Source organism: Benincasa hispida, chromosome 12 (genome assembly GCF_027475165.1).
Source record: "Benincasa hispida cultivar pf3 chromosome 12, pf3_genome.v1.1, whole genome shotgun sequence".
Lineage (NCBI taxonomy): Eukaryota > Viridiplantae > Streptophyta > Magnoliopsida > Cucurbitales > Cucurbitaceae > Benincasa > Benincasa hispida.
Genome location: NC_143489.1, coordinates 87,668,690 through 87,740,778, shown reverse-complemented (window position 1 = coordinate 87,740,778; position 72,089 = coordinate 87,668,690). Strand labels below are relative to the sequence as shown.

Genomic DNA, 72,089 nt, shown 5'->3' with positions numbered 1-72,089 from the left:
AAGATTCATTTTAAATATAACATAACATCCACAAATTTTTAACTCCAAAATAACATTACATAATATCCACAAAGTACCTATAAAATGCAATTTCTACAACCTAACTTAGCTTGTTGGGAGATGCATCTTCAACATAAATCTCAATATACCTACAAAATATAAATTTAAGTAAGTTTAATGCTAAATATACCATATACCGATCTCAAAATGAATATAGAACTTAAAACTTAACTAAGAATATTAACGAATTGAAACAAATCAACTCAATTTACATATTTCAATCTCAAACTCAATATAGAACTTAAAACTCAACTTAACATAAATGTAATTATACATATACCCCTATACCAACTTTAAACCCAACATAAGAACATTAACAAATATAAATGAACTTTATGCAATTTCTCTTCCCTACCCTCACTTTAGCCTCAAATTTGTATTTACACATTTTAAACTCAAACTCAATATACAAATAACAATCTCAACATCAATATATAACTTAAAACTCAACTTAAGCATAAACATAATTAGACAATCTATTGGATTTTTTGTCCTAAAACTCGTAGTTTGTAAATTGATAAATATATTCGGTTTTGTTTTTCGATTAAATTGTTATTGAAATTGTAATCTTGAATCCAATAAACTAAGGCCCTGAGGCTATTTAATGTAGATTTGAACTTTATGTGATGACATAAAACATGGATCAAACTCGAGTATATAGCCTAAAATGGTCTATAGTATAGGGATAAGGTTGCGCGCCTTGTTTTGGGGACATTATGGATGCGGCCTACTTTGTTGTTAGTACAAATGATGTGATCTTGAATCATTCATATAGAGATATATGAGTAGAGGTATCCTATGCAATGAGTTTGTATAAGACTGGACCAATGACTATTAGTCATTTTTGCTTTATAACACCGTTTACTGTATAAAACTGACTAATTCAAATTTGATGACCTAGGTAACTCGATCTCAATCCTGAGCTAACTATGAACTCCTGTTCATTCGAGATTATCCTTAGATCTGCATGGGTGAGAGCAGCTCAACAGCGTTGGCCTAATAAGCCTCCCATTTCAGGGGTAAGACCGGGTAAATAGCTGGGGACATAGGGTGCAAGACGGACTTCACTCCTACCTGTCTCTAGTGGTAGTAGATAGGTTGTTCCCTTAAGTGCTGACTTCGTAATTAGAACAAGGGGCCCCACCCTCTCTCTAGGTTGAGAGGGGCTCGATTTGTTGGTTGCATCACAAATCAATTGTTCTTTAGAGGCTCAGTGGAACTGAAGGAACAAGAAGTATTCTCGGGGGTAAAACGGTATTTTGACCTAGCCAAGACCACGAGCAACCTGTGAAAGATTGACTTACTAGTTATGGTTATATCAGATGGACAGAAATATATCTACAGTGAGGGGAGTGCAACTACGGGACTTTAGTGAAATGACCCGTTAGTTAACAAATGTTGATTAATTAGGTTAAAGAGTTTTACCAGTTAATTTCAGATTGTTGGAGCCTATGATCTGTAGGTCCATTAGGTCCCCCTGCTAGCTCATATGGATTAAACTTAGAATAGTATGTTGGATTAATTCGAATTGTTCAAATTAGGAAAAGGGATTAAAACCGACAAGTATATACGATATCGCTATTGGTTTTTTGTATGGCGCTCTATATTCAAATGTCATTTGAATTTTGAAAATATGAATGCGGATTCATGTTCAGCAAGTAAAAAGTAGTCAAGAGGGTCAAAACTGTAAAAAGTCAAAGGGTTGACTTTTTTGCTAGGGAAAGTCAAAGTTTAACTTTGACCAAATGTAAAAATACCATTTTGCCCTTGACTAGAGTTAGTGGAATTATCCAATATTTTTGTTGGATAATCCCACTAACTTAAATGGACTATGTGTAAACATTATAGAATGACGCATAGCCCACTTTGGTTTAGCGCTTTGTGAGATGTTTTATTGGTCAGTTTTTACATGCATTAGATGCATGTAATAGTTTTATAAAAGGAAGTTTGCTTTTGAAATAAACTTCTTCTTTCCTTTTTAGCAAGCTGAATTTTCTATAATTTTGGTTTCCAAATTCTCACCAAAATTTCCTTTTTCTCACATTCACCTTGAACCTCCCTTTCTTCTCTTTTCATTCCTTATTCATCGGGTCCCACAACCCGGTTCTGAGTCCAAAGAATAGCAAGGAAACTCTAGTGGTGGTCCGGTAGAGTTCGGGTCGAGATTCAGCAAGGAAAAGAATTTTTCGGGAGCTACAAAGATTGTACACTATCCCTTTTAGTTTATTGTTTTTTTTACATTTGCATGCTAATTTTCTTTTAATTAGAAGCAATTAGAGTGTAATTAGATCCTTATTCCACTGCGTATCTCTCGTGTTCCATCACAATCACCCCTACACTAACGGGAACCCAACATAAGAACATTAACAAATTCAAATAAACTTTATTCAAAATGAATATAAAACTTAAAACTCAACTTGAGAACATTAACAAATTGAAATAAACCAACTCATATTTACATATTTCAATCTCAAGTTCAATATAGAACTGAAAACCCAACTTAAAACTTAAACATAATTATACATTTATCCCTATACCAATTTTAAACCCCACATAAGAATATCAACAAATTCAAATGAATTTTGTTCAATTCTCCACCCCCTCCTCCCCCTAACTTATTTTAATCACAAACTCAATATAGCATATACCTATCTCAAAATTATTCTCAATCTCAATATAAAACTTAAAACTTAACTGAGAACATTAACGAATTGAAATAAACCAACTCATATTTACATATTTCAATCTCAAACTCAATATAGAACTTATGTGGAAACTTAACTTAAAAATAATTATACATTTACCCGTATAACAATTTTAAACCCAACATAAGAACATTAACAAATATAAATGAACTTTATGCCATATCTCCTTCTCCCCACTCCTACCACCACCACCCACATCTCAAAATTAATATTAAACTCAAATTAAACTTAAACATAACTATACATTTACCCATATACCAACTTTAAACCCAGCATAAGAACATTAAGAAATATAAATGAACTTTATTCAATCCCCTCCCCACCCCCCAGCCTTAAACTTAATATAGCATATTCTCATATGAAAATATCAAACTCAATATAAAACTTAAAACTCGACTTCAGAATATTAACTATACTTTACATAACTATACGTTTATACTGTTACCATAACTGCAAGATATCAACATATACAGTCTTCTAATTAGTTTACTACGAAAGTTGAAGAGCTTATACCTAGTTCGATTTATCTCCTTGTAATTGAGTTATAAGATCATAACTTTCATATCATCCATCTCAGTTTGTCTTCTTTCTTCCAATTCGTCCAATCTAGCCAATCTAATCTTTAAGGATTGTATCTCTTGTTGTTGCTCCTCTATAACTTTCGAGGAGGATGAACTCGACAATAACTTATTTTTCTTGATTTTTTAGACTTGGGTGCCCTACCAGGGTTCACTCCTGTGCCTAACACCTGCTCACATGTATCTTCCAGCACCTGCTCGCATATTTCTTCTTCTGATATTGGTTCAAACCCTTCCTAGGTGGAGGCTTCTCTCAGCTAGACCATTTGACTCTACATCAATAATTTAAACAAATAATTGTATGACATTGTATATAAATAAAGTTACACTAAGGAATAAAAACTTATATATGCATCATTAATGACCTAATTAACAAATGAGTTGTCGCTCTTAGAATGCGTACGCTTAAATAAGCCTACTAGGTCCATTGTTTGTTTGTCGAGTCCTCTCTGTAGAACAATTCACATAGAAGATATTAATAATACTTTCTTAAAAATCAAATATAGAAATACTTTTATTTCTATCATGGATTCTCGTATGCATATGTAGAACAAGCTATATGAGTGAACTTTAGAGCTGACCAATTCTTTTGATTATTCTCTGCCACTTTCTAATAAAATGAGAAATTAAGAGAAAATTAGTAATTGAAATGCAAGTAAACCGAAATAAACACAAAAGTTCTTACTTTCCATTCAGTGGATTCAAACTTAGTGCATATAAAGTATCAATCTTCGATGGCATCTTTAAGTCAATTAGGTGGGTGTTTTCATGCCTCTTTAGGATTTGCATATTCTTTTATAGTGTTTGTGTAGTTCTGACCTATACTCTTTAACCGATTTTTTCATCTATTTATCGATGAAATCATTGACTAGTTAGTTGGACACGTCAAACAGAAAATGATTCTGAATTAAAAAATAATAATAATTAATTAGTATCCATAAACACGAATATATATAATTTGTAAAATATCAAATAACCATCATACCATTAGTCGACTTTTAACAAGCTCTCTAGTTTCTATTGGTACCTCTCTCCATGTTCAATAACGAACAAAAGGATTCCGGAACGTTGGCACCAATGACATGCTAAACTTTTTTGCATTATGACAAATTGGTTTCTCCCATACAGGGTCAATCTCGAAAGGAATTCTCCCAAATGCTTGGACATTTTTATCCAAATCAATATTCCGAGAGTATCCACGTGTCATCCTAGTATTATAAAATTGGCCTCTGAACAAATTATACATTGATTTAAATACAAATTGAATACAAACTATACAAATTATACGCTAATTTAAATACACATTATACATCTTTTTATAAAAAGAAAATATGTATATAAAATTACTTGAATTATCTCCCACAGAGGATGATGCAGCGATATGCTCGAAGTCTAGATACTCCATTAATGCCTCCTTATTGGCGTGACCTACCATTGTTCCTGTGCAAACAAAAATATATATTATACAACAATATGTAAGTTGTGAAATGAAAAAGAAGATAAATATTTACATGATTATTTCGTATCATTAAGATGTTCATTGAGACTCAAACTCCTATCAGAAGATGGTTGTACATTCTCTTCCTCGTCATTTATGAAGTCAACATCAACTTGTTTAATTATCCGTTCTTCTACGACTATAGGATCAACATCAACTCTACATAAACTGGTATCATTCATTGATTCATCAATTATACAAGGAATATTATTCACAACTTCTAATAACTCAAGTTGGTCATTCTCATGTTCTTCTACTTCTGGCATTCCTACAATGCTTATTTTGGACTACTTGCAGCACTTTCCAATTATTACCATATTCGGGATCGTTGAGGTAAAATACATGTTTAGCTTGATTGGAAAATACAAAAGGCTCGTTAACAAACCAATGACGAGCTGTATTAATTGATATATACCCCAAATCCATGTGTACTCTATTAGTCTTTTTAGGGTCTGTGTCGAGCCATGTACACTTAAACATAATTATGAAGGAAATCGTTTACAAAGACATCCATGAGCGGAAGGGGATCATCCAAATTCCATTTCGATTGAAAACATAAATTTATAGTGAACATAGATTATGCATTTTAACAAAAATTATAGCATGCTTTTTAAACAACAAAAAGGGTTCAAGTGATTATACCTTTAAAGAACACTTATTCGCGTAAATCCCTCAAACTATCACGAACTCTACAAACAGCAACAAGAACTTGAAGACCCTCTTCAAGTAAATCATGAACCAAAAGGTTGAAGACACTACCACTTGGTATCCTCGGCATTCTCAAGGTGAGAACCCAGGAGTGGTGAGCTCTGACTATTTTGGTTGGAGGGAGTTTGAGAGTTTGAAGGAGAAAGACGATTGAAGAAGAAGCACTATTGTGTAGTTTCTACTTCAATCGTTTAGTGTAAAGACTCCTATCGTATAGGCTCTACTATATCGTGTAAATCACTTAGGAAGAAGAAGAAAACGGTTTTTCTTTTATTCTTTTTCCCATAAAAAATCACTTAACCACCCACTAAGGTGGTTAGAGAGAAAAAAGAGATTATTATTCTAAATAATAAATAATAAAAATAAATATGATAACCAACTTATCATATTATATTTATAATCTATAGTTTAAATATTGCATTACATACAATATAAACTATAGTTCTTTTTCTCTATTTTATGGCATTTAATATAAATCATATTAAATATAATATGATTAATATAAACTATAGTTGTTATATTAAATTTAACAACTATAAATCTTATTCATAAAAAATATATTTGGAAGCAGATCATCCAAACCCCCATTGTGAATGAACGCGTACATTTATAGTCATACAGAACAGATTATGCATAAAACTTAAACAACATCATGCTTCTGAAATAAAAACAAAGGATAAGAGATTATACCTTTGAAGAACCGTTCTTCAAGATAATCCCTCCAACGAGCTCGTTCACAAATGCAGCGAACAAGTATCGAACTCCCTTGAATAAGCAGCAAGCAGCAACTCGATCCTCGAACCAGACTGGACACTACCACTTGGTGACATTGGTATTCTCGGTGTGAAAATCCATGAGTGGTGGGCTCTGGCTAATTTTGGTTAGAGGGAAAGTTTAATGTTTGGAGGAAGAAGACGATCGAGTAGACGAACAAGCGAAATCATGTAGATGATGAAGTCTACCGCATAGACAATGTAACTCGATTGTTTAGATATTGAAACTATTGGATAGTCTCTTTAGCAATCGTGTAGCAACTCGATTGTCAATTCTTATCTTACAGAATAATTAGAAAATTATTTTCATTTATCCCACATTTTCCATAAAAACAAATAACTACCCATTAAGGGTGGTTATGGAGAAAAAGAAGTTAATTATCAAATAATTAATAAATATAAATAAATATGATAACTAATTTATCATATTATATTTATAACCTATAGTTTTAATATTGCATCATATACAATATATAAACCATAGTTCTTTTTATCTATTTTATGGCATTTAATATAAATCATATTTATATTAAATTTAATAACTATGAATCTTATTCATAGAAAATATATTTGAATCATATTCAAATATTTGTTCCTCTAATTAAAAAATAATGTATCGAATACATTATATCAATTATTTCATATATAATTGGATTAATTTAATTATATCTTATATAATCAAATTTCCTCTTATTAATTTGAACATTTCAAATTAACCCAAAAACTGGTTATCAACTTGAATCCATTGAACTACCAAGGGACCTTATGGACTTGTAGCTTGAAGCTCTAACAGTACGTGAATAGCTGACTACACTCTTTAATCACATTATCCACCATCCATTAATTGCCGAGTACTCCACTAAAGACCGATAGTTGCACTCTTCACACTATAGATATACTTATGTGTCCATTGGATATAATCAATGAATAGTACGATGACCCTTCACAAATTGCTCGTAAGTACAGCTAGGCCAAATTACCGTTCTGTCCCTGTAATTACATCTAACTTCTTAAGTACCACTGGTCCCTCTAATGAACAATAGATCATAGTCCCACTATGAATGAAGCCCTCTCGTGCCAAGAGAGGGTGTGGCGCCACATTGTGCAAGACCCGAAATCAGCCCTTAAGGGAGCAATTTATGTACTTACCCCTACTTCGGGGAAGGAGTGAATTCCATCTTGTGTAGTTGAGTTCCCAGCTCCCTAATCAGACAAATCCCCAAAATGGTAGGCTTATTGAATCAGCGATCTGGCCACTCTCACCCATGCAAATCAAATGATCATCCTCATAGGCAACAGTTCATAACTCACTCAGGATTAAGGTCATGTTACCTATAGTCATCTTAGTGAAATGAAAGTCTCAATTATGAACGGTGTTAGATAACGAGACTAAACATTTCGTGGTCCAGTCTTATACAAACTCATTTGTATAGAATATCCTCGCTCGCATGTCTAATACATGAATGATTAGGATCAAATCATTTATAGCACTTTACAACATTCATAACACCTACAAAGTAGGCCATACTCGTAGTGTTACCATGATAAGCTATCCAGCTTTATCCATATACTACAGATTATTTAAGTTATCACTTAAACACGATCCACTTGTATGTCTTCACATACATGTTTAAGTCACAACGATAACCATGGATCTTAGTATATTGGTTTGTGGTTAATGCAACTAAAATATCATATATTTCATACACTGAAGTGAACAAAATATCATATATTATTAATCAAAGAATTTTGTTCATACAAGAGTTTACAAGCTACAGGACCCTACGAGATTTAGGGCATCAACTCCAATAGAACAAACATGGTTAGTGGCCTCAAAGTCAATAATCCAGGCAAAATCATCATTCTCCACTAAACAAGTCTCTAAAACAAGCAAATCATATTTACCTTGTTTGGCCTTCTTATTCTCTGCCAAATATATGGGGTAGCTCCTCTTCCAATGCTCGTCCTGGTTGCAATGGAAACATTTTCCCTTGTCAATCCTCACTGGTTGTTTACCCCTTGGAGCAGTAGCTTGTGGGTTAGCAGGTGCCTTCCCATTACCACCCTTCTTCTTCTTCCACTTTCTGGTGTCAGAGGAAGAAGGTGCAGACTTATTTCTAGAGGTTAAACCTTTGTGGAACTTTTTAAATGATAAAGCAATATTTGCTTCACCTTTCTTCTCCTTGCTTTTCAACAAGGATTGAAAAGTCTACAACTCATCGAGTAGAGTTGTAAGGTTGTAGTCAATTCTGTTCAGGACAACATTGCTACGGAAATAAAGGAAGCTATCTGGTAATGATTCTAGAATTATGCTATCTTGACTGACCTTATCGATGCTAGACCCGTTCATCTCAGCCACATTGAAGTGGATCATCATATTGAGAACATGTTCCCAAACAGATGACCCCTCTTGCATCTATGAGTTGAAGATGTATTTGAGAGTGTCGTGCCTACTGAGCAGACGATTGTCCGAACATTCCCCTCAGGGACTCTATGATCTTGCGTGCAATGACCATGGGCTCATGCTTCTTGGCCAAAACTTCGTTAAGGTTGGCAAAGATGTATGCTTAAGCCTTCTCATTCGCCCTTGTCCATCGCTTGTATGCCTCCCGAACATTTTGAGGAGCAATAGGAGCTGGAACAGGAGGACATTCCTCTGTGAGGACGAATCTGAGATCATCGATGATTAAAGTCGTGTTTATTGTATTTTCTCAACTAGTATAGTTCTCGCCAGTTAGTTTATCGGCAACAAGCAAACTTAAGGACGCGGTAGCCATAATTAAATTGCTGAAAAATAACTTAATAAGTCTAATTGTATTAAACCAATTTTATAAAACCAATCAAGTTTTAGCAAAATAGTCTAGTGTACCCTAAGTAACATCTATTTTGCAAACCTATTCTTTGGTGTGATAACTTGGTGTTGTGGCTACAAATCCCGTTTTTCACACTCAAACGAAGCACATAGTGATATTCACTTTGTCCATGATATGGTTTTAAAACGGTATCTTGATGTTCGATATGTTCCTTCGGAGGAGCAGTTGACGATTTCCTTACAAAGCTCTTGCCTCATCATCAATTTAACTATCTTCGTTCCAAACTTGGGCTCGTTGCATCTCCCCCATGTTTGAGGGGGGATATTGGTGACCTGTGACTCAGTAGTGTATAGCTGGCAGCCTCTGTAAATATCTTAAGAATGTTCGAGACCTTGATTAGCTAAAAGTCTGTTATCATTCCTCCAATCCCTTGTAAACACGTAGCCCTAAGTTTTTGCTCTTTGTATTTTTCCATTCGTTGGTAATTGTACATAAACTCTGTATAGAGACCTCTTCAATGTAATAGAGAGGAAACATATACTGCATACTAGAGACAAGAGTATTCAATACTCCTACTTGTCCGGATTTCCTTTTCTCTATTTTCTTTAAACTTCTCTGAAAAAATTATGATTTGTGGTGAAGAAAACTGTGGGAAGAAACTCCAGTACTGTGTGTGTGTATATATATATATGGCATTCTTCTTTGTAATCTTCTTCTCTTCCACATATATGTTAGGTTTTATTTATGGATTAGTTATGGAATATTTGATATATTTTAGGGATTAGAAAACATCTACCATGTTCTCATTTTATAAAGTTTCCTCTATTTTTAATTTTCTTCTACTTCCATCTGTTCCTTCCACCGATCTCTATTGGGAACATTTTTCTATAAATTTTTACTGCTACTAAGAAAGGAAAAAAAAAAAAGCATTTGCAATAGCTGTTCCTATATTTTTTATATATAGATTTCTTTACTTTGTTTTATAACTATTTATGTACATTAAACAAATGCCATTATCTACTGCTAATAAATGTTTTGAAACCAAAAAAGAAAAAAAAAAAAAAAAAAAAAAAAAGGTTAAGTTTCACTGTTGATAGTCAATTTGAAACAAAAAGTACAGATATAGATATCCTATGTTACTAGTACGTATATGTTGAATATACTGTTTTTTATTGTCGTGCAATCTTATTGGTGTAAATGTGTAATCTTTGTGAGTAATAGTTATTTGTCATGATCTGTTGTTTATATTCAATGTACATCGGAAGTCATGTTACCCATTGAAAGTATAGAGCATCAAAGTTATATGTTTGAGTTCAAGTGTACTTAAAAAAAACTACTTAAGGTAGAAAAAATTGTAAAAGAAGCGATGAAGTTGTATAACTGCAAATTCAACTATTAAATATGTTGTCGTTACTACAATTTATAAATTTCATTTTTGTGTATTGTGCATTAATTGTATGTGGTGTTTATGAAGTGTTGAACATTAATAAGTAAAATATGGATGAATGATTCATATGATATGAACCATTATAAGCAGTGTACAATATGATATACGAGTAATGTATCTGTACATACTGTATTGTTTAGCAATGTACAATATGATATACGAGGCAATGCATCTGTACATATTGTATTGCTTAAGTTATACATGAGCTTGAATTGGAGTATAAGCATCTTTGTTTTACGTTTGAACAATATGGAAGTTGGACACTTTTATAGCACTCCCAAGCATGCATGTATATACATCATTTATTTCAAATAAATGCATGTCTATACATCATTTATTTGAAATGCACCTACTTATTACACCATTGATATAATATAAGTGGTAGAATACATATAACAAAAACGTTACTAAATATACATGATTTATAAAATGCCCATCATATATTGTTGAATACACCCTCTAGCGAAAAAGAGATTGTACACTTTCTACAATAGTAAAATTTTGTTAAACTCGAGTCCAATCGAACTAGCAAAAGCATTAAAATCGAACTAACAAAAGCACTAAAACATACGTTTATCACTACTCTAAACGTGCACCATCTTCTGTGTGTTCCCTCTAGTGTTATTATCCCTACAATTTTCATTTTTCGTCCATGCTAATGTGAAGTTGACTAGCTTACTCAATTACTAGTCATTTGACAATAAAAAATATTATCCCACAATTGTATTTATGTTTCAGGAATCATGAATATTTGATACTAAGATATTGTTCATCATTATTGACGTCAATATTCAATTTAAAGAAATATTCGTCATTAAAAATTTTAATCTGTACTTTTATATAAACGCACATTCATATTTTTTGAACGATAGCGTGAACACCAAAATTCTTGTTGAAGAGAAAAAAATTCCTTGTCATACGCAACTTTATAAATCAATACTAAAAAATAGTTGCTCATACTATATACCCAAACATAAACATGTTTGTCATGGTCTTTCTAACCTGCATTTCCCTCTCTGTTTCATGCAGCATATGAGGGTGACTTGCTTTTTTCACTAGTTAATGCCTAAATAACGAAATATTGAGCCCATATCACTCGAGTCACTCAAACTAATAGTAAATACAAACTGCTCAAGTGGCCAGATATCGGTGTTTCTTGCCAAGAAAATCATGCTTTACAGAGCTACTTTCCTACCTTATACATACAGAGTGCACATCCACATTTCTTTTCCCTTGTCCACACAACCTTGAACTAACAAAATAGGTTCAGATACCAGTTTGATGTTTCTTCTCAGGTGACTTCTGGGGGTTGGATAGGGTAATAAGCTGCTCAATTTTCTGTTTCCAAAGTCATGAGAAAAGAAACCGAAATAAATGGAAGAAATAGGAAATAAGAGAATTAGATCAATGAAGAATAAAACAATTAGGTTAATGATATTCCATCTACCTGAGCAATCTATTCTTGAGCTCCATGTGGACATTGTAGTACCTAGTATTTCAATTTTTTTCGTTGTAAACTACCCACCAATTCACATTATTAGAAGGCATTAAGCTCACTCCTTCCATTATGTTCACAGCCCACTCTACTTATCTCAGGACCGGCCATGAGCATAATGTTTTTGACAAATGGATGTCCTGATTTCTTGAAAAGTGACTTGCTAGCTCATGCTTTGCTCTCAATGAAACATTAATGGTTTTGAACAAGATAATTATCAAAGGGCAATGACTAGGCTGCACCTAATCTCATGCATCTCTCCCTTAGTAGATAGTAAAAAAAATATATCAATTCAATTTTTAAAAAAAAAATTGACACATGGAAAATTTTTATTGAGCAATTGGCTAGGCTACACAAAAATAAGTGCAGCAAGTTTTTTCCCGATATCAAATAGAGAGTTGATGGGAGAAAACAAGCATTTCATTCTAATTTAGTTGACAACTACTAGAGACCAGCAGCTATCATTCTCTTGATAAGTATCAATTCCAATTATTTCCTACTGTAGTAACCACAGAACTGATAATACCTTGACTGATCTATTGACTTCTTCCAGCTTCTGAAGTAGCAGTTCCTGAGACAATATACTTCTGTGTTCCTTCGACACATAATGGGATGATCTGGTAGTCTGCAGGATTACAAGAGCTATAAGAATGGCAAGAACTAAGCAAACAAACACAGCTCTATCGAAGCTTGACATCCGACATAAATTGAGCTCTCCTAGATGAGATGGAAAAGCACTAAGCAGAAAGAAATCCAAATATGCACAAACAGAAAGAAATCATAATGTCAATGTCTGTTTCAAGTAACCGCCTAGAATTCATTCAATTCACTTTCTATTATGATTTTGTATCCCTTTAAAGTTTCTTGTACTTTTTAGGATTAATCTCTTTTCATTGTTGGGATAAAAATTGATTGTTTCCATTAAAAAAAAAGAAAAGTCATCTTAGTTTGCATATTCTTAATCCTTGAAGGAAAAGAATTTCCCCAAACGAGAGGAAGTATTTGTAAAGGGATATGATGAGGATGCCTATGGGAGTATCAACCTAGTTGAGATGCTCTGGTGCACCTACTGATCCATAGAACTCCAAATTATTATAATTATCTTGTATCGTTGTATCTTGAGCATTGTATTTTGAATAATAGTCTCTTTTCATTATATCAATGAAAAGTTTGTTTCCGTTTAAAAAAAAAAAAGAAAAGAAAAAGGACATATAGTTTGCATTTTAATTTTACATTTTTTGGGCACAATATGAGTGCCTAAACAGTGGGAATAAAAGAATCCTTATCTCCATAAGGCCTCCATGTCACAGAAAATAAATGAATTAATCTCTGAAACAAGTGGCACCAGCGAAAATTTTCTTGTGGAGGCCCATGGCACCGACACAACTTGGAAGCACTCTTTAAAAGCCCATATCACTTTTATTCTACGGTCTATCCACCATACCAATTGACAGACTTATAGAAACCATGTGTCTATGCCCCCCTGATTTTGACAGCTAAACTGAAAAAGGAATGAAGAAAGAAAAAGAAAAAGAAAAGAAAAGGAGTCTCAAAGCTGGCAAGGATCTAAAGCAAAGGCCAATTCATACCTTGAACCCTCTTGATGGAGATTTTAAAACAGTTGGTCCCTCCATCGATATTGAAGCAAGGATGCTATCTCCTTCAGCAGTTATTGAAGTTCTATTCCAACTCCTGCCAAAATCTTGAAGGACTTTTGAAGCTTCTCTTACAATTATCTGTTGAAATGCAAGAACTGAGCATCTCTACTGACATCAATATAAAGAAAAGCAGTGATAACTGGAAGAACAAAAAGTAAGAGTACTTGTGAGGCGTATATGGGTAATATTAGTAGGATATTAGCAAGGGATTTTATGGGTAATTAACTAGTGTTGTCTTGATTATTAGTAAGGGAAGTTAGAGATCTTAGAGGGTGTACATTTTTGTGAGAGTTCCCATCGTGGAACTTTGGGAGAGTAGCATCTCGAAAGGCAATGGTATATTATAACCGTTAAAAATATGAATAAAATTAAATTTTGAAAGGCCCCTAGTTAGGGAAATAGTAGGATTATTAGAGAATATCAATATGGTTATTAGGAGGGACATATTAGTAATTAGCTAGTAAGTTTGTTAGGACTTTTTGGTTATAAATAGAGGGAATGGGTTGAGAGGAGGGTATGAAGAATTTTGTGGGATTTCCTTTGGGGAATTTGGGAGAAAATTCTCAGCCCTCTAGAATGTGTTGAGGTATATAGTAATTTCTTTATCGATATTGCAATATAATTCTATCTTTTAGTGTTCTTGTTTGTTTTTTGTGTTCTTGAGTGTTCTTGTTAAGAGGAATCCTAACAAATTTACTGTAATTTGTCAACTTAAGTTTTTGGGTTGATCGGTAAATTAACATGGTATTAGAGAAAAAGGTCCTATGTTCGAACTTTTGTAATGTTAATTCCCCTCCAATTAATATTGATTTCCTCATGTTGGGCCTTTTACAAATCTTCAAGCCCACAAGTGACGGGAGTGTTATAACTATTGGTATAATTAAATTTAGTGTAACTCATCAACTTAAGCTTTTGGGTTGATTGGTCATTTAACAATAATTTCCCTTGATATTGAAAAATATTTACTATCTTTATGTTTTTTGTGTTTCCTTTCCTCTTCCTTTTTACGTGGTATCCTAACAATTGGTATCCGAGCACATTCTTCCTTGGAAGATTGGAAAAAAAATAATAAAGGGCTAAAAAAATTAGAAGAGAGGATGGATGGTTTCGAGAGACATTGTTGAGATCAAAGGTATGTTGCACAGTCCATGTATGAAAGTATCGAGCAATTGATGACAAGAATTCGCAAAGCACCAGATTTTAGGAGAAGAGCAACATAAAGCCTTAGTAATGAAGGTCAAATCCAAAATTTCCAGTGGTAAGTTCAAAATCTCATCCTCCACCGTGGAATGTTCTTCGCAGAAATTGAAAGGCAACGAGTGGGAAGGGAAAGTGGGTGATCTGAAATGCTCAGATTAAAGCAAAGTCTCCCTAGAAGAAGGATGAGAGAGGACGCGAAGCTAATGAAATCCCCGGGAACAAAAAATGTGCTATTGAAAAAAAAAAATGGCAGAGGGATTGGTCTGTAGCAACGCTGAACCAAAGATGAAAAAATCTTTATCGATGTAAATATCGATAACTTGAATTTACGGATATATCAATGAATATTATGGAAATATCACGAATATCACCGAAATTTATATATGTAAAAAAAAAATTGTGAAATTTTAGTGAAATTTTAAAACAAACTTATTTAAGTAATAAACTATGACTTCAAGCATATAACTCAATAATTAGAAGTCAAATATGATTAGTAATGGAATAATAGATAATAGTGAAGACCGAAAAATGAATATCTCATGATAAAGTCTTAGTTATACATATAAAAGGTTAAATACAACGTTTAATAGTAAGATGAGTATCTAGGAAGTACTAGCCTCACATTCACATAATTTATTTGATAGTGATATTATTGCTCACAAGTTGTAATATGTTCAAAATTTCCAACATAATTGGACGTATGTCATACATGAGTATCAATGTCGATCCCAATGATACCAGTAAGAGGATAAGATATACCTTGGATCAAACCATATTCCATCTAAATGATGAGCGAAGATGCTCTGAAGAATGTAGAGTGGATCATTTTCTTCATCGCCCAGCTCAGCCCCCAACCTCGAGCAAATCTAGATAGTCAATAGTTTTCTCAACCTTGTCTACTTCAGCGTGCATATCCCTTATTTTCAACTTCATAATATACAAGCAGAAAACTATGGAAAGAAGCAAAACTCACATCAATTTATGTTTGAGGTGAAATGATGTGAAAGTGAATGAAGTTAAAATATAGGTTCTTTTCTATATATATTATTTTTTTAGAAATCAAAGTTTTGTACGGTAAAAACAAAAAAACAAAATTCACATTAATTCAAGTTTGTTGTGAAATGAAGTGAAAATTCAATAGAAAAAAGTTTGAATGAGATTAAAACATACAATATAGTTCTTTTTTCAAATTGTATTGCTTGGAAATGAAAGTTTTAGATGGTGAAAATAAGCAAAATTCAAATAAATTCAAAAAGTTCAAATGAAAATATAGGTTTTTTGTGGGGATTTTTTTTTTTTCAAATTCAGTCTTGGAAATGAAGATTTTGGACCGAAGAGGCTGAAAAAAGTTAAATTTTGAAATTGGAAAAAGTTAGAAACTGAAAATTGAGAGAAAAAAGCGACAGTCGACAGCTAGTGATATTTGGGCGATATATCTGCAATATTTTGGCAACTTATCTACAATATTTTGGCAGTACTTCCATGTTTTTGTAAATATATCAACGATGTATCAACAATATTGGTGATATTTCATGGATATTTGAGAAAAAAGATGTTATCCCCTTATATCGCTATCAATATCAGAGATTTAACAATATTTTAGCGATAAATAGATGAAATATCGCAATTTTTTCCACGCAGAGGCAAAAAGTGGTTGGATGTAAAGATCAGGGGTGTTAAAAAATCGATTAGATCCAACAAACCAAGCCGAGTCGAACCGAACAAATTGGTTTGGTCCAGTTTTCTTCAAATTAAATGGCTATTTGGTTCAATAGCAAAGAAAATTGAAAATTTCGGTTTGGTTCCCAACTCACTGTGACAAAAATCTATTATTAATCAAATCGAAATTATATATATTGTCGAAAAAGGGTTGGTTTGCCCTAGGGGTTTATTTGTAATTCTCTTATGGGCCTAAGGCTTCCTATCTGTCTATTTATTTGAGCAGTCTTTCTGTATTTCTGTGTGACTTAATAATAAGATTTGATCGTGGTTTTTTCTCCCTGGCCTAAGGTTTTCCATGTAAATTAGTCGTGTGTTTTTTCCTTCTTCTTCTTATATTTTTATCATGGTCTCAGAGCCAGGGGATGAAACTCTAGGCCATAAAACCCTAGCCACCATTGATGAGTCTCCTTCGACGACCAATTTTGAGATAGCAGACACGATTAAGGAAGCTGTCCAACAATACCTAGAGACCGCCTTACCTCGCCTTCTTCAACAAATGAGTGCCACCGGAACGACAACCCAATCCATCGATGGACAGATCGGATCGCGCCCAACCAAAGAGAATCGGCGTCCAAATCTGAGCGATGCCCAGCCTCACTTCAGCTGCGGACCCATCGATCTCCCAGGTGCAGATGGTGTTGGGCGAACAGATCCGATCGCAGCCCAACCTTCCTCGAATCCAGAACAGTCGACGGCGATCAGATCTGTCGACCTTCTAGCAGCTTCCGCGCACAACAGGCCGGTAGATCTCCAGCAGGCTTCGCACAAACCAGACGAGAGCTCACCAGATCGATCAATAACCCTAGGGTTCGAAGCCGTGACGACTTTTCTGGCTCAACTAGCCGCGGCCTCGTTGGTGGGTTTTCTAACCAGTAACTTCCAGTGGTAGATCGGCCGGTCCTCTCTGACTGCAATGACGCCAGTCTGGTCGCTTTTCCGGCGAACTCTCCGGCAGGTCTGACCGGGGCGTGTTCTGATGAGATTAAAAGCAGATTTCTTTTCCTCCAACAACAACTCGCGGATTTTGGGTCGGTTCTTGGTACAAACTCAAAACTTGTTCAACCGGAATCGTCCAATTTACAACTAGGCTCCGAGAACTCGGTAAACTCTTTCCATTCTTACCTACTACAAATTTATTATCTGAATCAATAGGACACTCTGCAGGAATTATTATTGGAGAAAAGTTGAATGGCGAAAATTATTTCTCCTAGTCTCAATCCATCCGAATGGCTCTGGAAGGAAGACAGAAATTTGGCTATATAACTGGGGAGATAGCCAAACCTGAACCCGACAGTCCCCACGAATGTATCTGGAGAGTAGAAGATTCATTGCTACGATCAGTTCTGGTGAGTAGCATGGAACCTCAAATTGGCAGACCGTTACTTTATACAGCGACTACCAAAGAGATCTGGGATGCAGTACAACAATTGTATTTGCAAAAGCAGAATGCATCCTGCCTTTATACCTTATGCAAACAAGTCCATGAATGTAAGCAAGGAGTTATGGACGTCACGTCATACTTCAACAAATTATCCTTGTTATGGCAAAAAATGGACTTATGCCGTGAGATTATATGGAGATGTACACATGATGGAACGCAGTATTCCAAACTTGAGGAAGCTGATCAAGTGTATGATTTTCTAGCTAGGTTAAATCCAAAATTTGACGGTGTTCGCAGCAGGATCTTGGGTCAATGTCCTACACCATCACTGAGGGAGGTGTGCTCTGAAATACGCCTCGAAGAAGACAGGCCTAAGGTCATGAATATTTTAGTAGTTACGTCTACTGAGGCTGCTGCTTTTGCCACCAAGTCATCTGGATCAGACTGTGAGAAGAAACCTCCACCTATCTGTGAGCATTGCAAAAAACCATGGCACACGAAAGACCAGTGTTGGAAGCTTTATGGAAAACCTCCAAATTACAAACATCGTCAGTCACAGAACAAGGCTGGTCCGGTCAGCGACTCGACGAATGAAAAGACCTCGACTCTGCCTCAAGCTGACAGTCAGAGTAACTTAAGTGTTGTTGGGGTCAGTGCAATTGCACACTCAGGTACGACTCAGTCTTTTGGTTTTATTAGCATTAATGGTAAACGGCCCTGGATTGTGGACTCTGGAGCAACAAATCATCTGACCGGGTCTTCTGATCATTTTATATCATATCACCCGAGTGCCGACAATGAAAAGATTAGAATCACAGATGGGTCCTTTGCCCCTGTAGCAAGGAAAGGACATCTTTCTCCATTTGATGGTTTAATATTGTGTGATGTGCTGCATGTTCTTAAAATTTCGTATAACTTACTATCTGTTAGTAAAATTACAAGGGACCTGAACTGTCAGACTGTTTTCTCACCCGACATTGTTTTGTTTCAAGATCTGAGCTCGGAGACGACGATTAGCATTACCCGGCATGATAGGGAGTTCTATTTCCTGACTGATGAAACTTCCTTTAAGGATGGTTATAGGACTAGTTTTATTTCTTTGAATTTCTCTACTATTGAGACCAATTTTATGTTATGGCATTACCATCTGGGACATCCCAATTTTCAATATATGAAGTATCTTTTTCCACATTTATGTCATAATATTAATATATCATCCTTACAGTGCGATGTGTGTATCTGGGCTAAACAAAGTTGTGTTTCGTTTCACTCTCAACCTTACAAGTCGTCCAAACCGTTCAGTCTTATCCATAGTGATGTCTGGGGTCCCTCACCAACCACTACTCTATAGGCAAACGGTGATTCGCCACACCAGATTGACCTGGGTCTTCCTTTTGACCGATAAGTCTGAGGTGTCCTCTGTTTTCCAACAATTTTATGCGATCGTAGAAACCCAATTCAACACAAAAATTGCCATTTTACGGAGTGACAACGGGCGTGAATTCATCAATAACTCTTTTCGGGACTTCCTGGTATCTAAAGAAATTATCCATCAAAGCTCGTATGCCTATACTCCCCAGCAAAACGGAGTAGCCGAGAGGAAAAATAGGCATCTAGTAGAGGTCGCTCGTTCCCTTATGATATCTACCTCTCTTCCTTCCTATCTGTGGGGCGATGCTATCCTCACTGCAGCCCACCTTATCAACCGCATGCCTTCCCGTGTCTTATCGTTCCATACTCCTCTTGACTGTTTCAAAGAATTGTATCCCAACACCCGATTAATTCCTGACGTACCTCTGCGGGTGTTTGGATGTGTTGTCTTTGTCCATACTCACGGTCCCAATCGTACGAAATTCACTCCTCGTGCCCAGAAATGTGTCTTTGTTGGGTACCCTCTCCATCAATGTGGGTACAAGTGTTATCATCCCTTGTCTCGAAAGTACTTTGTGTCTATGGACGTCACCTTTCTCGAGGATCAACCGTTTTTCCCCGTTAGTCCTCTTCAGGGGGAGAGTCCTAGTGAAGAGGCTAACTGGTCCACGTACTCCATTCCCCTAATGGTGTCGGCTAAACCTGAACATCCTAGCCCTGTTCTTCCTAGTCCTGTTCTTCCCACTAGTCAAGTCCCTTGGATAACTTACTACAAGAAGAATCTCAGGAAGGAAACAGTGTCGCCTGTCACTTCTCCGACTCCAGTTCATGAGTCTGACTCGGTCTCAGTTCCAGGTATGAATATCCCTTTTGTGATACTGATGATTGTGTTGAGACTAATAATTATAGAATGGACAGAGATATAGAGGTTGATGCAAATGATGAGAAAATAGAGGAAATTGATACAAATGATGAGAAAATAAAGGGAATTAAGGAGGATGGAGAAACTGATGGAAAAGACAACACTGAAGAAATAACTCTAGCAAACGAGAATAGTGGAAGGGAAGGTGATTGTGTGGGAAGTCCTTCTAACGAAAGATTCATAAATCAGACGGTTAGCTGCAGTAAGGAACGTAGAGAAGAGGAAAACCGTGATGCATCTCTTGATCTTCCAATTGCCTTGAGAAAAGGGACTAGGTCATGTACAAAGTTCCCTATACATAGTTACATGACATATAGTAACCTATCTCCTGAGTTCAAGGCTCTTACTACCAGTCTAGATACGGTAATGGTTCCAAGTAATATACAAGTTGCCATGGAAACTCCCGAGTGGAAGGCTGCAGTTATGGAAGAAATGAGAGCTCTAGAGAGAAATGGAACATGGGAACAGGTTACTCTTCCTGAGGGGCACAAGACGGTTGAATGTAAATGGGTGTTTACTGTCAAGTACAAATCCGATGGCTTGATTGACAGATACAAGGCGAGACTGGTAGCCAAAGGCTTTACCCAGACCTTTGGTATTGATTACTCTGAGACATTCTCTCTTGTGGCCAAACTCAATACGATCCGGGTACTGTTATCTGTTGCTGTTAATAAAGATTGGCCTTTGTACCAATTGGATGTGAAGAATGCATTTCTTAATGGAGAACTCAAAGGAGTCTATATGAGCCCTCCACCCGGCTTCGAACACCAGTTTAACCATCGGGTTTGTAGATTGAAGAAGTCACTGTATGGATTGAAACAGTCGCCAAGAGCCTGGTTTGACAGATTCACCACGTTTGTTAAAGCTCAGGGGTATGATCAGGGGCATTCAGACCACACGTTGTTTACAAAAAAGTCGAGTTCAGGAAAGACCTCAGTACTTATTGTGTATGTAGATGACATTTTTTCTGACCGGTGATGATACTGATGAAATTATGAGACTTAAAACAAAGATGGCTGAAGAATTTGAAATTAAAGATCTAGGAAAATTGCGATACTTCCTTGGGATGGAGGTGGCTCGATTGAAAGAGGGTATCTCTGTCTCACAACGAAAGTATACTCTAGATCTCCTCAAAGAAACAGGAATGACTGGGTGTAAACCTGTAGACACCCTGTCAAACTGAGTAATGTTAATAATGGAGCCCCTATTAGCAAAGAGAGATATCAGCGATTAGTCGGGAAGTTGATATATTTATCTCACACAAGACCTGATATATCATATGTCGTAAGTGTTGTTAGTCAGTTCATGCAAGCTCCCTATGAGGAACATATGACAGCTGTTGAACGCATCCTACGGTATTTAAAGGGCACTCTTGGTAAAGGTCTTCTATTCAAGAAGTTTAGTAAACGTGGTAAAGAAGCATATACAGATTCGGACTGGGCTAGATCTGTTGTTGATAGAAAGTCTATGTCTGGATATTGCACGTTTGTCTGGGGCAATCTGGTCACTTGGAGAAGTAAGAAACAGGGAGTGGTTGCCAGGAGTAGTGCAGAAGCCGAGTACAGGGCCATGAGTTTGGGGATATGTGAAGAGATCTAGTTGAAGAAAGTATTAACAGATCTTCGACAAGACAGTGAGCTTCCAATGAAATATAAGTATTGCCAACAATCAGATCCAGCACGATAGAACCAAACACGTCGAGATTGACAGACATTTCATTAAAGAAAGACTGGATAATGGGAGCATATGTATTCCTTACATCCCTTCAAATCAGCAGATTGCAAATGTCCTTACAAAGGAGTTGTTAAGATGGAGTTTTGATTACTGTGTCAGCAAGTTGGGTCTGATCGATATTTACGCCCCAACTTGAGGGGGAGTGTCGAAAAAGGGTTGGTTTGCCCTAAGGGTTTATTTGTAATTCTCTTATGGGCCTAGGGCTTCCTGTCTGTCTATTTATTTGAGCAGTCTTTCTGTATTTCTGTGTAACTTAATAATAAGATTTGATCGTGGTTTTTTCTCCCTGGCCTAGAGTTTTCCACGTAAATTAGTCGTGTGTTTTTTCCTTCTTTTATTTTTATCATATATATATTTAAATTAAATAAGCCCAGCCCATATGTTTTTAATTCAAAGAGGCCCAATTCCCACCAGCCCACATCGAATGTCACATGTTAGCCTTCCTTTCTCCTTTGTTCACAGGAAATGATGGTGAAAAAAAAAACTCTAAAATTCTCGTTTCTCAAATCTCACCTTCAGCTTCAATTCATACAGACAGCCACACCCCACTGCCATTTTCCCCTCCAGCTCACGTGCCTTGGATTTTTTTTACCAGCAAGCAGCCTCCAGCCTCCCATCTCCTCCATAGTCACGGGCCATGCCAGCCTGCTGTTTTGTTTGTTTAATAAACTCAAAGCTATTAGTCCGTTTGCACTCAGAAGATTCAACCACTATCCTCACACCAGCCTCCGCCGAAAGCCACAAATCCACTTTCTTCCCTCTCATTTTGTTCTAAAAAATCAAACTGAACCGACGGTTCGGTTCAAAAACCAAAATTGAGGCATATTCTGTTTCGGTTTTGGTTGGTTCAACAAGATTGAAAACCAACATGTTCAATACGGTCTATGGTTATAGTCAAAAATAGACCTAACTGAACCATTAACACCTCTACTAGAGATCATACAGAAGGACACCAACTATGTTTTTTTAAAAACAGAATACAACAGGACACCAACTATGTTATAAGGGAAAAATGGCCGTTTCTGTCCAAAAGTAATTAGGGGCATGGAAACCATTCGTGCAGACACAAGAACTACCAACATACCTAGGAGGGCTGGCCAAAGAGAAGAGAAAGGGTGAATGCAGCGATAACAACTCCAACGATGGAAATTCCAAAGGAAATCAAAGAAGTGTGAGAACGAAAAAATGAAAAAAAAAAAAAAAAAAGAAAAAAAAACACTGGCAGAAAGGGAAGGCTGTGGGCAAATGAAGGTTTTTGGTGTATTCCTCGAGGTAAGCTTTTGAGATCATCATTTTTATGATGATGTATGTCCTCTAACAGATTGTGGAAGCAGCAATAGAGGTGTTGTGTGACAGAGAGGGGCGACTAGATAACGGATGGTCATCGTCAGGCAGCAGATGGTGGAGAAGGGTTTAACGGCGCCAAGAGTGACTAGTATTGTAGATCAAAGAAGAAGTGTGAGAACGAAAAAATGAAAAAAAAAAAAAAAAAAAAAAAAACACTGGCAGAAAGGCAAGGCTGTGGGCAAATGAAGGTTTTTGGTGTATTCCTCGTGGTAAGCTTTTGAGATCATCATTTTATGATGATGTATGTCCTCTTAACAGATTGTGGAAGCAGCGATAGAGGTGTTGTGTGACGGAGAGGGGCAACTAGATAAACAGATGGTCATCGTCAGGCAGCAGAGGTGTTGTGTGACGGAGAGTGACTAGTATTGTAGGATTTGTGGGAAAAAATTGCAGAGAAGGTGAGCACCGGGAGGTGGGTCCAACCGTTGGAAAAAGTTGCAGCAAAAAAAACTAGTTTGGTTTATAGGCTGGAGTTGCACGAAGAAGCCCATTTTTCCTTCTGCAAGTATGCAAGTGGTTTACAAGAATATTGGAGCTAGTTTATTTATTTATTTATTTTTATAAGAAACAATTTCATTGATGTATAAAATTACAAAAGGAGAGAGGAGAGAAGCTCCGGATCAAAGGAGTTACAAAAGACATCTCCAATTGGTCAAAAGTGAATCAAAACTACATGAATGGAATAATTTGGACAATTTACACCAAGAGATAGCAATGAAGATAACATGATCTAAAAAGGGTCGAAGTGTTGAGCTTTGTCACTAAGATGCGGTTATTTCGGTCTTAGCTAATTGTCCACCCTTGGAGAGGCTAGTTAAGTTGAGTCAAACCCTTACTAATCAAAGAAAATTTATAATACCGATCTTACACTTAAGCGGTAGGTCCGAGTCCATCCACAGGGGGCGCGATATTTGTTTTGTTAAATCAATTTTATAATCATAGCAGTAAAGGGGGGCAGTGGGGGGGAGGGATTGTGTGGATAAGAATAAAGTGTGGAATAAAAAGCAAGAAAGTAGACATAAAACAGGTAAGGGTCTATGAAGGAGTGAAAGTCAGAGCAGTGATTTTAGAAGCGATTTATGTACAACTGATTTTGTAAAAGTGATTTTTTAACTATCAAATTTGTTTGGTTTCAAACTTTTAAAAGTGATTTTCAAATACTTTTTTGAATTATTATGTTTGGTTCTAAGAGTCATTTTAAAATTACCAAATTACATTTTATATTTGGAAATTTATTTAACCGATTAATTATAATAAATATATTCTTTTTATTAATATATTTTTTCCATTTGTTTTCAAAATGTTTTTATATAAAAGTTGGCCACCGGTAGTCGTCGAAAAATACGGTAGTTGGAGGTGGCCGGCGGTGGTCACTGAAAAATGGTGATCGGAGGTTTGCCAACAACGGTCACCAAAAAAACAATAGTCAACAATTGGGTGGCAACAGTTTCTTAAAAAAAATGGTCACCCGAAGTTGGTTGTTAGCGGTCACCGAAAAATAGTTGTCAGAGACAGTGGTCAGACGTGGCCGCCAGTGGTCACCGAGAAATGGTAGTCGAAGGCTGGCTCCAGCGACGATCACCAGAAAACAGCCATTGGAAGTTGGCCGGCGACGGTCGTTGAAAAACAGTATCGCTGGAAAATGGTCCCCAGAAGTTGGCCATGGTAGTCATCAAAAAAAGTCGTCGAAAGTTGGCCGACAATTGTTGCCAAAAAGCGGTTGCCGGAAAAAAGTGACTAGAGGTTGTCGGCGGCAGTCTCCGGAAGTTGGTTGATGGCGCTTACCGAAAAACGGTCGTCAACAATTGGGCAGCGACAATTGTTAGTAGTCAGCTGAAGTTGGTCACCAACGGTCGCCAAAAAATAGTCATCGGAGACGGTGGTCCGAAGTGGCCGACGGCAGTCGTTGGGAAACAGTGGTCAGAGGTTGGTCGGCGACTCGCTGGAAAATGGTCGTTGGAGGTTGGTCAGGGGCCATCACCAAAAAATGGTCACTGGAAGTTGGCCAACGATGATCGCACGAAAAAATGGTCATCAAAAGTTGGCAACGATGGTTGTCGAAAAGTGGTCGTCAGAAGTTGACTGGTGGACATGTCGAAAAACGGTGATCGAAGGTTGGCGGCAGCGGTTGTCGAAAGTTGGTCGTCTAGAGTTGTGTATTTAGCGTTATATTCCTATGGCTCCTAAGAAAAATGGGGGTAATAACGTAGCTTGTACCTCAGATAACCGACCACAATATGACCAAAATAGATTTCCCTCCCAAGGTGTTTACGAGCACTTCCAACAACTTGTAGCCTCTAAAATCCTGATTCCCGAGAGAGTAGTTGTCATGGGAGCCAACTACTTTCCCCACATAACAGTTGAGATTGGGCGGCATGGATGGGAGATTTTGGCTAGTCGACTTGAGGCTAGGGTTGCCCCAGTGGTACGAGAATTCTACTCTAACATTCAGGAAGACCAAGATGTCTGTTTGCTAAAGGGGTGTCAGTTTCCTTTTCCTCTCCCTGCATTAACAACGTATACCAATTGGCCGACACGAGGAACGATGAGTACTCCTATTACCTGCCATTGCCTTTTGAGGAAGGCTTAACTGTTGAGGTCCTCTGTGGACTAGGGATCAACTGGGAGCGTACGCACAAAATGCCCATTAAGCTCAAGGGTCAGGACCTACTGGTCTGGAACCAAATCTGGCACGCATTCATTTGCACCAGACTAATGTCAGTCCCCCATCTAGCTAACGTGACCAAGGAAAGGGCAAAATTGCTTACTGTCTTTATACAAGTAGGTCTACTAACGTCGGTAGGGTCATTCGTGCCCAAATCCAACGAGGCCAATGTGCCACCACCACCAGCTTCGGCTTCCCTTGCCTGATTATAGAGCTATGCTACCGATCCGGTGTTGAGATCAAGGAGCAAGAAGAGAAGATGACCCCTAAAGATCCTATTAATAGGACCACCAGCTCCACCTTTCAAGGTTACATGGAGGCGGAGAGGAGAGAGGAGGAAGTTGTGGGCGATGATCAGTAGGAACGAACATCCTCCAGAGGATGTGGCTGAGCAAGAGGCTAAGGAGGAGTCTTTGAGTCTTCGTGCCCTTAGGATGTCTGAGGAGTGCTTGAGAGGGATGCGTAACACCTCTCGCATTGTGCGGCGTATGGATAGATGGTTGAACTCCATGGAGGAACGCCAACGTCTGTACTACGCTAGTGTTGGCTTTCAAGTTGACATTCTGCAAGAGCCGGACTCGCTGGACTTGAATGGCCACTAGCTTTCCCTACCCTTACCTTTTTTGTGCCCGTCACTTTTTTAGTTTTTTGTTTTTTGTTTCTTTTCTTTTTTAGGTTAGTTTTTCTTGGGAGTAGTTTTACTTAACTTCTTTTAGGTATGTTTTCTTTTGGATTGGAATTTTTATTTTTTGTAGGATTACTCTCTTTTTCTCCTTGCATTTCCCAAGCAACCTGCCTCTCATGGACTTCAACTCAAGGAAGGTCTTCTGTTCCCCTTTCATTTTATCCTTCTTTGCTTGCTTGCATGCATTAGGGATAATGCATTGTTTTAGGTTGGGGGTGGTGAGTTGTATGTTGCTTGTGCCCCTTGACACTCATATATGCATCATATTTGTCCTATTTGTGTGCACGAAATTTTACATAAAATTTTCCATTTTTGTTTGATTAGAATGACCTAGGATATGCTTGCATGCTACTTAATTTTGTGAATGAGCATTTAATGAATCCCATTTAAAAATTTTTCTAGCATTCCTTGCCTTCTTGTGCACAAGCCACCTCAGGTTTTTTCTCTTAGGACTTAGGATGGATTTATGGTGCCTATAAGTTCGTTTTCACTCCGAAAGGCTGCCCTACCGGTTGGAGAATGACCTTACTTGCTATAATGTAGTATGAGACTAATGAGAAATAAAAGAGTATTCGCCTGCGGGAAATAAAGAGCAAAAAGAGAAAAAAATGTGATATAAAAAATGTATAAAATATGAGAAGAAAGAAAAAAAGAAAGAAAAAAATAATAATTAAAAAAAGTGATAAAAAAAAAGAGAATAAAAAGTGTTGTGTGAATGCATGGATGGGGTGAAAAGAGCTACCTCCTCCATGATCAGTTAGAACGCTCGCGAGAAAAAGTGAGTACGAGTCCCTATGGTTAGTTGTGTGAAAGTTAGTCCCCTAGGTAAAAAAAAATGTTCTTTTTGTTTTCTGTGCGTGAGTTTCAGGCACCTTAGTCGAAGTCTTACTTTCTTGATTAGTTTTGATTGTTTGAAGACCGGTGCCCGAGCAAGAAGTAGGGGAAAGATGGATGGAGGATGCCATAAGGTTGTCTCGAGTCCCTAGAGTTCACCTAAGTTAGTTTCACACATACACGTAAGGAATAATAGTTTTAAAATGTTCATTAGGTTGAAGTTTCACATTTTTAAGTTTTGTAGCACGTTTGAGAATTGAGGCCCGAGTTAAACTTGAATGCAAATTTTTCTATCGTTTATTTTGTGCTTGTGTTTTTCTCCGACTAGCAAGGTTTAGGTTGGGGGTGGTTTGGTAGCTCTCCAAAATAGCTATTTATTCTCGCCTAAATCATGTTAGTTCTCAGGTATTTAATGTTCTATTTAGTGTTTTTAACTGATAAACGAGCAAAGGAGACCATCGGGGCAATTTGGATGCATTTTAGGTCGAAACAGAGCAAGTAGCAACAAATGGGGTAAAACTGCGATTTTGCCCCTGGAGGGAGCACAGGGCTGCCCTTGCTCGACGCCCTGCGCTACGCACATTGGCAGAATGGTTGAATTGGCGAGAACATCGCGACACTCCACATAATAGGCGTAGCGCAATGCTGCACACGAGGCAACACTACGGCAACTAAAGGCCAGAGTGCAATTGCGCTCAACAGCAGTGCCACTGCATTCGACAGATTTTTTATAAATATCCCTCGATTTTTAGGATTTTTAGATGGAGAAAAAGATGAGGAAGACAGCCCACAGTTCGATTTTTCTTTCTTTCTCACATCTTTGCTTAGGATTTTAATATTTTGGGTTATAATTATGGATTGGAGCATCTTTCTTCTTCTTTCTTTGTCTATGAAGATATTGAGGTAAGTTGTTCTTTTCTTGTTCTTGGAAGTAGACTTATGTAATATCTTCAAGGATTCTTTTGTATTAATTTCATACCATATTTATGCATCTTTGAATCCATTTAAACTATTTAATGTATGTTTTTTGGTTGGATTGACGCCCTTTACCTTGTATGTCGTTGCTAAAGATATTAGACTTGCACAATGTCTTCGTGCATCGTCTACCTTAAATCTAGTAGCAAATATTGAATCTTGTATGCCAAGATTTACAAGCTAATCTTGAATCTTAGAATGCATGATTTGATTAGGTTCAAAGAAATTTGGTTAATTAAGCTTGGGCTTCCCGATTAATTAATCACACAATAGAAACCTAGGGCTTAATGCAAATGTAAACCGATTTTATATGATCGCTTAGGATTCTGTAGGATTGATTGCATTTAGATTAATTAGAGCTTTGCTTGAGGTTTTAATCATTAATCAGGCCACTTGCATGGTTTGGTCTTAGCTGGTTGTCTACCATTGTAGAAGTTCGTTAGGTCGAGTCAAACAAGTAGTTGTGCAAAGCATGATCGATTATGAGGTTAATCAAAATAATACAATGCTAGGAAATTGCATAGGAACCCAATTTACTCCTAAGACTAGAATTTATGATCCGTAATTACATTTACCCGTTTTATCTTTACTTTCTTGCTTTTTCTTCCACATTTTATTTTTATCCAGCAATCCCCCTACATTTATTGCTATAACTACAAAATTGACTTAATGAAACAAATATCGCGCCTCCCTGTAGATCGATTCAAACTTACCACTATTGCTATGTCTTTGTAGTAATAGGTGTAGGATTGGTATTATAAATTTTCTTTGATTAATAAGGGTTTGTGGGTGACGAAAAATTCCCCAACTATCAAAGAGTTAGTCAACCTCCTTTTGATATAAAGGATGATGCCCAAGTTTTGATTCTCTGTTTGATTTTCTCAACAATCAGTGTCCAAAACGAAAGCATTTTCGATTTACCATTTAGTGAAAGCCGAAATTAGGCCAAGAACCAACCTTGCAACCATAAAAATCTGCAATACTCCGTGTCTCAATAGAATCAAGATTAATGCCCAAAATTTTTTACTTCTGATGATTAATGGATAAGCCCGAGCAAGATTCAAAAATGATGATGATGTCAAAAATATGGATAAGCTCGAGCAAGATTCGAGAATATTGGGGCAAGTTTATGCGTATGCATTTACAAAAAAATAAAAGATCTCATTTATTGAGGAACATTTGCCTCACTCTCGTAGAACAAAAGACGATCTAAGGGAATTCTGATGCTCAGGTAAAAATGCTCTCTCCCCTCTCCTCACTCCTTCTCCTGTCCAACCAAATTCCTTCCATCTGGCCATTACTTTTCATTTTTCGGTTAACCTCCATACTTCCCACCAGCTTTTCTCGAAAATTTTCACAAAATGACCCAAAAACCAAAAACCAAAAACTTTTCTATGACTAACCCATTTCTAAAAACTTATCTAAACCTAACCTTTTTGCTATATGAAATACCAGATTTACTAAAACATCTCAAGCAGCCTACTTCTCTTCCTCCTCCAACGAATCCACCAACAAATGTATTCAATGTAACAACATTCCACTAAAGCATTTATTCTCAACTAATATTCTACCAACACTGAATGTTATTGATATCAAGAATGGCGCAAGTAATGGAAGATCACTCTTAGTTATTCAATTTCAGTCGCACTCTCCAACTTCTTCTCCCATTGTTCTCTCAGAGTTTCAAGCCAACATTCTCATTGTCGATTGTGTTCATCTTCGTTCAATTCATTGTCTTTGGATATAGAGCAAGATCGTTCGTCATAACCAAAAACAGAGAGAATGTAAGTGTTTACGAAGTATTTTTCTTCCAAGATCGCTTTCATAAGGATAGATGATCGCTCAACATAATATAAGTGATCGTTTAGTATATACACAATCGTTTATAATCATGTAAACGATCGCATATATACAACTAAACGATCACTTACATTCAATTGGGTGATCGCTTAATAGTGTTTGGGCGATCGCTTACTTTAATAGCAATTCAAATCCAATGTCAATTTTTTGACCATCAGACGCTATTTCGCATCTGTGTACGATTTGCTGGGGAATGGGACTAGTCAGGAAGCAATTATGTTCGAGGTCATATGAAAGGTTGAAGGTCATAAATGATATAACGTGTAGTGAATTAGTCGGTATTCTGCACCAACGACTGAATATCGATCCGAAAATGATTGATATCATATACACATAAAATGTTGTTATAATCTATCGATCTCAGCTCCCCCAATTGACATAGTCTATGTGACCTTAGCTTTGTCTTAGAAGATAATGATGCATCCCAAATATTGTTGTTCGTATTAGTGCCATCAAAAGAAAATGGAATAGACAGAGAATATGTACCAGCAGTGCAATTCGACGATTCCAACCATACCAACCATTCCCACTATGTGTTCACTAGATGAGAACATTGTGCCATGTAACTTGGGGGACGACAGAAATGGAACTTGGGATGGTCACAACATCCAATCGAGATGTACTCCACAGTTTGTGGCTACGAATATGGACAACCTTTAAGACCACAAACATTTCCATCAACTAAAATTCATGTTCCAACCCAACCTATTCTCATCTCACCAGTGGTAGTGCCTTCAGTACAAATACATTCCACTATTCCAACCCAACCATTTGTAAATATACCCAGACCATAGGAAGGCCCATCGTACGACGACCTCATCACAATACCTCACGCTGTCTTAATGACGATATAAAGGTTGGTCAAATTTTCTTTTCAAAACATGATTTATCGGTTAAATTGTCAATACTTGCAATCAAAAAGAACTTTGACTACTGTGTGAAAAAGTTAACAAAGAGCTTCATAACTGTACAGTGTTTGGTGGAGGAATGCAAGTGGCCTGTTCGTGTAAAAAAAAAATGGAAGGAAGTGATTCAAAGTGACGAAGTACCTAAGCATCCATACATGTGCTCTTAAAATGAGAATGAGTAATCATCGACAAACAAAAGGTTGGGTTATTAGACAATTAATCAAGTCCAAATACGATCAAGTTGGTCGAACATACCACCCAAGAGATATAATTGAAGATGTCCAACGAGATTATGGGGTGAATATAAGCTACAGGCGGGCTTACCGCACAAGAGAGTATGCATTGGTGTTCACACGAGGATCGCCCAAGGATCATATGCTTTTGTTAACGCATATAGTGAGGTACTAAGGCTTGCAAATCTGGGCACGATATTTAAAGTTGAAGTAGAAGACGAACAATACTTTATGTACGTCTTCATGGCATTTGGTCCGTGTATTAGGAATTCTTGAACTGCATCTGCCCTGTGATCGTTTGTTGACGGTACCCATTTTCATGAGAGACACAAAGGTATGTTTTTAATAGCAACGTGTATTGATAACAATAACAACATATATCCTATCACATTCAGTATTGTAGATGGTGAGAATGATGCATCATGGACTTGGTTCATGACTAATTAAAGGCTTTGATTGGAGACATTTCGAATTTAGTGATCATATCAGATCGTCACATCTCCATTGCAAAGGCTGTCGCAAGTTTATTCTCTGAGACATTTCATGCCTTATGTATATATCACATTCGAAATAATTTGATGGACAGATTCAAGAATAAGGACATAATCTCACACTTCTATCTTGTTGCCAAAGCTTATAGGATGTCTAAGTTTCAAATATCTTGGGCTAAGCTTCAACTATATCCCAGGGTGATGGCCTATCTTGAAGAAGTTGGGTTACAACGGTGCGCAAGGGTTTATCAAGTCCACTATAGGCATGACAAAATGACGACGAATATAGTAGAATGCCTCAATGGAGTGTTAAAAGATACACAAAAACTTCCAATAACGAAACTATTGGAGCATATCCGTGAATAGCTACATAGTTGGTTCTATGTCCAACGTACACATGGAATGGCATGCATAAGTGTCATATCTAATTACGCAATGGGTGTTCTTAAGGAAGTAGAATGATGTCTAGAAATATCGTGTTTCTCCGGTGAACATGCATACAATTAATGTGGACGATGGATATTTGGGAGGCTTAGTTGATCTTCGTTCACAAACATGCACATGCATGGAGATCCCATGTTCCAATGCAGTAGTTGTGACAGCGCTTCGAAACATTAATGTTCAAACATTATGCGCAAAGTGGTTTACTGTTGAGTGAGTGCTTGCCGCTTATGCCAAACCGATTTACCCCTTTGGATATAAACAAGAATGGAGACGACAATCAAAATTTGAGGACTTCGAAATTCTACCACCAAGGAAGGTACCAAGCATTGGTCGACGTCAGACTGTTCGAATACCGTCTATGGGGGAGGATCCACAACAAATCCACAGATGTTTTAGGTGCAATCTTAGGAGACATAACAAGAAAACTTGCAAACAGACTCAGATAACACTAGGCTCTGGTCCATCTAGGGTACACAAAATATGAGCGATCGCCTAGACTATGACTATCGGATTGTTTAGATTATACTAAGCGATAGTTTAATATTTAATATGTGATTGCTTACCTAATATTAGGCAATCATATAGATGTTAAACGATTCGTTTAGTATATGTTATGTGATCGTTTACATAATATTGGGCGATCATGTAGTTTTTGTTAAGATATCGTGTGGTATCTACTATGTTGTCGCTTACCTGACATTGGGAGACCATTTATGTATTTAGTGCAATTGTACTTATTGTTACACATTTAATTTACTACAAACGATCGATGTGAACAAAGAGATTCAATAAATTTCTTAGTTATCATCAAGAAATTCGGTTAATCTAATAATTACCATAAATATTCCTTTTCAAAAAATAATTACCATAAATATTTATTTGCCCAAAACACGGCTATACACTCAATTATATATAAGCTATAAGATCGAGTATTAAAAGCTATACGATCTAGTATTAAAAGCTATATAATCGATTATATAAAACTATACGATCTAGTATTAAAAGCTATACGATCGATTATAAGTTATAAGATCAAGTATTAAAAGCTATATGATCTGGTATGAAAAGCTATACGTTCAATTATATAAATCTATGCGGTCTAGTATATGAACCTATGCAATCTAGTATTAAAAGCTATACGAACCCTAACCCATGTACTGAACGATTAAACACCTTTTTCCATGGCTAAACATTTAAACAACGACAGGCAAGAGTAATATACCTTTCAGATTACTGGAATGGTGGAGACGGAATTGGAATGAAGCCAAAAATGGATTGAAACACCTAGAGACGATGAGAGAAAATCGAAAGAACTGAGAGAAAGCTTCGCATGGGAAGGAATGTGAAGGATCAATCATTTTGTAAGAGGCGCACTCGTTAAGTGGGTTTCCAAACGAGGTTATTTGAGAAATTTCACATGGTAAAAAGGTCACAAGTAATTAAGTTTTTTAGAATTGGTCAGTCATAGAAAAGTTTTGGGTTATTAGGTTATTTTGTAAAATTTTCCGCTTTTCTCCGGCCATCCCCTCGCCCATCATACAATAGATGTCATTCCAGTCAGTGGAGTTCTTTCAAGCTTCAGATTTCTGGTTCGTAAGTTTTTGTTACGATGGAAGTCAAAAGCTACCATATTGAGAATTACTATTTTTGTCTTTGGAAAGAAAAAGACGATTTCATTTTAGAAGAGTTGAGCAAACATCATCAAAATATTTCCCTTTTAGATTCCATGTTCAACTGGTTGGTTGGAGAAGTGAAGAACTTGCTACATATACCATCTCATTCATATTTTCGCAAAAATGAAAAATGGGATCAAGGGGTCTTACATTTGACCAAATTCAAATCGGAGAAGGGTTGGTTTCTTGCATGTGCTTCTTGGATGCAGGAGGAAGGAAAAATCTTCATATTCCTTTAAGCCATGACAAAAAGGGTTGGATGTCCTTCAGCTCATTCCTCAACAATGATGCAAACTTGTTTTCGGATTTCATCAAAGGCTTTGGAAGGAAAGAAGATTTTTGTTGGATCTAATCCAGAACTAGAAAGGAAAAGATCCTACAAAGAAGTGCTCAAACAAGTTACAAACTCCAGAGGTTCAAAATCAAAGCACACCACTACTAGCGTTGCATCCTTTTGGGTGAAGGAGGAATCAAAAGTTTTGAACTTAAACCTAAATTCCTTGTTTGTGGTATCTCGATTATTTTCTGATGTAATACGATTTAGGTAATTTAGTAAATTCAAAATTAGTTATTCTATCCCACATTTAATTCTCTGTAAATAGAGAACCCCTCTCTTGTATTCACTAGATTTTGATCATTTGAATAAAACTCCCTCATTGGTACTACATTAGTTGCTCATTATTCTTGGATGGAAGTGAAGGAATCCTTGGAAGAATTTTTCCAGACACAAATGTCACTCAACCCGTTCATGGAGGATAAAGACCTTTGAAAGCTGGAAATGATTCAATTCTTTGTGAGAATGTTGGCAGATGGAAGCTGTTTGGAGAGTTACATTTGAAGGGGGATGCTTGGTCGAATAGAGCTTATTTGAGACCCATTTTGTAAGAAGTTATGGAGGTCGGATACGAATTAAATTCTTGCCTTTGGCTTACTGGAAAAGTTCAATCTTTGATGCAATTGAGCAACAGTTAGGTGATTTGGTAAGCATTCCTTCTCAGACACTTAATTGTTTGGATTGTTCTTCGTTGTCGTCAAAGTTGAAAAGGATGTTTGTGGATTTATCCGAGCATCAATGAATTACCATCAACTTTGAAGCAATAGACTCTTGGAACCCTCTAGAATTAAAGCATTTCAGTTTTGTTAACATGATCGAGCATGATTTCTCAAACTCAATAGATCAAGATCGAGTGATACAAGTGTTGAAAGATGAAATGAATATGGAAAGAGATGAGTTATTGAGGTTGGCATGAAATCTGCTATGGAAGCTGAAGAGATGACATCTATGGAAATCGAAAAGACAGATTTCTGATGTCTTCAAACCCACCGTGGAAGCTGAAGAGTTCTCAGCTGTGGAAATTGAAAAGTCATAGTCACGAATTGACGAGGCCTTGGAAGATAAAGAGTTGTTAGTTGTGGAAGTCGAAAAGACACTGTTTGAGATGCCTTTCAAACCAACTTGGAAGCTGAAGAGGTATTAGTTGTAGAAGTCGAAAACACGCGTACACAAATCGAGGTTGCCTCGAAATCCACAGTGGAAGGATGAAAAGATGTCAGGTGTGAAAATCGAAAAGACACCACTTGAAAAAGCTGCCAATTATCTCTCACAAGATTTTAATTCGAATGATTTCCCCAATAAATCATTAAATGAGAAAGAGATAGTTGTTGGTAAAAAGTCTGTTTTAAATGAAGGGAGCACAATAACTGTAGGCTAGAAAAGTCAACATTTCCCTGTCCACATGCTTTCTTTCAGTGCCCCTCTCTCCTCCCCGGGAAAAGGTAAGAAAAAGGCAGTCTCTCTGGAATCCTATCCGACAACTTCAGTCCATCACCATTCTTCTTCTCTAGCCATTAGACTGGGAAGTTGTGTTCGAAAAAAGGAAGAGGGAAAAGCTAACACTGGAAGATGATAATCAGCCTTCAATTTCAATTGCAAAGAGAAAGAGTCAGTTGAAGCTTCTGGTTGTCTAACTCCACTCCCTTATCATTATTCAAGGCAAAAAAAACTTCCCCAATTTTCACCAAGATACATAAGATTAATTATGATGCAGTAGAAATTAGTTGTGTAAAGGCTCAAGTCCCTGGATTTTCTTCCCATAATTTGGTCCCTCTAAATTGGTGAAGCCTTCCCTGGAGTTTACTCAAACTACTTTAAAAAATCCAAATTCTTCAATTTCAATTCAAAAGATGCACCCCTTGTTATTCTTCTCCAAAAAAAAATCCTACTTCTCAATATGAATTCGATGATGATTCTTCAGTTATTATAAGGTGCAAAGAAGAGGACTTTGAGTGTGTGCCAGAAACTCAATCCTCAAAAGAACATTGTGAGGAAGCATTGAATGGTCTTTTTCAGAGCTCAGCTGAGAAATCAGCGTTGAAAGCAAAGCAAGTAAGCTTTACTCCTTTGTCTCCTTCTCAAATTCCTTTTAACCTAAAATCGATTGCAAAAGTTTTGTGGAATTTAGTTAGATTAAGTTTTTTCACAGTGAAGATCATCTCATGGAATACAAGAGGGCTTGGGGACATTTCTAAGAGGGTTTTCTTCAAAAGCCAAATCTCTGACTTGGTATTTTGAGGAAATTGAGGGGATTGTGAGGAATTTCTTTTGGGAAGGAATAAATGGCAGCATAATCAATCACTTGGTTAAGTGGGTTTAAGCAATCACAACACGGGGGTCTGGGCTTCGGTGACTTAAAAAACAGGAATTTATCATTGTTAGCAAAGTGGGGTTGGAGATATACTCACGAAGAAGTTGCACTTTGGTGTAAGGTGGTGAACAGCATACATGGAAGTGGTTCTCTTAACTGGCACACATCCCGTAATTTTGGTAGAAGTTCCAAAAGCCCTTGGATTATTATTTCTCAAGCATGGTTGCAAGCTGAAAAGTTTGCTTCTTTCAAACTTGGTTGCGGCACAATAAATCTCTCTGGAATGACACATAGCTAAATTCATCTTCATTGAGCACTTTATTTCCAAGTATGCTGAAGGCTGATGAGCTGCTGGATCTTCAGAACGTATTGGCAGTCTTAGTGGGTCAAAAAGATGTTGAAAATCAAGTTAAAGGAAGCTGGAAATTGGAAGCTTCAGGTCAGTTTTCTGGTTATTCTTCGTTCAAGCATCCAGCTGCCTCCTCCCCATGGTCTCAAAGGCGTACAAAGCTTTGTGGATTTCAAGTTGTACAAGAAAAATTATCATCATAATTTGAGTTATGAGTTTTAGAGCTCTAAATTGCTCATAGTGCCTCCAAAAAATAGCTCCCATACCGTCAATTTGCCATTTGTGCTTGGAAATGGGGAAGACTGTCAGCATCTATTCTTTGAGTGTGGATTTTCCAAAAATTTTGGAGAAGTTTTTCTCTCTGTTTAATTTACAGTGGATGTGGTGCATTGCTTTCAAGGAGAATGTAATTCAGACTTTAATGGGGCCTTTTTAAGAAAAAAAACCTCTTCCTCACCTTTTGTGGGTGAATGGAGTCAAAGCGATTATTTGAAGAATCCAAAGAATTTTTTTGGTTTGAGCGTTATAAAATTGCTCGAGTCAAAGCTCCTTGGTGTTCACTTTCCAAATTATTTGTTGATTACTCTATTCTAGCTTAATTTGGTTTGCATTTATCTCTTTTCATCTAAGCTGTTTCGGTTTGTTGAAATATTGGTATGGTTCGTTATACTCTTGTATTCTCTCTCGTTGTTAAGCTTCCTTTTGTTTTGTATCTTGTACGAAGAACATTAGACTCATTTCCTTAATTCAATAAAAAAAGTCTTGTTTCCGTTTCAAAAAATAATAATAATAAAAGATCTTATGTTTGTTCTTTATATTTTAGGTTTATGTTTTTTTTTTTTTTGAGTTCAGGTATTTTGTTAGTACTTGTAATGATTATGATACAGCCTATACCTTAAGGACAATGTGAGTTTTGAAGGTCCAAGTAATTCAAGAGTACTAGTTAAGGCCTTACGGGTACATAGGTAATATTAGTAGGATGTTAGTAAGGGATTTTAAGGGTAATTAACTAGTGTTGTCTTGGTTATAAACAAGGAGAATTAGAGATCTAAGAAGGTGTATATCATTTTGGTGAGAGTTCCCATTGTGGGACTTTGGGAGGAAGCAACCCTCTCAAAAATCTACAGTATATTGTAACTTCTCTTTATATTGCAATATATAACTATCTTTGTGTTCTTCGTGTGTCCTTCAATTTTCTAGTGGTATCCTGACACAATTTACAAAATTACTATTGAATTGTTCATTCTTGAAAAAGAGTTAACAGAGGAATACAAACCAACCTTTCTCAGGAGACCTGGGTTAGAAATCCCTTGAACCTGCAGATCATCAACAGGAGAAGCTTTTCCACGTACTAAGTTTTCAACTCTGAAGGTATGGATTCCGTATATTGACTGTAAGCAACCTACACAGAAGAAGACACTGTTTTTTCAACACATGCCCATAAGGTCAAATTAACTATTGAGTACATTCAAGAATTAAAATAAAATATAAGAGTGGAAACGTCATGTTTAAAGAGAGAGAGAGTTGTTCACAAGGATCTTCATGAGATCGCATATTGTAGTCACCATATGCTCATAGAACTCGGTTCAATATTATCAATTTATTTAGAATAGAACATCCAGGTAGGCCTAAGCCTCAATTTTATTTATCGACGGAGGAAGTATTCAAAAGCTTCCCAATCTCTCCCAATTTCTCAATAGAGACCTATTACATAATGATATTCAAAAGATACCCCCTTCTCATACTCACCCTCTATTTATAACGGCCCTTCTCATAACAAACAATATTTCACGGCCCACATACTAACAACCTACTTCATGTATTTCCTCTCTTATGCCTACGTATATACCCTTTTACCCCTGGGGTCTATCATTACTCGCCCCAAAGAGCCACCTTGTCCTCGAGGTGGAAGTCAGGGAATTGAGACTTGATCAAGTCAACTTGTTTATGTTTCATCTTCAAGTAGGTTGTTCGCCCATTGAATCAAAACTTCCAGTACACTGTCCTCATTAGGAGATTGGCATAGACCCAAAACTGCTTCTGGCGTAACGGCCACTGATAAATTGGGCGCCACCGACGGTGGAATGGGAAAAATCGAAAAAAATTTGTCCCCACAGCCTTCCTCAACACGGACACATGAAATATGAGATGAATCCCGGAGGGAAAGTAAGACGATACGCCACTGGCCCAACCCGTGCAATAATTTGAAATGGACCCACAAAATGCAAGGCAAGCTTTCGATGAGTCTGCTTACTGATGGACGATTGGCAGTACGGGCGAAGCTTCAGATAAACCCAGTCATTGACTTCACATTGCACATCGCAATGTTTAGCATTTGCTGACTTAATCATGCGCCGTTGGGCTATCATTAAGGAGGCCTTCAAATCCCGAAGCTTGACATCTCGCTCATGGAGTAATTGATCAATCTCATGCATCACACTAGACCCTTTTTCATACGACACAGGAGGTGGGGGTTGTCTATACACCACCTCAAATGGTGTGACCTGTGTGGACGAACGACGAGCCGTCTTATAATTAAATTCTGCCCACAGAAACCGTTTATACCAATATTTGGGTGTGCCCATGGCGAAACAATGCGAGTATGTCTCAACACCTCAATTGACCACCTCCGTTTGACCGTCGGTCTGTGGGTGATAGGCAGTGCTCCTCCTCAACTATGTTTTTTTTTAAAGGGAAACAAGCCTTTATTATTCATTAAAAGAGAGTACAGAAGACGTGTACTTGAATTATAAAGGCAAAATAACTAAGAACTACGAACTAAGGATCAGGAGGCGCACCGGGGCATCTCAACTAGGTTGACACCCCCTTAGCGCCATCATCATATCCGAACCAACAAATCCAAGAACTAAGACAAAGGAAGCCTTACAAAGCAACCAAAGAGAGATTAAGAACAAACAAACAAAAACTTCTTAAACAGTAGCTGCAATACATAGGAAATCGAAAACAAAAAACCCAGAAACACCACCACAATAGGCTGAAAAGCAGTCCATATAAAGGCATAAGTTCTTCCCAAAATACGCTCATGAATATTTTATCGCGATCAAAAACAATGCTTCCTGGGCATCCATGCAGTCTTACAATATCTCGAACAAATACAGCAGCAACAGAAATCGCATTAAAGGGGTGTTTTAGGGGAATAAAGTGAGCATACTTGGACAACCGATCAAGGATGACCAGAATTGTGTGGTGTTGAAATTAGGATTTTGCGCTCTAGGGGCAATTTTGTCTTTTTCATTGTACCCTAGGGTTTCCCAGTTCTCTATTTAAGTTGTTGGTCTACTGTATTCCTTTGTATCAGTTTTCTAATAATAATTCCCTTATCCCATGGTTTTTCTCCCTGATTAGGGTTTTCCACGTAAATTCTTGGTGTGCTATTTTATTTTCCCTACTCTATTTTTCATCATGGTATCAGAGTATGGAGACAAAACCCTGGCCACCATTGAGGAAAATCCAACAGGAGAATCCCAAACCAATAACCCAAATATAACCACTATTATCGAAAAAGCCATTGATAGATACTTCCAAACCCTTCTTCCCCACTTTCGTGAAGACCAGCCACCGCCGCCCTACCCACCGCCGGCCGTCCCCGTCGCACTAGCCGCCGCCTTCGAAGACCCAACCAACAGCCGCAAAAACCCACTCGAGTTCTGTCCGACCGCTACCAATTCGAACCAGTCGCACGCAGATGAAGGAGGTTACCCGGTTCAAACGTGCGCAGATGTGGTCGATCAGCGACCAGCCACGCGAAATCCGTCCGACCAGTCCTAGACGCTGCTGACCGACACCGTGGAGCACCGATTTGCTATACCCAGCACCGACTGGTCCAGATCCGCGATGCCTGAGCTCTAATCTGCTATACCCAGCACCAATTGGTCCAGATCTGTGATGCCCGGCGCCGATCAGTCAAGTTTCCGTCCTTCGGGAGTGCCGTCGGCCTTCTCCTCTCAGATCGGAGCCTCATCCCAATCTTTACCGCACCAAAGGATAGATGGAAGAAATATGGGTACTTTCCAACCGGGTATGAGCAACCGAATGGGGCAGTTTTCGCCGATCATGGATGAGTTTGGAGGGGACGAGTCTTCATCATACCACCAGGACCAAGGAAATATAATCCAAGATCAAGTTACCCAGTTGTAGTTGCAGATTAAACGACAGAATGAGATGTTTCAACAGCAGGTTGCTGCTCTTGGGGAAGCCTTGGGATCGAAATCCAAGATCCAATCAGATCTAAATCCATACCCTGAAAACTCAGTAACTTCGTTCCCTACTTACTCCTCAAATTTATGTTCTGGAACTATAAGCAATTCTTCTGGAATTATTATAGGGGAAAAGTTGAATGGTGATAATTACTTCTCTTGGTCCCAATCTATTAAAATGGCTCTTGAGGGCCGTCACAAATTTGGATATCTGACAAGTGAAATACCAAAACCAAGGATCGGTGACCCCCAAGAGCGAATGTGGAAAGGAGAGGATTCTTTGTTGAGATCAATTTTGATTGGCAGTATGGAATCTCAGGTTGAAAAACCTTTATTGTATGCAGCTACAGCCCGTGATATTTGGAAGGCAGCCTAGAAACTCTACTCCAGGAGACAGAATGCCTCACGTTTATATACTCTACGTAAGCAGGTCCATGAATGCAAACAGGGAACGATGGACGTTACTGCTTACTTTAACAAGCTAACTCTGTTGTGGCAAGAGATGGATTTGTGCCGTGAGATGATTTGGAACTGTCCTTGTGGAGGAGTGTTACATTATCAACCTGAAGAAACGGATCGCGTGTATGACTTTCTTGCAGGACTCGACTCTAAATTTGATACAGTGCGCAGTCGTATATTGGGGACTAGACCTATACCATCCCTAATGGAAGTCTGTTCTAAAGTTCGCCTGAAGGAAGATAGGTTGAGAGCCATGAAATAGTACACCTGTAACACCAACAGATTCCACTGCTTTCAAAACATCAGGCCCTGTACAAGATAAACAGAACAGTAAGCCGCCCCCAATGTGCGAACATTGCAAAAAACCCTGGCACACTAAAGATCAGTGTTGGAAACTCCACGGCCGACCGCCAAATGGTAAGAAACGACAGCCAAGTCGGGCTCTTGTAGGTGAATCTGTTATTGAAGATACTCAGATTCAGAACCAGGAAACTACTCAGAACACTACTACAGTGGGTGTAAGTGCAATCGCCCATACAGGTACTTTTCAATCTTTTGGCCTTGTGAGTATAACTGGTAATAAACCGCGGATATTAGACTCAGGAGCCACAGATCACCTCATTAATTCTTATAATCAATTTTTATCTTATCAACCTGGTGTTGGAAATGAAAGAATCAGAATTGCAAATGGGTCCTTTGCTCCTGTTGCTGGAAAAGGACGAGTGTCACCCTTTGCCGGTTTAATACTCCAAGATGTGTTGCATGTGTCAAAAGTGTCTTACAATCTGTTATCTATTAGTAAACTAACAAGAGATTTGAAGTGTCGTGTTAGTTTCTCACCTGATGATGTTGTTTTTCAGGATCTGACCTCGGGGATGACGATTGGCACTGCCCGGCATGACAAGGGACTCTATTTCCTTACTGAAGAAGCTTCCTTTAGGATATGTGATAGGACTAGTTTGTTTTCTTCTCATTTTTCCATTTCTGAAACTGATTATATGTTGTGGCATTATCGTCTTGGCCATCCTAATTTCCAGTATATGAACTATTTGTTTCCTCATCTTTTTCGCAACATTAATATTTCTAAATTGCAATGTGATGTGTGTGTCCAGTCAAAACAGCCTCGTGTTTCTTTCTCATCTCAGCCCTATAAGCCCTCTAAACCGTTTATTCTATTCCATAGCGATGTCTGGGGTCCTTCACCAGTCACTACCATAACTGGGAAGCATTGGTTTGTAACCTTTATTGACGATCACACGCGTCTAACCTGGATTTTTCTTCTGACAGATAAATCAGAAGTCACTTCAATTTTCCAACAATTTTACAATTCTATAGAAACCCAGTTCAACGCTAAAATCGCTATTCTCAGGAGTGATAATGGTCGAGAATATCTTAGTAACACCTTACGTGAATTCCTTATCTCCAAAGGTGTTGTCCATCAGAGTTCCTATGCGTACACTCCCCAACAAAATGGAGTGGCCGAACGGAAAAACCGTCACCTGGTTGAAGTTGCCCGCTCTCTTATGTTGTCAACCTCTCTTCCCTCTTATTTGTGGGGTGATGTTATCTTGACAGCAACCCATCTAATAAACCGCATGCCATCCCAGGTCCTAAAATTCCAAACCCCATTAGATTTCTTCAAAGAGTCTTACCCAAACTCCAGACTTCTTTCTGATGTACCCCTTCGTGTCTTTGGTTGTATGGTGTTCGTCCATACACACGGACCTAACCGTACCAAGTTTACCCCTTGGGCACAAAAATGTGTTTTTGTAAGGTACCCTCTACATCAACGTGGGTACAAGTGTTATCACCCTCCTTCCAGAAAATACTGTCTCTATAGATGTAACTTTCTTCAAAGATCATCCATTCTTTCCCAATGGTTCTCTTCAGGGGAAGCATTCCAGTGAAGAAACCAATTGGGGTCCCAGCCTTTCTGCCTTACCTGAACCTGAACCCATCCTTAATGTTAGTGTCAGTACCAACGCACCTATCCTCCCAACCAAACAAGTCCCTTGGATCACATACTATAGAAAGAATCTCAGGAAGGAAATAGCGCCACCTGTTATCTCTCCGACTCCAGTTCATGAGTCTGAACAGAGATCAGTTCCAAGTACTAGTAGTCCTATCCCTAATCACGATAATAAATGTGATAAAATTGATGCTTGTGTTGAAAATGTTGAGAGCAAAAGCAAGGAAGATAATGTCAGCAAGGATGTGATTGAGGTTGATGATGGTGCAGAGACAGATGAGTGTGTGACTCTTGAGGACATGGTAGAACCTGGAAAAGAAGCTTCTCTTATTCCCACTGGAAAAAATGTTGAGAGTGGGAAAATAACAAAACCGGAGGGAGAATGCAATATGTCAGAAGAAAATAAAGATAGAGATGAATCCCTTGATCTTCCGATTGCCCTAAGGAAAGGTACGAGACCATGTACTAAATATCCGTTGCAGAGTTACTTGTCCTATAGTAATTTATCTCCTAAGTTCAAGGCCCTCACTACAAACCTAGACACAGTGGTGATACCAAACAATATACACACAGCATTGGAAAGTCCTGAATGGAAAGCCGCAGTTATGGAAGAAATGAGAGCTCTCAAGAAAAATCATACATGGATCAAGTCAATCTTCCAAATGGTCATAAAGCAGTCGGATGTAAATGGGTGTTCACAATAAAGTATAAGCCCGATGGAATTGTTGACAGATACGAAGCCAGATTAGTGACCAGGGGTTTCACTCAGACGTTTGGGGTTGATTATTCAAAGACCTTTTTGCCAGTTGCAAAGCTAAACACAGTTCGGGTCCTCCTATTTATTGCAGTTAATAAGGATTGGCCCCTTCACCAGCTTGATGTGAAGAATGTCTTTCTCAATAGAGAACTAGAAGAAGAAGTCTATATGAGTCATCCCCCAGGATTTGAGAAACAATTTGATCACCGAGTTTGCAGATTGAGAAAGTCCTTATATGGGCTAAAACAGTCACCATGGGCTTGGTTTGGCAGATTTACTATGTTTGTAAAGTCGCAAGAATATAAACAGGGTCATTCTGATCATACTCTGTTTACTAAAAGGTCTGTATCCGGGAAAATCGCAGTTTTGATTGTTTATGTTGATGACATTGTTATTTCAGGTGATGATACCTCAGAGATTGACCGATTGAAGACAAAGATGGCTGAGGAATTCGAGATCAAGGACCTTGAAAAACTAAGATACTTCCTCGGAATGAAAGTAGCTCGATCAAGAGAAGGAATTTCAGTTTCCCAACGGAAGTATACTCTGGACCTGCTCAAGGAAACAGGTATGACGGGGTGCAAACCGGTTGATACCCTTATAGAAGCAAATGCAAAGTTAAGTAATATAAGTAAAAGTGTTACAGTGAGTAAAGAAAGATATCAATATTGTTGGGAAATTAATATATCTATCTCATACTAGACCCGACATCTCTTATACAGTGAGTATGGTAAGTCAGTTCATGCAGTCACTATACGAAGAACACATGAGGGCAGTAGAGCGCATTTTGAGATATCTGAAAACTTCTCCAGGGAAAGGCTTGATGTTCAGGAAAACTGAAAAACGATGTATCGAAGCTTACACCGATGCTGATTGGGCAGGATTTATAGTAGATAGAAAATCAACATCAGGATATTGTACCTTTGTGTGGGACAATCTTGTTACATGGAGAAGCAAAAAAAACAAGGTCTTGTTGCCAGAAGCAGTACTGAGGCAGAATACAGGGCAATGAGTCTGGGAATCTATGAAGAGATCTGACTTGAAAAAGTCTTGAAAGACCTTGATCAAGAGTATACCAGTCCAATGAAACTCTACTGTGATAATAAAGCAGCCATAAGCATAGCAAACAACCCTGTTCAACATGACAGAACAAAGCATGTGGAGATTGACCGACACTTTATCAAGGAAAGACTCGATAGTGGCAACATTTGTGTTCCTTATATTCCCTCCAATCAACAAATTGCAGATGCCCTAACAAAGGAGCTTCCCAGACAGTTGTTTGACGCATGGATGAGCAAGTTGGGACTTATTGACATCTACGCCCTAATTTGAGGGGAGTGTTGAAATTAGGGTTTTGCGCTCTAGGGGCAATTTTGTCTTTTTCATTATACCCTAGGGTTTCCCTGTTCTCTATTTAGGCTGTTGGTCTACTATATTCCTTTGTATCAGTTTTCTAATAATAATTCCCTTATCCCGTGGTTTTTCTCCCTGATTAGGGTTTTCCACGTAAATTCTTGGTGTGCTATTTTCTTTTCCCTACTCTATTTTTCATCATGTGGAAACCCTCAGATTTGGGTAGGCCTTCAATGAAATCCATTATGATGTCATTCCAAATTTGCTCAGGAATGGGAAGACCTTGAAGAAGATTGGTCGGTGATAAAGTTAGGTACTTTGCTTGTTGGCACACGGTACATTTGGCCACAAACGCCCATACTGAGCTTTCATTCCTGGCCAATACACTTCGCGGGAAAGACGATACGTTTTCAAAGCCCCTTGATGACCCCCCACTGGACTGTTATGGAACTCGACTAACAATAGTGAGACTATTGGTGAGTTTGCCAGAAGGACCAATTGGCCATGATAAGTCAACTACTCCCCATTAACAACATAACCCTCAGGGCTGGTTGATTATTGAGTAAAGCCTGCAAAATTCCATTAAGGGCATCATCTTCTCGAACTTGATCTACAAACACAGACGTGTTAATCCCACCTACCACACTCAGAAATCCAAATTCTATTGTCGGTGGTAATCTGGATAAAGAGTCCGCTGCTGAGTTATCCAATCCCTTCTTGTACTCGATGGTAAAATCATAGCCCATCAGCTTCGCAATCCATCTTTGATATTCACCCGCGATTACTCCTTGTTCGAGTAAAAATTTAAGGCTACGCTGGTCGGTTCGGACCACAAAGTGCGTACCTAAAAGGTAAGCCCGCCATTTCTGAATAACGATTACGATGGCCATGAGTTTTCGTTCCTATGCCACTTTAAACTGGTGTGTCGGTGGTAGAGCTTGACTAAAATACGCTAATGGTCATTGATTTTGCATCCACACGGCGCTCACGCCAATGCCAGACACATCTATTTCCACCACAAATAATTGAGAAAAATCAGTTAATGCCCAACACAGGTATTGACATCATGGCCAACTTCAGACGTTGAAATGCCTCCTTTGTCTCTGAACTCCATGTGAAGCCCCCTTTTTTCAGCACTTGAATTAAAGGCAAGGCAATATAACCGTAATTAGCCACGAACTTACGATAATATCCCGTAAGACCCAAGAATCCACGTAACTCCTTAACATTCTTAGGAGATGGCCAATTCATCATAGCCTCTAGTTTTGTCGGGTCAGCTGCTACACTCTCAGCAGAAATAATATGGCCTAAATATTCAATGCTTATGGCTGCAAATTGACAATTCTTGAAGTTCACCACCAACTGATTATCCCACAGAAATTCCAACACCAATTCCAAATGTGTAATATGATCACCCAAAGAGGGATTGTATATCAGAATATCATTTAAAAAAAACTGACACAAACTTCCTCAAATATGACCAAAGGATATCATTCATGATGGACTGAAATGTGGGCGGTGCATTCTTCAAACCAAATGGCATTACTAAAAACTCGTAATGGCCTTCGTGAGTTCGAAATGCAGTCTTATGAACATCGAACGGTCGCACTCAAATTTGATGGTACCCTGCTTTCAAATCAATCTTAGAAAACACTAGAACCCCAAACAATTGATCGAGTAATTCATCGACAACAAGGATCGGATACTTATCTAGAACAATGGCATAGTTCAACGCACGATAATCAACACAGAAGTGCAACTGCCATCTTTCTTCTTCACAATAACACTAGGCTAGAAAATGGGTTGCGACTAGGCTGAATTACTCCTGCTAAAGCATCTCTCAGACCAGTCGTTCAATTTCATCATTTTGAAATTGTGGGTATCGATACAACCTTACATGCACAAGATCAATAGCATGATCATATGACCTCTCTGGTGGCAATGCTCCCAAAGGTTCAAATACGACTAAAAATTTTTGCAACAGCCCTGCCACAACACTCGGAATATTAACCAAGCCACTAAGTCTCCCCTCCTCTATATCAGTAACCCCTATTTGTTGTTCCATGGTGCTAAGTTCAATCAGCATACCTTGGTCCTCCTTCCCTAAAGACTTCATCATTGATTTAAGCGAGATTTATGATTTAACCAAACTTTGATCTCCACACAAGTGCACGAGGCATTCCCCGATCCAGAAATCCATCTCTGATAATTGATAATTGAATTGGATTTTCCCTAGTGTTTCCAGCCAAGTGACTCCCAAAATAACATGGGCACTGCCAAGGGGAAAAGGTAGAAAATCATGTATAATAGATAATTCAGAGATAGTTAAGAGCACATCTCGAAAAACTCCTGCAGTTCGGATAGTCCCACCCGTCCCTAACACGACACCATACCCCTTAGATGGCAATACCCCGGTAGTTTCAGCTCAGCCACCACTTCCTCAAATATGTTGGGTGTCGCACCTCCATCTATTAACACGACAACCTTCTTTCCACGAATTTCTCCTTTAATCTTTAACGTCTTAGGAGAGTCAATCCGGCCAAATAGTTTGATGAGAGATATACTATTTCCGCTTCCATAAAGTCCGTAGCTTACCCACCTTCCACAGACTTCAACATCCCGTCTAATTCCTCCGGATAATCTCCTAGGTCCTCACTTTCTTAGACGACGAACACATTCAACTCACCCTTAGGGCATTGATGCCCAACACTGAATTTCCCATCGCATTTGAAACATATCCCCTTATCCTTCTTACTTTGCATCTCACTATCGGTCAATCGACGATAAGGAGCCGCTGAAGGGGTGTATTTGCCCCCAGAAGATCGAGCCGACAGGGAAATTATCAAAGTCGAAGACATTACTGAACTCCGATGAGGGCTGATTGTAATAATGCGAGCTGAGTTATTTGTATTGGTATTAGCATTTGAATTGGAATTGGGCCCATTTGTACTTGAAGTAGTCGGCCCAGTTGACCCACTCTTGCTTGTAGCAGTGGGGCTGCTCGACACCCCTTTAATTCTTTTCATTTCAATTGTCAAATCATCCTCCATGACTTAGGCCAACTCCAACTTGGCCGTAAGGCCCACTTGGTTTAGCTTTCTCATTTCACTCTATATATTTTCCTTAAGCCCACACATGAACTTGCTTTTTTAGGGCTTCATCACTCATGCCCTTAAGGCCCACCAAAAACTGCTCAAAACGTGGTTGATATTTGATAGTTAATAGAAATACAAGTTACTATAGCCTTTTACTTAGAATTATGAGGGTTGATGAGCAGAATATGTGTTGATATTGATAAGAATTCGTGTGAAAAAATGAGCTTGCATCAATCAGTGCTGAAAATTTTCGCTAACGCTATATCACGCGTTATCTTGCGTCAAAATGTCTATTTTTGTAGTTATCGCAGGAATCGATCGCATGCGTTGATCCCAGTCCATTGCAAAGTTGATCGCATGCGTTGATTTTCATGAAGACAAGTTCGTCGTATGGAATGCTGCAACTACAGAGTGATAGTCGTGATAGAGGATGATTGTAAAGTGGATGGGATGCATTAATACTTCAAAAGACACAACCATGATGCATACCTCAAGAGTGTCAAAGAGATAAGGTCATGATGACATTTCACCCACCGCGACAAGAATGACAGTGATTCAGAGTGGGATTACCAATGTTGTCGGCATTTGAGCTCTATAAATAGAGCCTTGGAGCCCAAATTCAAAGCATCAAAGTCTCTACCTTAGGCAGATTCTTGTGATCACAGATGAGAGCATGAGTAGACAGTCTTTGAGAATTCTTCATTCCCACAACCCTTTCCGAGTGACGACCGAAGCTTCGCCAGAGATAGAGCTCGAGAGAGAGACTACTCCACCACCCATCCATGACACCACCGGCAGCCTTGACATACATCTGATGGAAGCAAAAGATTGCCTACATCTAGTCTTCCATCTATCTTCTTACCTTTGTATTGTATTACATTTTGGCTTAAGACATTAATACATTTTGTAATCAATGCACTTCTTTAGTTATTTCAACACCATGTTCATCATCTTCTTTTACTTCATCATCTTTCACTTTCATTGCAATAAGTTAAGTGTAGATTGCAAGAGTTATCAAATACTCAATCATGCGGCCTAGAGATAGGACGCATGTAGCAAACCACCTAGAGGTATGCGTCGCATAAGTATAGTGAGTCAATCCTCTTTGCTTAGTGCGAGACTATCACAATGCTTGTCTATGAGTTGAGTAACTATTACCAACTGCCTAAGAGGGTAAGTAATGGAATTTGTTAAGCAAAGTAAGCAGTGTTCCTAGAGATAGGAATAGTCTTATGCTCAACGTAACTATGCATTATAGAGATATAAGCATGTGGCTGACCACCAAGAGGTGTGCGATGCGCGGCAAGCTGGGATTACCCTTGCGATCAACTTAACGACTTGGTGAAATTCTATCCCCCAACCCTACTCTTCTATGCATCTCATTACACGTTAACAGTTGCCGCATCTCTACCAATTCTCATAGTCAAACTTAAATTGCTCAGTCTGTTTAGCTAGGAGTAGGAGTAGCTAATGTCTAATTGACTTCTTTCTTTTTACTTTTATTCAGCGCCTCAAACACATCACTTTACAAACATCTTTTAGTTATAAGTCCCTGTGTTCGACCTTGCGTTTTTGTTATACTTGGCGAGAGGGCAAGAAAACTTATGGCAGGAACGCATGGCCATCGCAAACACGATTAACACATACCGTATATCCTTTAGATTATCGTGTGATCATCGCATATACCCATATCGCACATTTTGTTTCATCAACGCATGATCAATGCATGACCATTCGACGCATATCAACATCAAAATCAGAAGTACATTTCCTCGCACCAATATTTCCGAACATTCGTCTCCTGCTGCAGCTTCATCAACCGCACGTGTTTATCTCCTTGGTTCGACGGTCAAAAACGTTTCCACAACAGCTGTCGAAACTCCACCCAACTCTCTATTTTAACACAATCGTCTTGCTATTGGTACTAGTCCAAGGCTTCCCCCTCCAAGCATAGAACTGCAGCATCCAGCTTATCCTTTTCTATTAAGCGATTCACCACAAAATATATTTCAACCCAATGTAGCCACCCATCGACATTCCACCTCCCTGTGAGGCATCCAGTAGTATATGAGAGGAAGAAGGGTAAGAGATGAAGTGTGGACACTGAAACAAAGGGAAGGTACCAACAAGGGGGATCACAGGAGAAACAAACCATTAAAGGGCGACTGTGCGTTGTGAAGATATGCACGGAAGGAGAGGACCAGTGATTTAGGGTATTTGTAGAGTTTTGGAAGGGAGAGTAGCAGGAATGTTTTTGGGAGTGAAACTCTTGGGAGAGACGTCCTCTCGAATTGCCAATTATCCTTTTCTTTATGCTTCCTATCGTCTTTGCTTACTATCGTGTATTTCTGAGTTAAAAACTCTTGTTTGAACTGTTGAAATGGTGTTTTAGCCCTAAGGGCGTTTTAGTCTTTTTCTTAGTGTCTACTGTCTAGGGTTTCTCTCAGTTTGGTTATTTATACCTGTCCTGTGTTGAGTACTGTGTATCAAAAAATTAGAAAGAATAAAATTCTCTTATCGTGGTTTTTCTCCATAATCTAGGGTTTTCACGTAAATCTGTGTTTGTTTCTTCTCTTCTCTTTTCAATATGGTATCAGAGCATGGTGACGAAACTCTGACCGTCATCGATGAGAACAAACCAGAGACTCCAACAGCAACCTCCATTGGAACAGGGGGATCCATGAACGCTGAAGTTGTCGCAACCATACGAGAAGCCGTTGAGCATTATTTTCACGCCGCGTTGCCTCAACTCCTCAGATCCATGTCAGATCCAAACTCCAGTCGGTGGACTTCCTTAGCAGACCCGACCAACAGGGCTCACAGACCCGATCGATGCACGGACCCGAGCTCCTCCACGACGCACGGACCAACAGAGCTCACAGACCTGACCCGACCAGCGATCGATTGATCGAAGCCTCGCCATCCGCAACCTAGCCGATCTCCCACGCACGATTCCTCCTCCGATTCAGCGCGACCCATCTGATTTGCCACGAGTTCTTCCTCAGATCCCGCTGATGCAAGGAAAGCCGCCAGCCCCGGAAGTTTTTGCACAGCCCGATTTCACCTCTGCTCGTGATTGCCGATCTTCAGGCGACCTTCAGTCTCTGTTTGCGAGTCAACCGCCAGCCCTAGCACACATACCAAATCGTTCCTCTGCTGCGTGGATGACCCATTCTTCTCAACCGGTTCAACCAAACCCGGTCCAGTCAAACCAGTATAGTCATCCAATTCCCAGCCCTTCTTTTGGTCCTTCCTCTAGCCAAAATGAAGCTACTTTTTCATGGATTTATGGGCAAAACCAACCTATGGCAAATTTTGGTGGAACCGTTGGCTTTGAACAGTTGGCAAACTTACAGCAGCAAATATCGACTCTTAGATCCACGACAAGTCCTACAACTGGTTTTCATCCCCATCCACATTCAAACCTCTCTTTATGCTCAGAAACACCGGTAAATGCTTACTCTACTTTACCTGTAGCAAATATTACGTCCGGTTCTGTGAGAAACTCTACAGAGATTTCTATTGGTGAGAAACTTAACGGCCAAAATTACTTCTCTTGGTCCCAATCGGTGAGAATGGTCCTTGAGGGACGTCACAAGTTCGGGTATCTAACTGGAGAAATACAAGACCAAACCCTGATGATCCCCAGGAACGTATATGGAAAGAAGAGGACTCTCTTCTTTGCTCAATTCTGATAAACAACATGGAACCCCAGATTGGGAAGCCACTTCTGTACTCAGCCTCCGCTCGAGATATTTGGGAAGCTGTCCAGAAGCTCTATTCAAAGAGGCAAAATACCTCATGTCTTTATACCTTAAGGAAACATGTTCATGAGTGCAAACAAGGGACTTTTGACATAACGTCTTATTTCAATAAATTGTCCCTGTTGTGGCAAGAAATGGATTTGTGTCGCGAAGTCGTGTGGAATTGTCCTGTCGATGGAGTTCAGTACTCAAAGATTGAGGAGGCGGACCGGGTGTATGATTTTCTAGGTGGCTTAAACCCTAAATTTGATGGTGTCCAAAGTCGGATTTTGGGACAGAGACCAATACCATCTCTGATGGAAGTATGCTCAGAAGTCAGGTTGGAAGAGGACAGAACCAGTGCTATGAGTGGCACTAGCATCAACCACTTAGACTCTGCTGCATTTGGGGCCAAGTCCTCGGGACCAGAAAGCAACAAACAGAACGGAAAGTCCCCACCAATCTGTGAGCATTGTAAGAAACCGTGGCACACCAAAGATCAATGCTGAAAGTTACACGGTCGCCCATCGAATGGCAAGCGACGGCCTGCGAATGATAAATCTAAAACCGATCGGGCCCTTGTCAGTGGAACAGGGGATGGTACGTCATCAATCACCAGCCAGGTAGAGTCAATTATGGTTGGAACCGGCAATGTCGTGCAATCAAGTACTTCTCAGTCTTTTAGCTTCTTGGTTGAAGGGGATGAATCGTGGATTCTTGACTCAGGAGCAACAGACCACCTAATTGGATCATCTAATCAATTCCTCTTTTATTATCCAAGTGCGGGAAACGAGAGAATATGAATTGCAGATGGGTCCTTTGCTTCCGTTGCTGGGAAAGGTCACTTATCTCCTATTCAAGGGTTAATTTTACAGAATGTCTTGCATGTGCCAAAAATATCTTATAACATGCTATCTGTCAGTAAAATAACCAGAGATCTGAATTGCAATGTCGTTTTCTCATCGAACAATGTTTTGTTTCAGGACCTGAGCTTGGGGAAGACGATTGGCACTACCCAGCACAATAGAGGGCTCTACTTCCTCTTAGAGGATGCTTCCTCTAGGAGTTTATCTAGCACTTGTTTACTGTCTTCCCTTAGAGGGTGTTTGATAAATGGGTATGAGTTGAGTTGAGTTGGGTGGGTATTTATTACCCATGTTTGTTAAGCCCATAAAGAAAACCTATGGGTTATTAAAACCCCCCTTTTTACCCACTCAAAACTCTCCTTTTTTATCCCTCAAAACTAGGACCTTTTATATTAATATGATTGTTTTCAAAACTTATTATATTAGAGAAATATTAGACCTTTTATATTAGAGAAATATTGTTGTTTTGCTAGAAGTCGATGGTTGAGGATTGGATTAATGTAGAGGTCGAACGTTGAGAACTCGATAAACAAAGAAAAACTTGGAAACAATGTATATTAGGGTTGTCGTAGGTTGAAGTTTCGACATAAATAACTCGACAAACAAAAAAAATTTGAAAACAATATGTATAAAGGGTTGTACATAAGTCGAAACTTCAACCCTGTACAAGTGAAATCTCGCTAATTTTGTGATGAGGATCTCGCTCTAGAAGGAAATCTCGCTAGAAATGTGGACTGAATCTTGCTAATTTTGTGATGAAGATCTCACTCTAGAAGGAAATCTCGCTAGAAATGTCGACTGTTGAAATGCAGAGCACACAAATGGGTAGACTTGCATCGTGGCAAAATGAGAAGTATGAGCTAAAAGCGAGATCGTTGAGAGCGAGATCATTGAGATCGAGACCAACGAGATCATTGAGAGCAAGATTTTGAGCGAGAAAGTGGGAGAGAGCGAGATTGGAGAGAGCAAGACCAGTGAGAAAGTTGGAGAGAGCGAGAGTGGAGAGAACGAGATTTGAGCAAGAAAGTGGGAGAGAGCGAGAGCAGCCTCATGAGCGAGATCCTCCTCATGAGCGAATCTCGCTAATTTTGTGATGAGGATCTCGCTTTAGAAGGAAATCTCGCTAGAAATGAGGATCTCGCTCATGAAGATCCTCACAAGCGAGATTCTCCTCATGAGCAAGATCCTCATTGTTTTTTTTTTTTTTTTATGGAAATATGTTATTTCTATTTACTTGACTTTATTATTTGTATTTACTTGGCTTTACTACCAACGTGGTTGCTACTTACTTTCAACTAACACTCAAATTAATTTCACTCTTTAATTAATGAGGTTAAATTAATTTCACTCTTTAATAAATGAGGTTAAATTAATTTCACTCTTTAATAAATGCACCCAACTCTCTCCAACAACTACTTCTTTCTCCCTATTCTATTTATAGATGACTTCCCACTCATACGTTTTATATTTCCACTGTCTTTCTCCACTATATTTCCACTGTCTTTTTCCACGTTTTTTATTTCCACTATCTTTCTCCACTAAAAAAGGTATGCTTTTGTTGGTTACTCTTTAGTTCAATTTATTTTATTTTTTTTTTTTGGTTACTTCTTAGTTCAATTTATTTTATTTTATTTCTAATCTAACTATCATTATTTTGCGTCTCTTGTGGGGTCTAAACTAATTGCACAAATCATTCCTAATTAGTTTGAGGAGGTTTGTTATTTTGAGGTTAAGAGTATCTCCCTTTTTTTAGGACTTTTTTTTTTTTTTAATGGAAATATATTATTTGTTAATTGTTAATCACATTTTTTTGAAATACTAGTTCACAAATTTTTTTATTAATGGTTGGCGACATTATATTTTTTAATCTGATACTTCTCAAATTTTTTATGAATTATGGGTGAAATAGTACTATTATGTAATTTTTTTTATCTAATAATAAGTTCATTTCAATGGGTGAAAAACAATGAGGATCTCGCTCATGAGGAGAATCTCGCTCTTCTCATGAGCGAGATCCTCATTGAGAAATAACATCATAAATCTAAACTATAACCCAATATGCCCAATACCGACGCTTGACATCGTTTGCTATTCTTTCTTAAATCATGAAACATAATCCGCCAAATACCTTACCCTTTCAGGAATAACTTGCGTATCCCTTTCCCTATAAAGATGGATACTGTTGAAGACCTCTTTTCGATCATGAGAATTATTTCGCACTCTCAAATACAGTTGTTCATAACACTAACCACGTTATTGAACAACTACCGAAGGATAGAGAGACAACCGACATATGCTAGGCACTGCATTAGGCAGTTGACCTTCTTTCGCCTAATTTACGAGAGTGACTTGGCATGTCGTGAAAGCACCCGAATGGATAGACGTGCCTTTACGATTCTATGTAATATGCTACAGTCGACTGGTTGTTTGGAACCAACAAGATGTATGGACGTCGAAGAGATGGTTGTGATATTCCTACACATTCTTGCACACGATGTCAAGAATCGAGTAGTACGCAGAAACTTTTCGAGGTGTGGTGAGACAGTTTCGAGATATTTCAACGCAGTTCTTAGGGCAGTCTTACAACTTCAAACTGTTTTGTTAAGAAAACCAGAACCGATCACAAATACATGTACCGATGGAAGATGGAAGTGGTTTCAGGTACAAAAAGTACTCAGTTTTTTACATGAATACGTCATAAATATGCATGCAACGATAGATTTTTTTTTTTTAATTCATTCTGATCACTTGAGAGAAACAGAATTGTCTAGGTGCGTTAGACGGCACATACATTAAAGTGAATGTTAGTGTCGTCGATCGACCTCGATATAGGACGAGAAAAGGGAGAGATTGCCACAAACGTTCTTGCGGTGTGTGATCAAAATGGGGAGTTCGTCTTCGTTTTGCCAAGGTAGGAAGGGCCTACAGCCGATTCAAGAGTTCTTAGGGATGCGGTTTCGCGACCGTACGGATTGAGGGTTCCAAAGGGTATTATAATAACCGTATACGTTATTTAAACATGCGTACCTGCCACAACACATGTGCATGACATTTCGAAACGTGTACAGGATACTATTACCTATGTGATGCTGGATACCCCAACGCTGAAGGATTCTTGGCGCCGTACAGAGGGGAACGATACCATCTCTCTGATTGGCGTGGAGCAAGAAATGCACCGACAACTGCAAGAGAATTTTTCAACATGAAACATTCTTCAGCAAGGAACGTTATCGAGCGAGCGTTTGGGTTGCTAAAGGAACGGTGGGCTATTCTTAGGGGAAAATCATTCTACCCAATACAAGTCCAATGTCGAACAATAACTGCATGTTGCCTTATTCACAACTTGATCACAAGGGAGATGGGAATCGGTGCAATGCTTGACGTGCCCTATGAGGAGAATTCTACATCAGTTGGTCTTGATGGGGATCATATTGAATTTGTTGAATCATCAGAGGAATGGACCAAGTTCAGGGATGACTTAGCAATCGAAATGTTTACTCAATGGCAAAGAGCCTGATTATTCAATGTTCATTGCTTACTTTTCTTTTACTACTGAATGGAATTTAATTATGGAACATTCTAAGTATGTCGTGAAAATGTTTTGTGCCAAGACTCTGTGTGAACAAGTTAAATTGGAACATATAATTTCAGCAGTTTATCCTTTGTTTGTGCATGTGTTTAATTTATAGCATCTTTTCATTCAATAAACGTATGCATGCAACATAATGACAAGTAATGGTAAGAGGTCTAAACACATATGGTTGAAGGGGGAGGACGCTAAGTTGGTGGAAGCTCTATTGTATTTGGTGGAGACCGGTTGGAGGTCCGATAATGGGACGTTTCGACCAGGATACCTACAACACTTAGAGCGAATTCTGCATGAGAAAGTGCTTGGGTGCGCACTGAATCAGAACACCATTGAGTGTAAGGTGAGGAGTTTGAAGAAACAATACAATGCAGTATCAGAGATGTTAAGTCAGTCGGGGTTCGGCTGGAACGAGGAGTTCAAATGTGTCCAGGTTAAGAAGGAGATTTTCGATCTTTGGGTCGGGTAAGATTCTAGAAAAAAAAATGTACGGATACGTGTTATAATATAAATATTAATAAAGTGTATGTATATCAATGCAGAGTCATCCCAATGCGAAGGGGATGTGGAATAAGTCATTCCCACATTACGATGACCTCTCCATCGTATTTAGGAAAGACAGATTAATAGGACAATCAAGTGAGGACCCATACGTGATGGTTTGAAGATGAGATTCGACTTGGATCACAAGACTGTCACACCCCTGAGGTTCGCCAGACAGAATCACCATTAAATCAAGATGAAATAGATGAAGAGCCAGCAGAGCAATCTACAGGTAAAGCAAGTGTACCTACCGAGTCATCTCGAGGCAGTAAGAGGAAGAGGTCATCATTCCAAGCTGAAATGATCGACATCATGAGATCGACTGTTGAAATACAAAGCACACACATGGGTAGACTTGCATCATGGCAAAAGGAGAGTATGAGCTGGAGTTCGAGCGTCGGAAGGAAGTAGTAAATGCCATATACAGCATTGATGGCCTGGATGAGGATGATCAGGTCACCCTTATTGACCTCGTTGTCACAGACATTCAGAAGACAGATTGCTTCCTTGCAGTACCAGAACACGTACGGAAGAGGTACTGCCTCCGTCTACTAGGAAGAAACATGTAGACTGACCACACCCTTATATTTTGTCTATAGTTCTTTTGGATAACAGCAAATGGACAATGGACTGTCATGTCGAAAAAAATGTTAACTTTTGCATACTTGAAAATATGTAATTTTTGTGTTTGTAAATATAACTAATATTATAAGTATCGAAAGAACATATTTTGTGAATTTTTTTTGGATATATATACATACAAACATTCAATATGAAATATATATACCTTCAATATATATACATACAATATACAATATACCAATTAATTGAGCAGCAATATGAAATATATTTTGTTGGTATGTTTTACCGATTGAAGAGAATTAGAATTATTACAGTTTTTGAAAAGAATATATGAAAAATAATCTATTATGTTCTACAAATTGAGATCGTCCAGTTTATGTCATAAATGATTTGAGAAAATACGTGTATATTTGAAAATTAATCGACAATAGCAAAGCATAAAACTAAAAAAATAAAAGAATGAAATAAAAAACAAACAGAAAAAAATAGAACTAATCTCATTCACCAAAAAACTGCATCAGATCCTCCAACTCAACTCAACTCAACTCTGCACAACAAACACAGATAATTTAACTCTCCATATAATAATTACCAACTCAACTCTCTACTTTTATCACATACCAAACACACCCTTACTATTTCTGAAACTGATTTCCTATTATGGCATTTTCGTCTTGGACATCCAAATTTTCATTATATGAAGTATTTATTTCCACATTTGTTTCGTAATGTTAATATTTCATCTTTATCTTGCGATGTGTGTATTCGTGCAAAACCTCGGGTGTCTTTTACTTCCCAGCCTTACAAACCTTCTCAACCTTTCCACCTAATACATAGTGACGTGTGGGGCCCATCTAATATCACAATCGTGACGGGTAAGCGGTGGTTTGTCACCTTGATAGATGATCACACTCGTCTTACATGGGTGTTCCTTCTTACGGATAAGTCCGAAGTGACTATAGTCTCTCAGCAATTTTACACCACTGTCGAAACCCAGTTCAATGCCAAAATTGCTATCCTTCGGAGTGACAATGGCCGTGAGTTCGTTAACCAATCCCTCCGTGAGTTTTTAAACTCTAAAGGTATCATCCACCAAAACTCCTATGCCTATACACCACAACAAAATGGGATGGCCGAATGAAAAAATCGTCACCTTATTGAGGTTGCTCGGGCACTCATGATCCCTGCGTCCTACCCTCGTACCTATAGGGAGATGCTGTACTCACTGCAGCCCATCTCATAAATCGAATGCCTTCCCGAGTTCTCAAGTTCCAGACTCCCTTAGCCCATTTCAAAGAGTCATTCTCTTCTACCCGTCTTTTCCCAGATGTTCCTCTTCGAGTGTTTGGTTGGGTATCCTTTCCATCAACGTGGCTACAAATGTTATCAACCGTCTTCTCGAAAGTACTTTATCACCATGGATGCCACCTTTCAAGAAGATAAACCTTTCTTTCCCGTTAGTCCTCTTCAGGGAAAGACTTCGAGTGAAGAGGCTAACACGTCATTCACTTATTCCATTCCCGTAGACTTGTTTCTTGAACCCATTCCTGACACTAATAATCCTGGCCCACCCATTCCTGACAATCCTATCCTTCCTACAAAATAAGTTCCTTGGATAACCTACTATCAGAAGAATCTACGAAAGGAAATAGTTCCCCCTGCTGCTCCGCCGGAAGGTGTTCAAGAGTCAGAACCAAAGCCAGCTCTAGGTAACCATACTTTTGATAATAATAACTCTATTGAAAGTAATGCAGTGAACACTGACGATGCAGCGAACCTTGGCAAAATTAGGGAGGATGAGAGTAATGAATTTCCCCTTGATGATGTTCAGGAGACTGAAAATGTGCAACAGATGAAGACAGAGGAAAAGGGTAACAAGACTAGTGAGATTGATGCTACCCTAGACTTACCAATTGCTCTACAAAAGGGAACGAGGTCCTGCACCAAGTACTCTATGAAAAGCTTTTTATCTTACAGTAGCTTGTCAACAAGATTTAAGGCCTTCACCACTAGTCTGGACACCGTGACAATTCCGGGAAATGTGTACAAGACTCTGGAAATTCCTAAATGGCGAACCGCAGTTATGGAAGAGATGCAAGCCCTCAAGACCAGCAAAACATGGGATCTAGTTGCTCTTCCTAGAGGTCACAAAACAATCGGGTGAAAATGGGTGTTCACAACCAAATACAAGTCTGATGGAACTCTCGACAGATATAAGGTCAGATTGGTTGCGAAAGGATTCACTCAAACATATGGAGAGGATTACTCAAAAACCTTCTCGCCGGTGGCAAAACTCAACACTATTTGGGTTCTTCTCTCTGTTGCTATGAACCTAGACTGGCCTCTACATTAGTTGGATGTAAAAAATGCGTTTCTAAATGGTGAGTTGGAAGAAGAGGTTTATTCTCCCCTCCTCCAGGGTTTGAAGCACAGTTTGGGAGTCAGGTTTGCAAGTTAAAGAAGTCTTTGTATGGTCTAAAACAGTCCCCTAGAGCCTGGTTCGATCGCTTCACTACCTTTGTCAAAACCCAGGGGTACATTCAGGGTCACTCTGATCACACCCTGTTCACTAAGAAATCAGCACCAGGAAAAGTAGCAGTGTTAATCGTATATGTTGACGATATTATTCTATCAGGGAATGATTCTGTAGAAATTGACAAGTTGAAATAGAAGATGGCAGAAGAGTTTGAGATTAAAGATCTTGGTACTTCGAGGTATTTCCTAGGCATGGAGGTAGCAAGATTAAAGGAAGAGATTTCAGTGTCTCAGAGAAAATATACGTTAGACCTTTTACAAGAGACTGGGATGACTGGATGTAAACCTGCAGATACTCCGGTTGAGGTTAACAGTAATCTAGTAAATTCAGTAGATGACGTCCCAGTGAACAAGGAAAGATATCGACGACTTGTAGGGAAGCTGATATATCTCTCACACACCAGACCTGATATTTCATATGCTGTGAGTTTGGTAAGCCAGTTTATGCAAGCCCCGTATGAGAGACACATGGAAGCTGTTACTCGGATTCTGAGATATCTAAAGTCAACACCTGGGAAGGGCTTGATGTTCAGGAAAAATGATAGAAGATGCATTGAAGCCTACACTGACTCAGACTGGGCCAATTCCGCTATTGATAGGAAGTCAACCTCAGGGCATTGTACCTTCGTATTGGGAAATCTTGTTACATGGAGGAGTAAGAAACAGGGTGTCGTGGCTAGAAGTAGTGCCGAAGCTAAATACAGAGCTATGAGCTTGGGTATCTGTGAGGAAATTTGGTTGAAGAAGGTATTAGATCTTCACCACGAGAGTCATGACCCGGATGAAACTCTACTGTGACAACAAGACTGCCATTAATATTGCTAATAACCCTGTTCAGCATGACAGAACCAAACATGTTGAGATTGACCGACATTTTATCAAAGAGAAACTAGACAACGGTAGCATTTGTGTTCCTTATGTCCCATCCAGTCAACAAATTGCGGATGTTCTGACTAAGGAGTTACCTAGACAGACGTTTGACACTTGTATTAGCAAGTTGGGCCTCATTGATATTTATGCCCCAACTTGAGGGGAGTGTTGAAATGGTGTTTTAGCCCTAAGGGCGTTTTAGTCTTTTTCTTAGCGTCTACTGTCTAGGGTTTCTCTCAGTTTGGTTATTTATACCTATCCTGTGTTGAGTACTGTGTATCAGAAAATTAGAAAGAATAAAATTCTCTTATCGTGGTTTTTCTCCCTGATCTAGGGTTTCTCCGTAAATCTGTGTTTGTTTCTTCTCTTCTCTTTTCAATAGGAACACGATATTACTGGTTGTTGGTTAATACTATATCTCAAGGGAAGTCTGAATACCCTAATTATTGGCATTGGGTGTCTGGTCGGAATGTGTTTGTGTTATTTCTTGTGCAGGTGAACCGGATTCCTAACACTCCCCTTTGAAAATTGGTACCTCCAACTTGCGTAATCGCATGTTGAAGAGGGGAACTTCATGGTTATACGGGGCACAAGAAGCACTAATTGCTTCCCCACTTATCAGGTTTGCGTTCTGAATCACTCTTCCCCTCTTGAACCGATTCCACTACCGCCAATCTTTTTCCTTTATCAATGATCGTTCTCTCTGACGAGTTCATCTCCATCATACTATATAATGCATCGATCCTTTGCATCACCAACTCGAAATTTTTGTCCAATTTTTGTTCTGCCCTAACTCAATTCACTTTTGCTTCGTCAAACTTGGTTGCCAATCCGATCACCTTCTCTCCCAACTCCATCATTCTTGCTTCCATTCTTCCCCCCATTCCAAAAACAACCCCTCTGATACCAAAATTGTAGGCCTAAGCCTCAATTTTATTTATCAACAACAGGGGGAAGTATTCAAGAGCTTCCCAATCTCTCCCAATTTCTCATTAGAGACCTATTGCACAATGATATTCAAAAGATACCCCTTTCTCATACTCATCCTCTATTTATAACGGCCCTTCTCATAATAAACGATATTCCCGGGCCCACATACTAACAACCTACCTCATGTATTTCCTCTCTTATGCCTATGTATATACACTTTTACCCTTAGGGGTCTATCACACTTATTGTCATATTAAATATTATTGTTATAAACATTAAAAAATATAGAGAAATAGCAAAGAAGCATGGAAATACTTAACCCTCCTTGATTCTATTTAGTGCCTAGGGTGGGGGTCCTAAGTGTATGGTTTCAGATTGAACATCCTATGTGTATCAAACAAGGGTTTAAATAACCACCTGCTGTGGCGTCCTAGTGAGTAGTGATCATAGGGGCCAATGAAAAACCTAAATGGTTTAGAGGAAATGAATGCAAACCATGATAACCACCTAGGATTTATTCTCTGGCGACCAATGTAATAAAGTCAAGTAGTTGTTTTGTGCTATTAATCATGGTACAAACAAGTTCCCAGACACTTACAAATATAAAAAAGAATAATAAATAAAACAAAGGTTCAAAAATTGGTATCCATCACTGCATGAAATCAACATAGCAAATAACCTCTCATTTTTTCTGACTACGTTGGCAATTTATAAGAACATCACGGGACAAACGATCTTAATACTCCAACAGCTGATCATACACCTGAATTTTTCTTTTGGAAAAAGAGATTTCATTGAATGAATGAAATAGGGAAAACCCAACACCTAAAGGTGATTACAAGAAGTCTCCAATTGAAAAGAAAAATAGATAAGTATAAGAAGTAAAATGAGGGTCATGGTCAAATTTACAGCAATTAGAGTCCATGAAAAGTCGATCATACACCTGATTCTTTTAGCACATAATATTAATTATATGGTATAGTACATAATTGAAATACCGGTCTTCGGTTTTAAAAAAGATATAGCACACGCAAGAAGTACAAAAGAGCAACATAAAAACATGTGAGATCTTTATAGTGAGAATATTTAAGCAGAGGTTCCCAAATGTCTTCCCAAGACAACTCAATTCCTTTCCTTGAATCATGTTTATAAACAAATCACGATGGAGAAAATTAAGTGATAAATGTCAAGCAAGATAGCAACCAGACTCCCCATAGAAGCAATATCATGAGACGAGGGATGCACGAATACCTTGTTCAATAATGATATCAATCACCAAGGAAAGAGGAACATGCTTCTCAATTTTTGTGGTGCCCCAAAAAGGTATGAATGAAGGTCTTGAAACCTTAAAGGGAGAAAAAGCAAAGTTAAAAACAATAAAAGCATACAAGAATTACCTCCTTCACTTCCTTTCTTTTGAAAAATATACAGTTTCACAGTTTTGAAGGGGCAAAACCAAATGACCTAAAAGAAGTGAACCTTGTAAACTATTTCTGTAGGAGTGACATATAATTTACGCGATGAAAAATCCTTCTGAAGCACATATCTCCTATATGGCAGATATAGTAGCATGATTATCCCAAAACCCCAAGCTAAAACCAGCAGCAATGATATAGAAAGCCATATAATAGTGTCATATTGAACACTGTATCTCCCAAATTCCTTGAAAGACGCTTCATACAGAATCTGTTCAGAGCAATCTGCAGCTTCATCAATATCCAACTCACATATCAGATCGGATAGAAGATGATCCTTCGAGTGCTGGCATTGAGATAGACCCTCTGTGTGTCCCATCAACATTTCTTCAAGCACTAAATAAATGAAATTATGATAAAACTTAGTAGGCTAAAAATCACTTTTGGTCCTGAACTTACATTATAGTAATCATTTAATCCCTGAACTTTGATTTGTATGGATTTGGTCTATGTACTTTCGAATTTGTAATAATTTAGTTTTTGAACTCTAGCATGTAACAAGTTACTCCATGGACTTTTAAATTTGTAACAATTTGAGTCTATATCGTGAAAAATCTCATCAAACTTTATAGTCAATTGTGATTATTTAACAACTTTCTTAAAACACCAATGAACCCATAAGCTTAAGGTGATGTGCCAAGGCCCGAAGGGAAATTTAATATTATATCAACATTTGAACGCCCCTCACTTGTGGGCTTTGAAGTGTGTAGAAGACACAAAATGTTGAAATCAATATTAAATTGAGAGTAATCACATTACAGGAGTTCGAACACAAGACTTCCTGATACAATCTTAAATCCCAATGAACTCAAAAGCTTAAGTTGATGGGCGAAGAAAATTTTATTTTTTTTTCCTTTTTTTTTGAAATAGAAAGAAAGCTTTTCATTGAAGAAATGGAAAGAGGCTAATGCTCGGAGTATAGTGAAACGAAATAAGCAAGATAAATCAAATGCAACGGAAAAAAAAAACCCCCGAAGCTGGACTTGTTCAGAAAATTAACACAAATACAAAACAAATACAACCCAATATAGTACAATTGGCTCTTTGAATGAAAATTCCAAACATCATTGAAATCGAAGCTCGACTTGATTAATTGGAGCACTAGTGAAACGACTTAGAACCAGATAACCAAATAGAAAAAGGCACCAAGAACTTGGAAGGTGGCATCAGAAAAGCCCAGCCTTCAACTATGACAACTTGATGACAAAGCCACCCTAAAATTTTAGGCCTCCAGTGACCAGCTTCTAAAATCAGCAAACCATGACATCAAAGCTTTTTTAGAATTCTGATGAAGAAGGGCCAAAAAACATCAAGCTTCTAATAACAGAGGACAGAGGGCTGGAATATATCTGGAAAGCCTTTGAAACTCTCCACCCAACCAAGTATAATTGTCGTTGTATAAAGACTTCAACAACCACTAGTTTTCTTTCATCCCAAAGGACTTACACACCTTACGAATTTTCTTCCACAAAAGACTCCACCACTCCTAAATTTAATATTATATCAACACTCTAACAAACTTAATTTTTATAATTTTTAAATAAATTTGAGCCTTAATCAGTTTATCAATCTATGTGCAAGTTTTTTATTAATTTATTTATTTTATTATTATTATTATTATTATTATTATTATCATTTGAAAGAAGAAGAAACAATTTCGTTGATGGATGAAATAAAGGAGTATAACTTCAACACCTATTGGTGATTTACAAAAAGGCTCTCTAATGGAGATTAAATAAGTAAGGCCATAATGATTAAAAAGATGTTGAGATATACCCAAAAAAAAGCTGTAGATAAAATTTTATTCATAGGAAGGAAATTTCACTAAAATCTTAATAGTATTTTTCACAATAGGCTCTCTAATGGAGATTAAATAAGTAAGGCCATAATGATTGAAAAGATGTTGAGATATACCAAAAAAAAAAAAAAGCGGTAGATAAAATTTTATCCATAAAACAATTAAAGGAAGGAAATTTCACTAAAATCTTAATAGTATTTTTCACAATAGGGACTAAATCGTTTCAACTTTGATGTACAAGGATTAAATTGATACTTATTATAGTTCAAGGACCAAATTGTTACAAATTTAAAATTCCATAGACTCAATTATTACAAAGTTGGAAGTAAAAGGACTAAATTGTTACAAATTAAAGTTTAGAGACTAAATTATTACTTCCATGAAAGTTCATGAACCAAAAGTGATTTTTAACCATAATTTGAATGTCTTAGCACAAGATAGCTAGGTAGCAAAAATAATTGTATCTAACACCTCAGCTCCTTATCAAAGTTCATTTTAAGGAGGTAGAAAACCAATTAAGGAGTTAAAAATAGGCTAAATTATACAAAATACCCCTCAACTTGGTGTTTGGGTCAAAAATACCCTTACAGTTAGTTTTGGCTGAATGTCAAAAATACCCCTGAACTTTCAAAAGTTTAAAAAATACCTTTAAACTTCAAAAAAAATTAAAAATACTTTAACTGTTAGTATATGAACAGAAACAATGAACGCACTCTTATTTCTCTCCTCTCTTCTTTGATGGCCTCTTACCCTCCTTTTTATTAATTGTTTGACATTTGTTTATCTCAAAAAAATAATAATAATAATTTATTGACTGCCCACTTCAGTTAAGGTATATAGACTATAATAAGAAGAAAAAGAATAATGGATGTGTAAGACACCTAGTATAGAAATAGTAGGACCATTAGGAGAATATTAGTATTGATATTAGTAAGGGGTATAAGGGTAATTAGATGGGAAGTTAGTTAGTGAATATTGCTATAAATAGGAGTAGGAGTTGTAGGAAGGTATGAATAATTTGTGGGAATTTCCATTGGAGAATTGAAGGAGAGAGTAGCCTTCTCGAAAGGCTAAAGTATATTGTAGTTTCATTATTGATATTGCAATATAAATCTATCTTTTACAGTTTTTTTTTTTTTTTTTTGTGTGTGTGTGTTCTTGAGAATTTCCTTGTTAGGTGGTATCCTAAAAAAGCGGTATCAGAGTTGTTCATCCTGGAATATCAATTAGAAATGAATCGTGATCAGTTGAATGAAGCACTGTTAGAGGTACAGAGAAATGTGAGAGCGTTGCCACAACGGCTCATTGAATCTTTGGAAAGAGATAGAGAAAGAAAGGAGAGAAGACTAGTAGAAATCAAAACAGAAAAAGAACAATCAGCAAAGAAAATATCAGAAAAACAGGAAACGATTGTAGTGGGAGTCAAATCTGAAACTTCCAGTGAGATTCCAATTGAAAGCTCATATGTGGAAGGATCTTCAATAATGTTGAAAGGCGCCGAAGAAGAAGGAATGTTGTTTGTTCCAGCAAGCAACGTTGAGGGAAAATGGGCAACGGAGATAGAAGGGAGATGCAATCGATGAAAGAAAAGAAAAGAAAGAAGGTGATGGAGGGCTCCATGACAGAGGAGAAAAAGATTAATGACTCGAAGACGGAGGAAACAAAGGAACACAATCATAAAGAAGATGGAGAAAAGAAGTGGAACCTAATCGTTGACGTCCATAACCAGTGGCAAAGGGTGAGATGGCTGGAGATAAGGATTCGATGGAACTGGAAATGCCGATCAAAGGAGGTAGAAGCATCTGGGAGAAGGGGACAAACATTACTAATGAGAAGGCGAGATGGCAGTCAGAAGAAGAAGAAATGGAGGAAGGAGCATCTACAAGCAAACACATGGTCAGAAAAGCAAAAAAGAAAGATGGCAAAAAATCGACGAAGAAGAAACGTGTTGACGATCAACAGTGGGTGAATGAAGAAACTGTCATTGATCAAGGTTGCGGAGGACCGTTGGCAGCGATGGAAAGAGAAGGCGTCGATGGTCCAGTGGTTGGAATGGCAAAGATACTAATGAACGAAGAAACGAAAAACGGCGGAAGCACTGGTGGGCGAAATTGAGGAGAGGTTGTACGTGCTGAAACTTGAAGATGAGGGCGAGCGGCAATAGACGAAAAAGATGACTTGGGGAAGAAGAAATTTTCGTGAAGAGGAGGAAAAACATGTTCATACGCACGTGAAATGGGAAGTGGTGGGGCCAGGATGGAGGGAATCAAGGGCAAAAGCATCTAATCCTGATTATGTGGGATTTACATCATCGACTGGGCTAATTCTCAAGAAAGCTATGGAGGCCCATTATTCTATTCTGATCCAAATTGAGAGGAGTCGTAACTTGCGAAAATGGGAGGAAAGAACAATCCGTTTGGTGACGGGACCATGGATTGAGCAAAGTGGTTATTAATTTGGGCCTAATAATGCGCTGGTTTTGCTAGAAGCCCACTATTATTTTTAAGGAAGATAATAATTTATAGGCCCAACGTTTGAAGAGTTGTTGGTGTGGAGCAATCCAAGTTAAAAAGGGTTGTTATATTCAATATCTGTTACATGGGCAGTGGGGGTTACTTAAGAGAAGGTTGTTGTGCTGTTTTGGACAGCAAATTGATAATGGACCTAGCCCATTAAAGGAGAATAACGCCAGTAGAAATGAAGAAAAAAGAGTGTGGAGTCATGGGATGTTTATTGGGCTTAGTCCAAGTGAAGAAATAGAAGCCCAATTTGTTTCTGAACAAGGCTGAAGAGAAGGCTATGTTGGTTCGAGTTTTGTGTTCTCATAATTTTAGAAAAATCAAAAAAAAAAACAAAAGAAGAGTGAGAGAGAGAGAAAGAGGGAAAAAAAGATGCCCAATCTTGTGATTGTGTTTTGTAAGCACACCTTGAGAACAATGTGTCTTCGAAGGGCGAAGTATTGTAAGACCCCTAGTATAGAAATAATAGGACCATTAGGAGAATATTAGTATTGGTATTAGTAACGGGTATAAGGGTAATTAGATGGGAAGTTAGTTAGTGAATATTGCTATAAATAGAAGGAGTAGGAATGGTAGAAAGGTATGAAGAATTTGGTGGGAATTTCTATTGAGGAATTGAAGGAGAGAGTAGCCCTCTCGAAAGGCTATGGTATATTGCAGTTTCATTATTGATATTGCAATATAAATCTATCTTTTACAGTTCTTATTTCTTTTTGTGTTCTTGAGAATTTCCTTGTTAGGTGGTATCCTAACAAGATGCACCATTGAATCTCAAAACTTAAATGTTTTAACGAGTTGGTTGTACATTAATAGTTAAGTATATGCTAATAGCCAAATACAAATTATTCTTTATTGTTTTGGTATGTTTTAAAGGGTGGTTTTGATTCTGGAATCCTGCGAGATCTTGTGGGATTATATGTTTTAAATTATAGTTTTGATTGTTGAGAAAATTGATATAAGAATTGGACAAATAGGAGAAAAATGAGAGTATCTATATGAAAAACAAAATGAAGATATCTATATACTTTGTTCTAAAATTGGTCTTTTCAAACTCAAAAAAACTTCAAACAAATTGACCACTACACTAATGGTAGAAGCATTTTGAAAAAAAAAAATGAAATTTTAGAGTTGCTTTTGCAATGGTTTCTATTCCTATACTAACATTAAGAGTATTTTTTTAACTTTCTTTTTAAGTTTTAAGGCTATTTCTTTATACTTTTGAAAGTTGTATTTTTTAAACAAAACACTAACGGACTCTTCTCTAAAATTATGATATTTTTTAACTATTTTTTAAAGTTTAAAGGTATTTTTTAAACTTTTGAAAGTTCATACTATATTTGAGTCTTTGACATAAAGTTCAAGAGCATTTTTTTTATAATTTAGCCTTCAAAGTATGCAGAAAGCCATTGATCTTCCAAGGAAACCTACACTCAAATGAGGCAAAATTGCAATTCAGGTGTCACTCCCTCGCTACTGAATGCTTGACTGACAGAAACCAGAGTTTGAGATGATCTAAAGATCGTAGTAAAGAACTTCTAACATTGTACTGCGAAAACGGAATGAATTTCTAAACACCCAAAACAACGAAACATCCACGAACCAACCGACCGAGAAGTTGGCTTTCGAGGAAGAGATCCGACGTAAATTTAGCTAAAAATCTTAAACAACAACAACTGTTTAGAACATTTATCAGCAATAAATCAACAAAAAATCAATGGCTTCCCAACATTAAGCCATTCTTTTTTTCTTCCCTCGCCAACCCTCCAGTTCATTTGGAACCAACACGAACAGGAACGAAATGGGATGTTCAACAACTCAAAATCAGAAAGACCCAAATTAAAAACTGAAGAAAAAATTAGTCGACGAAATGTACCTGGAAGTGATTTTAGATTTAGAGAAAAAAATCCGATGTTGGTCGTAGGCCTTCTGGTGGGAATTGGGGAGTTTTGGGCCAATATTGCAGAAGTAACCTCTCTATTTATATACACAATCTTTTTATTTTAATTAAATTTATTTTTGGTGGATTTTAAATATAAAAAAATGGGTCAAGTTATATCAAAATTTCTACCCTCCTTACAGCCCAAATACATTACAGCTGAAATACCAACAATACTAGGTAGAAGAAGATTCGTAAATATATATATTGTGATATATATAACCATTTATTTTATACAAACGATGATGATTTTGTATTTAAATTTCTTGTTTTATGATATGTACACTTATATATATATTTTATATGCATTGTGGTTTATATTGTATTGTCATATGGATATAATTATCTATTTCAATATATCTATATTTTATATAATAGTTAGTATATACCATGTTCTAAGGTATATTTAAAAATAGTCATGAATTCACTAGAAAAACCAACCAGTTGGCATGAAATTTGTTTTTTATTACATATCAAATATATTTACCAATATATTTCACATATTTGTTGGAACATTTCCAAATAAACGATGTGATTTTATTATTTTTACCTCATATGGGTGATAATACCATAAAAGTGCTATAATTTTTGGCATAGTTTTCCCCCATTTGTGTATTTCTTATGAATCAAATGCCATGTTGTAGGTATCATCCCAAGTGTCAAAAAAATCATTTGGAACAAAAATAAACTAAAAAGGAGTTAATTTGGAGAATTGGAGCATCAATTATGAAGAATAGCTAAAATTTACAAAATTGCCACTAGTAGCAACATAGCAATGCTACCCCTAGCATAGCATTATGTTAGAAGACAAACTACCCTCTTTCAGCTCATCAAAGCAGTGTCATGACCCTACCTCAATGCTCTAACATTATGCTACAAGACAATAGCCATCGAAATAGGGCAACGTAACTACGCTACCCAGAGCGTAATTATGCTACGACAATTTACGGAAATTTAAGAATTCGCGTGCACACAAGCCAACGTAACACTAGCGTTATTACTCTTCCCCTTATGCTCAAGGTCTGATATGGCAAGAGCGTGATTACGCTCTACTCAGCATCGTTACGTTGTGGCATAAATATAAAAGCTTTTCCACGATTTCTATATGGGGGATTGGATCTTCAACTCGATTTTCTCTCGACTTCAATTTTTTGCACTTTTCTTTCTTCCTTTTTCTTCCTTTTCATGTATTCTTGATTTTTCTTGATGAATCTTGAAGAGATGCAAGGTTGAAGGGGTAAGTCTATCTAGTCTAGTTCAGGTTAAATTCTTAATTTTCTTGGCATGAGGATGTTTTTTCTATAATTTCTTGTGTAAATTCTTAATTTCTTTGATAAATTCTTGTTGTAATTCGTTCTTGGATGTTGAATAAATTTCTATGTGTTGGATTTTAGAATCTTTGGCCAACTTTCTTTAATTCAATGAATGCTAGAATTTGAGCATGTGTATATGTTTGATTTCATAGGGCTAGAACTAAAGCATGGTAATGTATGAATTAGGTTAATTAGGCTAATCTTGTTCATAATTTTGCATGATTAGTTAATTTCAAGAATAATTGAAATGGTAACCTAGGCTTTCCAAACTACTAATTCAATCTTAGTCAATATTGCTTGTTCTTAATACATATAAACGATTAATGTGGATGCTATCGAACCCAATTAATTTTGGCATTTAGGATTGAT

At 37.9% G+C, this 72,089-nt stretch overlaps 1 protein-coding gene across 4 annotated transcripts; it reads right to left on the bottom strand.

Annotated features, from left to right (window-relative positions):
• Positions 1–11,507: 11,507 nt before the first annotated feature.
• Positions 11,508–70,454, bottom strand: LOC120069855 (uncharacterized). Of its 4 annotated transcripts, none has more exons than XM_090308553.1 (7): positions 70,345–70,454; positions 64,159–64,490; positions 63,931–64,024; positions 38,455–38,576; positions 15,695–15,801; positions 12,604–12,702; positions 11,508–11,920 (listed from the first exon to the last, which is right to left on the bottom strand). In XM_090308553.1, the coding sequence occupies exons 2-7, from the start codon at positions 64,477–64,479 to the stop codon at positions 11,779–11,781; spliced, it is 885 nt and encodes a 294-aa protein (XP_090164679.1). In that variant the 5' UTR covers positions 64,480–64,490; positions 70,345–70,454; the 3' UTR covers positions 11,508–11,778. The 4 variants fall into 4 exon arrangements, with proteins under 4 accessions (XP_090164679.1, XP_038877600.2, XP_090164680.1 ...); XM_039021672.2 differs by lacking the exon at positions 15,695–15,801 and adding an exon at positions 13,667–13,813; XM_090308554.1 differs by lacking the exon at positions 70,345–70,454 and adding an exon at positions 69,900–70,220.
• Positions 70,455–72,089: the final 1,635 nt, after the last annotated feature.

Excerpts from the sequence above, each read along its gene's own strand:
- LOC120069855 (XM_090308553.1), bottom strand. The coding sequence starts at position 64,479 with ATGTTGATGGGACACACAGAGGGTCTATCTCAATGCCAGCACTCGAAG. Across the intron at positions 64,025-64,158 it reads CTACAGAAATAGTTTACAAG|GTTTCAAGACCTTCATTCAT; the intron begins GTTCACTTCTTT and ends TCTCCCTTTAAG. Across the intron at positions 38,577-63,930 it reads TGATATCATTATTGAACAAG|GTTGCTTACAGTCAATATAC; the intron begins GTATTCGTGCAT and ends TCTTCTGTGTAG.